This window comes from Panicum virgatum, chromosome 9K (genome assembly GCF_016808335.1).
Source record: "Panicum virgatum strain AP13 chromosome 9K, P.virgatum_v5, whole genome shotgun sequence".
Lineage (NCBI taxonomy): Eukaryota > Viridiplantae > Streptophyta > Magnoliopsida > Poales > Poaceae > Panicum > Panicum virgatum.
The window spans coordinates 66,408,307-66,478,070 of NC_053144.1; the positions used below are offsets into that span (position 1 = coordinate 66,408,307).

Genomic DNA, 69,764 nt, shown 5'->3' on the forward strand with positions numbered 1-69,764 from the left:
CACCAGCAGATCTGTTCGCATTGACCTTGTTCACAATCGACTGAAAACGACTGAACATCAGGTCAATGCTCTCACCCGGCTCCTGTGTGAAGTTCTCGTACTCACGCCGGTGAGTCTCAAACAGTCTGGCCTTCACCTGAGGTGTACCCTCGTGGTAGTTCTCAAGACACGTCCAAATTCTGTGGGCTTCCTGAAAACCCTGGACGCGTAAGAACTCCGCACGAGAAACGCCAGCGAACAAGGCATTGACGGCCTTTGCGTTAGCCTCATGCTGGGTCACCTGAAGAGGCGTGGTCCGAACAGCAAGCACCTCGTAAAGGTGGTTCGTGGTAATCTCCCAGACCTCGGCTCCCATGCTCTGCAGGAAGGCTCTCATGCGAACCTTCCAGTAGGCATAGTCCTCGCCGGAAAACACCGGGATCTTACCAAGACTCGCCATGGTCGCCAAGTGGTTTTCGAACCGGTTAAGGTACTGAAAACCTCAACCAAACTCTGATACCAATTGTGGGACCGAAACTGGCGACCAGAGGGGGGGTGAATGAGAGTCGATCAAAATTTCTTCGAAATTCGAATCGTCGGCCTATGTCCCAAAATCACCGCAAGCCCTCCAACCCAGGTCAGCGAGAATAGCTATGGACCAGCTATCTCGAAGCAGAAGACCCAGATTGCTGCGTGGAAGCAAAGCGAGTGAAACTTCACAAATTTCAGCACAGCACACACAGACCGGTCTGACCGGTCAGGCTGGGAATTTTCAAACTGCAGACCGGTCAGACCGGTCTCTCCCAGTCAGCCCGCCAACAAAGCTCCAAATCTCAATTCTCGAGCAAACGAAGTCCAAATCCAACGAAACTTGGAGGAAAGCTTCGTAACTACCCCGTGAACATATCCCTAAAGGATCTCACCCAAAAGATTCACGGATTGAGAGAAATCGAGGTAAGATCATAAAGGATTGGAGTTTTCTCAAGAACACAAAATCGCCAACTCGTGAGAACTCTCGATTCCAGTAGCTTTAGCACACGGCTAGAGGGATTAGAATCGTCACAAAGAGTCCATCAAATCACGAATTCAAGGGTTGATCTCCTCCAAACAAGAAACACACCAAAAGAGGAGAATTAAACCCAAAACGCAAGAGAGAAGGGGAGGACTAGATGCTCAGCACACACAAGTGAATCTCAAACAAATTTCATCCATTAATCACCGAGGAATTCACCTATACAAAGGCTAGAGCCATCCGCCCGTCATCCACCCACTAGATTGAAGAGAATAGCTCTAATCTAATCTCTCTTTGCGTTGGAGTCCTTGGCCCTAACCTAGAGCAGAGGCTGGGAGAAGGAAAAACTCAGTGAAAACAAAAGACTCAAGAGCCTCCCCCAGCCACGGGCTGGTTGGGGTATTTATACCCGGCTGCTGCGGTTAGACCGGTCAGACCGGTACAGGGGACCGGTCAGACCGGTCGGGCAGCAGCACCCCGCTGTACAGTCTCGATCGACGGCGGAGCTTCTTTCTTCGACTCGAAGTCTTTGCTGCGATGCCGCCACGTCGACGAAGATCCGGTCCGCGATTTTGGAGGGTCCGCGAAACCCGGGTAGATGGCCGGTTTTGAGAAAACAGTCAAAACCTCACGCGCGGGAAAATTCCCGCCTCCACGCCGTGGCCCTAAACGCCGTTCCCGCCTCGGTCTCCTGACGGCCCTAGACGCCGCCCGATGCCCGTCACCTCCTCGCCCGCAGCGAGGCCCTAGACACCCTCGACGCCCGTCGCCTCCGTCAGTCCCGAGACCGACGCCCGTGCCTCCACGACTTGACGTCTTCAACCGCCGTCCGCCTCCTTGGTTTTGTGGCGCAAACCAATAAACTCGCCTTCCGTCGCCGCTTGCGCACTCGATCCAGGAGTGGACGCCACAGCTGCCGCCCGGTCCGAGCTCCGGTCCCGGCTGCCCTTCACCGCCGTCCACCGCACGGTCCATCGGCCACAGCACCTCCACGGCAGCTCCCCGTCGACACTCGACGCCCGTGTACCTGCAATCCAAAGACCAAGCGCACGATCACACCGCACGGTTGACAATTCACTCATCACAAGCAGGATAGAGTACTCAACATTCCTCAAATATGGAATCTGATTGGTTCGCTTCTAAAATGTTGACATGCCAAAATGCGAGCAAGCCTATAAATATTAGCCGGCCAAAAAATAACTTATCTAATTGCCAAAAATTTATTAAAACAATTAACATGTCTATATTTTAGCCTACCTATACTGTTATCCAATCAAACAGATCCTTGATAACTTTTTTCGCGACAGCAGATCCTTGATAACTTGTGCTAGGCTTACAAGAATGACATCGCTAAAATGGATACAAGACAGTGCTTTTCGCACACTATAACCTGTTTAGTTCCCAAAAAAATTTCTACAGTACCCGTCATATCGAATGTTCGGACACATGCATAGAACATTAAATGTAGTTGAAAAAATAACTAATTACACAGTCTAACTGATTAGCACGAGATTAATCTTTTATGCCTAATTAGTCTATAATTAGACATTATTTGTCAAGTAACAACGAAATGTGCTACAGTACCAAAATCAATAACTTTTCACCAACTAAACAGGGTATAAACTCAAAAGGAACCCAAAAAAAAAAATCAGCTTCCTCCATGCGCTGTTTCTGACCGGCGGCGACCCTGCCAAGGTACCAGGCGCGCCACCGCGGGTCGACGGCCTTGTTCCGGTGCATCTCCACGAACCCGCCGCCAGCTTCTCGCCGCCCTCCTCGAGGGCCTCCCTCCCGATCTCGGGCGCCCGGTCGAGGAAGAACTCGAGGACCACGCCCAGGTACTCGCCCCAGCGCTCCAGCCCCAGCACCGCCCGCAGGAACGTCGCGTACCGGGCCTCGTAGGTGCCGCTCGCCACCAGCGCGCACACGTTGATCTCGCCGCCCCGCGTCCGGCACAGCCGCAGGAATCGCTGCTCGATGGGGTGGAACGCCGGCCGGAAGTTGGCGCGCGCGCGGTCGCCGGAACGCGATCGCCACGCGGTCGTGCGCCAGCGCCGCCGCGTGCGCGTCCGGGAACGGGCCCACGCTGCGGTACGCCTGCCGCTCCGGGTCCACCAGGACGTGCGCCGCCCACCCGCCGCCGGGGATCGGCCTCACCCCCACGTACTGGAACCGCGGCGCCGTGGGGGCTGGTGGTCGCCCGGCCTGCGGGTGTGCTGCGGCTGCAGGAGCACCGGAGGTCGGCGGCGGCGGCGAGCCGGCGGCCCCCGGAGCTGAGCTAGAGACCGCCGCCGTCGTCATGCTGCCTCGACGAGCACGCAAGCACCGCGGCAAGGACGTGCGTGCTGGGAGGCGGTGTACCAGTTTGCCAAAGCTGTGCTTTGACCCGGGGTATTTGAAGGCGCCGCCGCTCGTCTGGTTAACGTGCAGCAGACCGACTCGGATTCGGCAAGTTCTCCGACTTGCATTCGGCCAAGTTCTCCGAGTCGAGATCGGATGCGACCTGGTGGTGGTGGATCAAAGCTCGAGTACGGCCATGGCCATTACGTATTCTCGGTGGCTGATTACGTTAACCAGAGTCGAACACGGGTTTATGGTTTTACCGCATTTATTCTTTTCCAGCCACTCCAAAACGCAAAAAAAGCAGAGCACACACGTGTCCACCACCGCTCGCCGTCGCTAATGGCGATCCCCCGTCGCCTCCCTCGCCTTCCGACGGCCACCGGTGCCACCAAGCGCTTGGCTGGAACTCTCGCCGTCGACCTCGGAGGAATCGGCGCGAGACCCTCAACGGCCGCCCTGGCTGCAGCCGCTACGGCGGCCGCCGCCGCCGGCCGCGCCTCCGAGTGCTAGTCCCTCCTCCTGCGCATGTCCCGCCGCCGCGGAGCCTCCCGCCGCGATATCGTGTCCTCCCTCCTCGCCTCATCCTCTCCCACCGCCCCACAGACGCAGGTCTTCGACCTCCTCATCCGCACCTACACCCAGTCCCGCAAGCCCCGGGAGGCCTTCGAGGCCTTCCGCCTCCTCCTCGACCACCGCGTCCCCATCCCAGCCTCCGCATCCAACGCCCTCCTCGCCGCGCTCTCGCGGGCCGGGTGGCCTCACCTCACCGCGGAGGCCTACCGCCTCGTCCTCTCGTCCAACTCCGAGGTAAACGCTTACACGCTTAACATCATGGTCCACAACTACTGTAAAATCTTAGAGTTCGATAAGGTTGACACTGTCATCTTCAAGATGGAGAAGAGATGCGTATTTCCGGATGTGGTTACACATAACGTGATGATTGATGCCAGGTTTCGTGCCGGAGATGTGGATGCAGCAATGGCATTGGTCGATTCGATGGCTAATAAGGGGCTGAAGCCTGGCATCGTGACATACAATTCAGTGTTGAAGGGTTTGTGCAAGCATAGAAGGTTGGATAAAGCAAAGGAGGTGTTCAGAGCAATGGGTCAGTGTGGTGTTGCAGCGGATGTTCGGAGTTTCAATATTTTGATTGGCGGATTTTGCAGAGTTGGGGAGGTTGAGGAGGCAGTGAAGTTTTACAAGGAGATGCAACAGCTTGGTGTTAAACCAGATGTGGTCAGCTTTAGCTGGTTGATTGGATTGTTCTCGACTCTCGAGGAGGGGGAAGATGGATCGTGCGGCAGAATACTTGAGGGAAATGAGGGTTTTCGGTCTGGTGCCTGATGGTGTGATTTACACAATGGTCATAGGTGGGTTTTGTAGGCCTGGGTCAATGTCTGAGGCTCTGAGGGTTAGGGATGAGATGGTTGGTTGTGGATGTCTACCAGACGTGGTAACTTACAATACACTGTTGAGCGGGCTTTGTAAGCACCACAGGTTGCTTGATGCTGAGGAGCTTTTGAATGAGATGAAGGAGAGAGGGGTTACACCAGATTTATGCACTTTCACAGCTTTGATTCATGGATATTGTAGGGAGGGTAATATAGAGAAAGCATTTCAGTTGTTTGACACATTGTTGCAGCAGCGCTTGAGGTCAGATGCTGTGACATACAATAGTTTGATTGATGGGATGTGCAGAAAAGGTGATCTGGCCAAAGCTAATGAGCTATGGGATCATATGCATGCTAGAGAAATCTTCCCCAATCATGTTACCTACAGCATCCTGATAGACAGCCACTGTGAGAAGGGACAAGTTGAAGCTGCATTCAGTTTTTTGGATGAAATGGTCAATAAAGGCATTGTACCAAACATCATGACCTACAATTCCATTATCAAGGGTTATTGCCGGTCAGGTAATGTAAGAAAGGGGCAGCAGTTCTTGCAAAAAATGAGGCAAGACAACATACTGCCGGATTTAATTACTTTCAACACCTTGATCCATGGTTATATTAAAGAAGAAAATATGGGCGAAGCTTTCAATGTGTTTAACATAATGGAGAAGGAAATGGTACAGCCGGATGTTGTCACGTATAATATGCTCATAAACGGGTATTCTGAACATGGCAATGTGCAAGAAGCCGGTTGGCTTTTTAAGAAAATGGGTGCTAAAGGAATTGAACCTGATAGATATACATACATGTCTATGATAAATGGACATGTTGCAGCTGGCAACTCGAAGGAGGCATTTCAGCTTCATGATGAAATGATCCATAGAGGATTTGCTCCTGATGATAAATTCTGAGAAGTACTGGTAATGGTACCGTACTCTTGCCAGTGTCTTTGGAATTGTTGCCTCCACAGATATTGTGAATTTGATGATGAAGGTGAGTATGAGACATTTTAGCATCGAGCCTTGAAACAACATCTAGTTTTGCATTTAACCCTAATCCTTACAGTCATAGTGGAATCAACAATGAAAAATGATGTCTGGTATACTTACCTTTGTATGATATGACAAATCATGTCCTTTACCAGATCAAGAAAGAAACTTGTTAGATGTACAAGTACAAGTGGCATTGGCGGTGCAATTAATATTATTTTTCTTTTTGGCCTTTTTAGTATTTCACCCTTCTACCTGGTTTGTGACTTGGCACTGTCATATACTAACCCTGATAATTGTCTTAGGAAGTAATTACTATGGAAGTCCTCTCCCATGGGAACTTTGTATTGTGGGAGTGGTTTGTTCACCAAGGTCCAGAAATGTTGGACAGCAGAATTATAGAAAATCTTCTTAACCTCTCAGGTACTCTTTTGACCCAGCAGAAATGTTCCCTCCACATATATTCTACCTTTTACAAACTCAGCTAGGTCCAGGCTTTAATTTGCTTATTAGAAATACTTTCAGAATCATCTTACCAGGAGTTTATTTTGACAAAGCCTTTGTATATCTTACCAGGAGTAGTATGTTATCAGTTAGTGGCATTTTTTAAAACCATTTGTTTTTGTGGTTGCTAAACTCACATGTACGCTTCGATGAGTTACTTCCTGTTCAGGGGCAGATCCAGAGAAATGAGAGAGCACTGGAGCTTCATTACTTGGTCTTGGTGAGAGAGACAGATACGACACAAAGTAGGTAATGCCCGAGCTTCAAGCCTGCAACTATGGTCTACAAATTCCACGATGTGGTAAGGTTTTAAGAAATAAGAAACATGTTATTGGGTTATGGAGCTACTTGTTTGCACTGAACCCTTTGTTAGGAATATAAAGGATCGATGGGTCAGAAAAACAAAAAGTTCAGGATAAAAAGAAATTAGTGCACCCCCCAAAAAAAAAAGTTAAAAAATCTAGTGGTAGGCTTCTTTGTTGCCGAGTGACCCTTTGAAAGATGTTTCTTTTAGTGCAAATACCAGCACCCTCTTGCTCATGAAATTGTGACCAGCAGAACAACATCATTAAATTTAGTTTGTGATTATTTGCACTGCTAGGTATGATCATAAAAATCAGACAGACCTCTTTGATTGGTAAGAAAAACTATAATCCTTCTAAAATTTAGAATCTGGAGGATGTCATGTGAAACCTGGGATGGTAAGAAGATTCGAACCATGCAAAAGATGTCATTATGTTTCATCTGTCATATTAACAGCAACAATGAACAGAGTATGTACAAGATGTCATATGTACAAGCTTACCCCATTATCTACATGCAGGCTAAGCAAAAACTGCTGCACAGAAAAGATAGAAAATTGATTGGGATGCTAAATATGCGTCTCCTTCAGTCTGCTCTCCAGAAGAGCAGCCAAAAGAATATTGAATGGGAAAATGAATAAAATAACACTGTATCAAAGCTGTAGATGCCTTCAAAAGTCTTCATGGGTGTGGGCATCTTCCTCCAGGATTATTGGGATCAAATGTGCAGCCTGATGCGCCGGGCATTGAGGAAGTCAAGGACGCCGAGCCTCCAGCTTGTGGCCTTGATTTCTCGCTCAGAACCCGGGATGCAGCGATGGTGGTGGCTTGTGCGCTCAGGACTAGGATGAGAATAAGAATCAAAGGCAGTGCTTGTTTTCTTTGGTACAACATAGATGACATTCTGGTATCTTCTGAAGTTTTGTAGTATCAAAGTGAGCTTCGAAGCTCACGTTTGGTAAGGCTAAATAGGTGCATATGCTTAACACTCCGCGTTTGGTTTCCTTGAGGCTCACGGTTTCGACGCGTTCAACAGTTCTGGCATGTGGAATATTAGAAAAGGTTGACCGCTGATCAAGAGCCGTCGACTCGCCGGAACGAGTTAACAGAAGGAACGCACTTCCTCAATGCTTACAGTTTGTGCTGCTATTTAAGCTTTTTTCTAGCAAGTTTTTTTTCATAAAGAAATTTTGCACCAGTTTTTCAGTTTTCAAACCCCGATGCGTGTCTCGCAAGGTACTGTAAATGTCAAACTCCTGATTTCGTCGCAGATTCGTTATGAAATCTCGCCAAATTCAGTTGGCTTGGGTGTGACACCGCGTATCCCCGGACCGCGGTTACGGGGGTGCCTTTTAGTTGATGTGGATTACGCATTCGTGATCTGAGCTTTTGCCTGGGTCAGAGACTCGGAGGCAAGATCAGTGCTGCTTCGAGGCACACACCTTTGACGACGTTGAGCAACCACGCAGACTTCTTTTTTTATGTTTTTTCTTTTGAGACCGCGCCTTCTGAGAAAGGCCACATGAAGCCCATAAACTTTTCTGTCGAGATGGGCCCGTTAAGCTTCACAGCCCAGTCCATTTTTATTAAGAAAAGGAAATATACCTAAGGGTCCGTTTGGATGTAGATATTGGAGACCCTGGAATTGAATTGGTCCCAATACCAAATCAGGCTAACATTGGAAATGAACAAAAATACCACATCTGTTGTTTGGATGTAGATGAATTTTGTATCTGGAATCGAGAGACACATGGAATGCCAATTCCTGTTTGAATGCACACATCTAGAAATTCACTGTCTTCTTCCCCAATCCCCACTGCAGCTTCCCCAATCCCCACTGCAGCACCAGCAGAGAGGCAGAGCTCGACCTCGCCGGCGCCCTGGAGGAGCCCGGCCATGGGGGAGCTCGACCCACCGGTCATGGAGGGGGGGAGCTCGACCCCGCCGGCGCCCTGGAGGAGCTTGACCCAGATGGAGGAGCCCGGCCAAGGGGGGAGCTCGACCTGCTAGTCATGGAGGGGGGGAGCTCGACCCCGCCGCCGCCCTGGAGGAGCTCGACCTAGATGGAGGAGCCCGGCCATGGGGGAGCTCGACTCGCCGGTCATGGAGGAGCGAGCCGCCATGACCGCTCCCGCCGGATGGGGACGAGCTCGGTCCCATCCCGGCCATGGAGGAACTCGACCCCGGATGGAGGAGCCCGACCCCGCCGGCCATGGGAGAGCTCGAGCCTTGAGCCCGCCGGCCTTGGAGGAGCGAGCTTCCATGACTGCTCACGCCAGATAGGGAGGAGCTCGGTCCCAGCCCGGCCATGGGGGAGCTTGAAAGGTCCTAATGAGCAAGCGTCAGATGGGAGGAGGAAGAAGGGGGCGTCGGATGGGAGGAGGAAGAAGGGGTCGCCGGCCATGGAGGAGCTCTCGCTGGATGGGGAAAACAGGGCCGTGCACGTGGGGGAGGAGTCGCGCTCGTGGGGAAGAAGGGTCGCGGTCGTCTCCAATTCTGTCCAATACGGAGGGTGGGGGCTCTGTATTGTGTGCGACCGAACGCAGGAGCAGCCAATACCCCTTGGCATTGAAGATGATTTCCAATTCCAATACCTAAGCCATCCAAACAACGGTATTTGGTGCTATCCAATACCAATGCCAATTCCTAAGCCTCATGCCTTGTTCGGCTGGGAGATTCAGCCAGCCACAACAGTAATTTCCTCTCACGCCAAATCAGCCAGCCAGCCAACCAACCAGCCAACCAGCAGTATTTTTCTCTCACGCCAAATCAGCCAGCCATCCAGCCAGCCAGCCAGCCGAACAAGGCCTTGTCTACATCCAAACGCAACCTAATAGAAACCGCTTTGTTTTTCTTTCTCTCAAAAAAAGGAAAAAAAATAGAACCCGCCTCGCCGAACTGGAAATTTCAAAACCTCCCGCCCGTTCTGGCCCTTTCTCCACCCGTTCGGCTGTTCCCCATCCCAATCCCCCGCCGCGCCGCTCGACCCACCCCCTCTCGCGATGCAGCCCGGCGGCGGCGGCGCGATCCGCGTGCTGAACGTGGCGGAGAAGCCGTCGGTGGCGAAGGCCGTGGCGGGGATCCTTTCGCGCGGCTCAATGCAGTCGCGGGCGGGGCGGTCTCAGTACAACCGCGTCTTCGAGTTCAACTACGCCATCCACGGTCAAGCCTGCCGCATGCTCGTAACCTCCGTCACCGGCCACCTCATGGAGCTCGAATTCGAAGACCGGTTCCGCCGCTGGCACTCCTGCGACCCCGCCGACCTTTTCCACGCCCCCGTCCGCAAGTCCGTGCCCCAGGTAAGCCGCTCGCTCTCTGCGTCCCGCCCGTGCATTTCGCCGAACAGCTCGTGGGCGCGTCCCTGCTTAGGGAGGTTCGGGTTTGATTAGTTGGTGCGTGGGTTCCTAGAGCTTACAGTCTTAGTGTCGGCATCCGCAGTATTTTGTTGTCACGTTGTGCTTCGCATTCGCGAATTTGCTGAGGTGTGAACAGTGAACTCCATCCAACAGCGTGCTTGGTGTTTCGCTGTGTACAGTATCGTGTGCCTGGTGCACTAAATGAGCTCCGATGTTTGGAGTCGCTATCCCATTAGTAGAGGAACACGAAAACTGCAGATCAGCCCATTTGGTAGAGTCAATCCTCAGGCCTTTGTTTAAACAGGTTACATAGAGATTGATGTTTTTTTGATGCAATCATTTGACATACGGACCTTGCAGTGTCTTAGCCTATAATTATATGCTCATAACTCAGAAGAACTGCATTTTTTAATTGAGAGGAACAACTGCATTGCATGCAGATAAATATAAAAAGCTAAAAAGGAGAAACACAACTAGACACCAAATGATTTACACCAATCATGTAGTTCAGGGCATAGTCAGCCACCTTAATATAGCTGGCCGTGGACTGGATGCTAACAGCATACTTGGTCCTCTTCATGATGACACAATCAGTCCTTTTTTACTTCTTTCTTGTAATCTTCTCCTCTCTTACTGCTTGGATAAATTTGTTCATGCAAGCATGGGTTTATTGGCATGTTTAATTGCCTGTCTTTGGCTGCCATGTTGTGCATATATTGATATTATTTTATTAATAAATATGAACCGTGGCATGTCATGATGTTATTGTAACCTTTTGGTTTATTTACACTTCAGTTCTATTCATGAATTTGTTCCTCCAAAATGCAGGACAAGCAGGCTATAAGACAAACTTTGGAAGAAGAAGCTAGGAGGTGCCAGTGGCTGGTGTTATGGCTTGATTGTGATAGAGAGGGTGAGAACATAGCATATGAAGTGATCGAGGTTTGTACAGGTGCTAACAGTCATCTTAACATTTGGAGGGCTCGTTTCTCAGCTTTGATTGACAGGTATTGGTTTCTATGGGTGGTCCTTTTCCCTCTAGTGCAATGATGTCATAATTCGTACTCATGCCCTATTGCTTTGTCTAAAAAACATTTTTCTTGAAACTGCAGGGAAATACATGAATCTGTGCAACATCTTGGCAGACCCAACAAACTATTTGCAGATGCTGTGGATGCAAGACAGGTGATTCGAGTTTGCACTAACGTCTTTAATTATCACACTAACTTTAAATATTGCCAGTCATATCTCATGTACTTGACCTGCAACTTTCAATTATCAACCATTTTAAAATGCTCTAGCAATCTGATTGAACTCCGTGATGAACTTTTGCTGCATGTTTCCTCTAATAGACTAATACTGATAGTTTTATAATAAGATCAAAGATCTAAAGCTGCAGATTTGCTAGTATATTTTCTCTGCCATGTTATTTTTGTCAAATGGATGAGCACTTTTCTCTTCATTGTTATTTTCAAGCTTAGATAAGTAAGAAACTTTGTGCAGGAAATTGACCTTCGCATTGGTGCCTCCTTCACAAGGTTTCAAACAATGCTGTTAAAAGATGCATTTGTAATTGATGTCACTGGGGATGGAAGGAATTTAGTTCTGAGCTATGGTCCTTGTCAGGTATTTTCATTAAAGCTACTACATGTGTGCTCATTCTTTATTTTATCTAAAGTTTCTTTTCATTGCAGTTTCCAACCCTAGGCTTCATTGTTGAGCGTTTCTGGGAGATTCAAGCTCATGAACCTGAGGAGTTCTGGACAATAAATTGTACTCATACTTCAGATGAAGGCACTGCATCTTTTGGTTGGATGTAAGATGCCCTTTAGAGGTTCTTCTGATATTTTCATTCTTGAAGTCATGTGACATTTTCTTGTTCTTGGTAGACGTGGCCATTTGTTTGATTACCCATCTGCTGTTATACTCTATGAAATGTGTGTGGAAGAACCAATGGCAACAGTAAGTGCCTTCTGATCTTTTCTGTTAATATCAGTAGTTAGAAACTCAAATAATCATGAACCAAGAGTACCATTTTTAACAATGGATCTTTGTTCACTGCAGGTTCAAAATGTTAGGAATCAAGAAAAGTTAAAATACCCTCCATATCCACTAAGTACTTTGGAGCTTCAAAAACGTGCTTCTAGGTACTTCAGAATGAGTTCAGAGCACACAATGAAGGTCTCAAAAATCTCGTCTTATTGGTTTATTTTTCCTTACCTGTTCCAATATCTAATATGGGCATACCTCGGTAGCTTGATTATTTGGTTGTTTTATTTGCTGGTCTCCTCCCTTTCAATTCCAGGTGGCTGAAGAACTTTATCAAGCAGGATTCATTAGTTATCCAAGGACAGAAACTGATAACTTCTCTCCAAACACTGATCTTCATGTCAGTATGGGATTTTACTTGTGGGACTTGTTTTAACATTCTTCCCTTCTGTTTTCCTGATAATTCTGCCAGACAACTTTTGTAGTTAACAATATGCCAATAGTAGTTTATTTGAAAAGTGACAAGAAACATGTACTTAGTCAATTGGTTTTCATGTATCGACAACATGTTTCCTATACGTTGTTTCCATTGATGGGAATGTACACTCTTGTTGATCTTCATTGCATTATGTCCATGGATTAGTAGGCATGTCATGACAGAATCACACCGAGAAAAATGTAAAAATGCACTCTAAACAATCTGTGTCATACTCGGCTCTTGCAGTGGTTACACCATTACTCACTCTTATTTATTTATTTATTTATTTTTCTTGGAGGTATGCCCTTCCTTGCTTTGTCTTTTCACCTTTTAAAAATAAAAATGTGACCTATAGGCAATTGTACGTGAACAAGTGGAGCATCCAGTATGGGGATCATATGCTCACCGACTTCTAACTCCTGAAGAAAGACTTTGGAGAAATCCCAGCAATGGAGGTCATGATGACAAGGCACATCCTCCTATTCATCCAACCAAATTTTCAAGAGGTGAAAATAACTGGAGCCAAGATCACAATGTATGTAGTGCTACTAAACAGCTGAGAGACAGTCTCGCTGAGAGATCAAATTCGTTTTTAAGTGTTCTTTATAGAGGTTACTATACAAGTCTAATAAAGTTTTGTATATCTTTCTTTTTGGTGTCCAGAAATTATATGAGCTCGTTGTTCGCCATTTCCTTGCATGTTGCTCTCAACCAGCTGTTGGAGCTGAAACAACTGTTGAAATTGACATAGCTGGTGAACAGTTTACTGCATCTGGGCGTGTTGTACTTGCTGTGAGTATCCTGTTTTCCTATATTCTTCTTTTGTTGCTTCCCTTCAATCGGCTACCAGTACCATCAATACTTCAAGCAGCCGTAAGTAATCAGTTTCTCTTGTGCTGCATGTTCTAGGGTTCTGTTTGAAATTACTTCTGCCATTGTCTAGTACATTTATAGAGTAAGATTATGTTAAAATATGGAATCAGTAAGGACTAATAGGGCTAGTTTGTACAGAGATGTAACATTAGCAGATTTTCTTAATGCGAAGCTGCCGTACAGAGATGTAGTGTAACATTAGCAAATTTTCTTAATGCGAAGCTGCCTCTAAGGCCTGAATAGTTGTTTCTTTTTTTTCTTGAACGGAATAGTTGTTTCTGCATGGGCATGAAGCTGCTAAACCCCTGAAAGATTATGTTTTTCATACACAAAACTACTCTAGTATTTATTGAAAACGGAAAAGAAAAGGGGGAATTTGTATAAAATGTGAATGTGACGACTAACGTGTGTTTTCTCTTGTTGGTTTTGTCCACCGAAAAATAGTTCTAGTGACAAAAAATTGTACTTTTATTTTGGAAAGTGTCTTCGTATGCATATACATGAGATAGCTTTTACCATAATCTGCTGGCAATACATGAGATATTTTTGAATGGGCTCAGTATTTCAGTTATAATTGTGTGATAATAACTGCTTCCTGATATTTGTTAGTACTCCTAAATCTGTATTGAGCAAGTCCATTAGTAAATCAGCCATCTGTTGATAGAGGAGAACCCCTGTATTCAAGGATCCTCAGCAGGCACCAATTTTTTCTGTTTTATGAACCCAATTCCTATTGATAATAAGATACTTCCATCATCTGCTTCACCTGGATCCGTTTATTTTTCTTTCTTTTAAAAGATATGCTTTTCTTCTGTAGAAAAATTATTTGGATGTTTATCGCTTTGACTCATGGGGTGGTACATTACTTCCAACGTACAACATTGGACAGCAGGTTTGCTGTAATCACATTTCATACTCTACATTTTCTTTGGTCAAGCTTTTTATCCTGCAAAGATAAACAAAAACAGGTTAAAGACTGCAGATAAATTCATAGTTTGAACTTTGAACCAGAAATATGGTGGTACATTCATATTATTGATGATGTTTATGTAAACATGCGATATATGCAGCAGTGTATAATTCATGGCAATATTTATGGAGTCGCTCAATATTTGTTGATCACAACATATTTATGGCTAGTTGCTTGATTTGATTTAGAGAATGGCGATGCTCTCCAACATTTCGAATCCTATTTAATCCGATACAAAACTGACGTGAACTATCAACTTAAAATCATGCAGTTTGTTCCGACAACTTTAACACTTGATTCTGGAGTGACTCGGCCACTTCCTCTTCTTGCTGAAGCTGACCTTCTTAGCTGCATGGATAAAGTACAAAACAATCCTTCTTTTAACCTATGATATATTCTTTTTCTGTGCCAATAACTACAAATCCAGAGTTGCTGGATTGTGCCACTTACTGAATGTACCCATCTAGAATTTTAAATCATGCAAATTTGACCCTTTTTTCAATTCTATTTCCAGGCAGGAATTGGCACTGATGCAACCATGCATGATCACATAAAGAAGTTGCTTGACCGTTGTTATGCAACCAAAGATGAAAACACACGTTTCTCCCCAACAAATCTTGTATGTATCCCCTTTGATCACCTGTTATACATTTGCGTGTAGATGTCATGTAACTATCCTATCTGATCTTGTTTTTCTTTCAACGATATGTTTCCACTGTGTAATGTTTGTTTCTTAAAAATAATACTAATCTAAGTTCTGGTTTGACTAGAATACTCTGCATATTGTCCAATGTCCATATATCTAGATGCGGGCGTTGCTTTGTTAAATCCACTGATTTTGTGTGCAAATTACTCTTACCATCACAGGGTTATTGTTATTTGATGTCTGAAAGCAAACTTTTATATTTCGCTTATATAAGAGATGCATACTTTTCATGCTGCACTTGGATGTTCTAATCCAGTTCAGGCTAATCATTAATGACATTTCTTCTGCCTTTTTCCTTTTCTTGTTTATTTAGCTTCAGACTTCAGATATCTCCCATTCCTGATAAGCAAGTTTAGTATTAAATTTGAAACTAACAGTGGGCTGTGAGCCTGGTTGAGAACGAGATTAGCTTTTCTCCGATTTATTATAGTTCAATTTTTCAGTTACCTTGATAATGAGTAACGTGGCCAACTTTTGAGTGTGTTTGTCTTCTTGGAACATACCTCCGTTCGTCTAATGAAACAAACCTCTGATTCATGGGCAAAATGCAGGGTGAGGCATTGGTGATGGGTTATGATGAAATGGGGTGAGTTGATTCTAGAATTGCTGCACTTATTGAATCTGATACGATGACATATGGTTGCTTAATGCTGGCTGAAACACTATGTTTTAGGTATGAGCTTTGGAAGCCTTATTTAAGATCAATGATGGAAGCTGATATGAAATCAGTAAGCATAGGTACAAAGAGTAAATCAGAAGTACTTGAGAGTTGTTTGCAGCAGATGAAGGCTTGCTTTCTTGATGTAAGTAGTGAATTTCTTGTGTTCCATGATACATATCCAAATATTGTAATATTAAAACCATAACAAAACAAGAAAGAAAACAACTGTATTGTCACTACTTTATTTAGCTACAGTTAGTCTGAGTGTATCTACTGCAATTTGATTGCATGATGGTCGTTGGTTCAATGCAGGCAAGGGTGAACAAAGCGAAGCTCCTTGATGCAATGGGGATATTCTTTGCAAGGTGTTTTATTTTGGACACTAACGTCATTCTTTTTTACTTTTATGGCCTCTTAGCTTGAATTTGCCCTTTTCCTTTTGTAGGTCTAGTAGGCCTATAAATGAGACACAAAATCCAGTACAGGCTGTGAGGCCATGTGCTGCGTGCCGCGAATCTGAAATGGCGCTGAAGCAAAGGCAGGTAAGTTGTCTCCCTACGAGACTTTCTTTCTTTGTTTTTCTAGAGAAATTGGCTATCACCCTTATTCATTCCTGTGTTTTGCTTTTCTCTCTCTCAGACTGGTGAATTTATGGTTGGGTGCCGAAGTTATCCGCAAGTGAGTAACATGGTCTTTTGATAGAAGTAAATTACCTTATCATGCTGGAAAATCGCATGTAGAATTACAATCAATTATACAAATATGTGAACTTAAGTAACAATTTTGATATTAATAGTCTCATTGAATTTTCAGTGTAGAAACGTGGTGTGGCTCCCAGGATCTATTTCAGAAGCGTCTGTAACTAATCAAGTTTGTCCTATCTGCACACCAGGTCATCTTTAGAGTTCCATTTGTGATATAGCACTAGGAGTTTGACTTGTGTGGGTTTTTGTTTGATTTTGTTTGTTTGCCATTTCCATTAAATGGTATGAAAACTCGCATTTACAGGCCCTGTTTACAAGATTCAATTTAAGTTCCGTCGGAGGGATATTCCACCAAATTTTGATGTTGATCACCTAGGTAAACTGTCCTAAATGCATTGCCCACATAGAATTATGTTTTTCTATGCTGTGCGGTTCTATTTGGGAGCACTGTCGTAAACTTAGAAAATCAACTTGTCAACTCTATCCTTGTGCTTATGGCCATTTGTTTGATAGGTTGTGTGGGTGGATGTGATGATATACTCAAAGAGCTTATGGAGATAAGTAGGTTTGGAAGTCGTAGCCAGGCTGCAACTCCAGGTTTGTGATGCTTGTCCCTACTCCCTGATTCATACGTGGGCTCATATTCCTTTTTTTTCTCTAAATGAGATGTAATTGGTTTGTTGATCCTATTTCATCTGTCTCCAGTCTCCGTGTTATGCTACTAAAAGAATGGGTGTAACTTCTGTTCTAAAATATTAATTTACTTGTACGACCATATTACTTCACAGCAAGAGGGCAGACTCCGAATGGTGCAAGGCAGGGGCCTCCAAGACAGGATTTACATACTAATTTCCGTCCAGCAGGCCAACTTAATAATGAGAACCCATCGAGTATGCATTCCCAAGGTTTCCGTTCAACCCATACCCAAAACCCAAGTAACGCATCAGGTATCTGACTATTTGTGCTACTTGTTCCGCAACTATATACATAGCTGCTAGCCTGCTACCTTATCTCGAGTTGCGTTCAGATGCAGGTCAAGTGCTGTGCACTTCATGTGGAGAACCTTGCATATTGCGGATTGCAAATACAGATGCTAACAGGGGGAGGAAATTCTATAAATGTCAAGATCCTGGCTGTGGCTTCTTTAAGTATGTCATGTTCTCAACTCCGTGCTACGCCTGTGGCATATCATTAATTATGCAGCTGGTCCGATAAGGGTGTCATAACTTGCTTATATACGTAGTAAACAAATTGTTTTGGATTTTGAACAGGAGAGTGGAACCATTTATCTTTCGTTTAAGCTGTTGGTTCATATTTTTTTAAAGAAACCATTTTTATTTCGTGCTAGTAAACTCGGTTTGCCATGTCATGGAAGATTCCTAACTTGCATGAGTTGCCTGACGCAGATGGGAAGACGAACTGGAGAACGCTATGCCGGGAGGCCGGCGCGGGCGTGGCAGCAGCAGGCAGGCGCCTGCGTCTGCATCTGCAGGACAGAGAGGCGGCGCCCAAGCCCGAGGCCGGAGGGGCAGAGGCCGTAACGCTGACGGTGGGATGTTCGTTTCAGCGACGGGCGACACCGTGTCCGGCTGCTGCTTCACCTGCGGCGATCCTTCCCACTTCGCCAACGCCTGCCCGAATCGGAGATAGTCACCGGGAACTTTGCTCGCTATGCGTGTACAGAGACTGTCACTCTTCGCCAAAGGCTGAACCCTTCGGAAGATTTCCATGTACGAGGTGCATAGGATTAGTATTCATGTCCTGCTCAGGGTGATCTTCTAGACAAGTAAACAGAATGTGTCTATTACTACTAGTATATATATAGGTATGATTGCTTACAAAAAGGCAGAAATGGACTAGAGATCAATAAATGCCTAAGCAGGCTGTCGCTCGATCAGTGCCGCGGGGTAACCGGCCGGGGGACATGACAAGAAGCCTCCCCAGCCCATCTTTAAGCACTGCGCGTTGGGCCATATAACCAGCACCAAGATCGTACGTTTCCAGCTTGCCCGAATCCTCCGTGCGCTTGGGGATTGAGACGTCGCACGCCGTCGATCCGGTGGCCGTCGGCGCTGAGGAGGAATAGAGGGACTGGGCTAACCTGACGTCTGACCTCGTCGGCGAGATCTCTGGCCGTCTCAGCATCACCCGACACCCCACGCGCCCCGGCTCCGCCTCCTGAACTTAGCCATCGTGCTCCGTCCAATTCTCCGCTTTCCTCGTGCTGCCTCGGCATCGTAACGTTGCATCCCGGCGGCGAGCGCTACCCACCAGTCCAGTCCAGCCGTCCGACCGCGGCAGCGCGTAGCACGAGCCGCCATAGCCATTGAACGCTTCCATCTGAGCGAGTAGCTTCATCAGCATGCGCGGCTGCTCGAGGACGACGGCGCCCATGCTCGCGGCGTCCGACCTGGCGACGAACCGCGGCGGTGCGCCCTCCGCGGCTCCGCCTCTCTAGTCATCCTTGAAGCACAGAGATGGCGCCTCCTTCTCCCTGGTGGTCCGGAACACGCCTCTCACCGTCTTAGGCTCGGGAGATATGGCAGTGGAGGTCAGGACGGCGTGGCTGCCGTCAATGGCGCCGGCCGGTGTGAACAGTAGGCGGACGGTGTTTCATTTGCCGTCCTCGGTGGACGGTAAATGAAATACCGTCCACCCCCTGGGGTCCCTCGCGGCCATTGGATCATAGTCGTGCGACCGAGATCCACCTGGCGTATAACTGCAGGGAGCGACGGCCCCTATCGTCTTCCTCCCGCGGGGCGGGCCCGCGCGCGTTGTGTCCCCCACTCGACGACACCGGGATCCGTGGGCCCTCGCCCCGAAGTTGATCGACGGCGCCGGCTTGAACGACTCCACTGCCGCGCCCACCCTCGTGCGCTGCCTGAGCGACTAGGTGTCCAACATCGTCGTCGCCACCAAGCCCGGCGACGCGCACTGCTGGACGGTGGTGAGCCCGGGGAAGGGTGTCCGGCGCACTGGCTGCTCGACTGGCTCGGCAGGGTCGCTCTCCAGCAGCCGTTGCTGTCCGTCGTCGGAGGACGCTGCTACGTTAGCTTGCTGGAGGGGACCGTCTCTACTTCTTGCAGCTGCAGCCGCAGCCTCAGGCCATCCGGTACAGGTAAATCCTGTCGTTGCTGGTCGGCGGCGGCGGCGGGAGGGTGCTGAGGCACGAACCGACGGATGTTTTCACGGTGGACAATGTCACTGGCCGCATGCTGGAGCTGTTAATTGGAGGTGGTGGACATCGCCGGGAAGAGGCTGGTGTCAGTGTGCCACTGCCGCGGAGGAGCCTCGACGGCCGCGCCGCGGTGTTCGCAGGCGAGACGCACTGCATGCGTACTCTTCTTCGTCTCCACCTAGACGTTCCCATCTATCGCCTCCGCCGCGATCGCCATCAGGTAGCCGCGAATTTCAGCTCCTACCATGTCGCAGCAGCACTGCAGCAGCAGCAGCAGGACTGAACCGTCGCATGAGTTCCCCCAGTCCAGCAGCTCGCGGTCAGCCGTTCGGCCAATCGGCCGCGGCAGCGCGTCCATAAAATCTGTATCTATCATGAAGCACGAGCCGCCTTAGCCTTTGAACGCGCTTCCATAGCGAGTAGCTCTACCAGCACGCGCGGCACCTCGGTCACGGACGACGGCGCCCATGCTGCCGGCGCCCGGCCTAGCGCGCCAAACCGTGCCGCGCGCGATGGTTTCGGCCGGCGCCCTCTCCTCTCGTTCTCAAGCCCGAAGATGGCGCCGCCTTCGCCCTGGCGGTCCGGAACACGCTTCTCGCCATCTTGGGCCCAGCAGAGCTGGCGGTGGAGGTCAGAACGGCGTGGCTGCCGTCCATGGCGCCGGCCGGCCTGAATAGGAGGCGGACGGCATTTCGTTTGCCGTCCGGGGTGGACGGTAAATGAAATACCGTCCACCCCTGGGGTCCCTTACTACCGTTGGATCGTAATCGTGCGGCCGAGATCAACGTGGTGTATAGCTCCAGGCAGGCGGCCCCATCTCTTCGTCTTCCTCTCGCGACGGGCCCGCGCGCGTTCTGCTATCCCCCTCGCCTCGACGACACCGGGATCCGTGGGCCCTCGGCCCTCGCCCCGAAGTTGATCGATGGCGCCGGCTTGAACGACTCAACTTCCGCGCCCACCCTCGTGCGCTGCCTGAGCGACTAGGTGTCCAACATCGTCGTCGCCAAGCCCGGCGACGAAGGCAGCTGCGGGAGGGTGCTGAGGCACGAACTGACGGAGGTTTTCACGGTGGCCAGCGTCACCGGCCGCATGCTGGAGCTGTTAATTAGAAGTGGACATCGCCGGGAAGAGACTGGTGCCACGGAGGAGCCTCGGCGGCCGCACCGCGGTGTTCGTGGGCGAGAGTGCGAGACACAGTGCGTGCTCTTCTTCGTCTCCACCTAGACGTTCCCATCTCCATCTATCGCCTCCGCCGCGATATACCTTGGGTATCGCCATCAGGCAGCCGTGAGTTTCACCTCCTACCATGTCGCGGCAGCAGCAGGACCGAACCACCGCATGAGTTCCACCAGTCCGGCAGCTTGCGGTCCAGCCGACCGGCCGCCGCAGCGCGTCCATAAACTCCGTATCTATCATGAAGCACGAGCCGCCTTAGCCATTGAACGCGTTTCCATCTGAGCGAGTACCTCCACCAGCACGCGCGACAGCTCACGGACGACGGCGCTCATGCTGCCGGCGCCCGGCCAGGCGCGCCGAACCGCGGCGCCGCGACGGTTTCGGCGCCCTCCTCTCATTCTTGAAGCACAGAGATGGCGCCGCCTTCTCCCTAGCTGTCCGGAACACGCTTCTCGCCATCTTGGGCCCAGCAGAGATGGCGGTGGAGGTCAGGACGGCGTGGCTGCCGTCCATGGCGCCGGCCGGCCGGAATAGGAGGCGGACGATATTTCGTTTACCGTCCGGGGTGGACGGTAAATGAAATACCGTCCACCCCTGGACCTCTTGCAACCGTCGGATCGTAGGTGTGCGGCCGAGATCGACGTGGTGAACGTACGAGTGCAGGCAGGGACGGACGACCTCGTTCGTCTTGTGCTCCCGCGACGACGGGCAGCGCGCGTTCCGTCCACCTCGACGACGCGCTGTTGCAGCGTTCGTGCGCGAAGCTCCCATGACCATGAGCCGCGCGCGGCTCCGCCCAGGAATCGCCGGCGAAGGCGCAGTGCGGACGGCGGAGCTGCCATCCAGAATGAAGAGGAGGGAGTTGCCGGCCCATGACGGACGGGATGATGACACGAACGATCGCGGCGGCACCGCCGGCCCTGCCTGCTTGCCGAATCCTCCGTGCGCCTGGGGATGGAGACGTCGCACGCCGTCGATCCGGTGGCCGTCGGCGCTGAGGAGGAATGGACGGACTGGGCCAACCTGATGCCTGACCTCGATCGTCGGCGAGATCTCTGGCCGTCTGCTGTCCGTCCGCCTCGACGTAGCCGAGTACCTCCGCTTCCGCGCTGCAAGCCGTGGCGCGAGGCATACCGACGACGACAGGCGATTCCGCCCCCCGCAACTGGATCGTGCTCAGCATCACCCGCGCCGCGACCGACCCCCCACGCCACGGCGCTGCCTCATGAACCTGGCCACCGGGGCCTCCCCCGGCGTCGTGCTCCCGTTCCTCGTGCGGATGGTAGCGAGGCCCTCTCCACTTTCCCCGTGCTGCCTCGGCATCGTAGGGTAGCGCTGCTCCCCGGCGTCCAACTGTACTATCCGCCGCGGCACCGTATACCCCGAACAGGTGGCGGACGGGAAATTACGAAATACCGTCCACCCCTGGGGTCCCTCGTGGCCGTAGGATCGTAATCGTGGGGCCGAGATCAATGTGGCGTAGAGCTCCAGGCAGCCCCCTCTTCGTCTTCGTCTTCCTCTCGCGAGTAGCGGCGGGCCGCGCGCCTGCTCCCCTCGAGCCGCGTCCCTGCGCAAAGCTCCCATAAGCCGCGCGCGGCGCCGCACGGAAAAGGTCAGCTGCCCCAAGTATCGCGGGATGAGGGCGGCAATCCGGGAGGCGGGAGCTGCCAGAAAGAAACAAGCGAGACGGCCATGGAGACTTGGAGGTGTTGGGGACTTGGAGGTAGTAATCGCCGGGAAGAGGCTTGTTGGGGATTGGAATTTCGGGTCAAGTCCTCGTCCTCGGAAATGCTCCCTAATCTGTTTGCAGGGGCACAATGAAATGGAGCTAAATATACCCGAAGGTATCGGATGAACACTAAGCAGCGCAAATTCGAAGACCATGACCTTCGGGCCGAAGGATATCACATTCTGAAGGCCGAAGGTAACGGAAGGCTGCCCTGAAGCGCAAGCGCAAGCACCAAGACCTTCGGTCCGAAGGATACCGCCTCCACCGCGCCGAAGGCGACGAACGGCCACCCGGAAACATAAACTCGAAGATCAAGACCTTCGTTGATGGAATCTTCATGGCCTGAACTCTCGGAGGTACCCGAAGGTTATAGCAACCTTCGGCGACTGAAGACATGTAAGTAAAACGTGAATATGTAAGAAGGTCGGAGTTGTACCCCCTCCGAATACATGAGAATGTCGGATTTGTAAATTTCTCACCTTGTAATTTTACCTCGAAACCGGCTGAGAGTGAGCTGTAAATGAGTTGGGAGGGGCAATTTAGGTAATCCTGGCCGAGGGCTAGGGGTATAAATAGCCCCCTCTCTCCACAGTGTAAAGGGTTAAATTTTCTAATTATTATTAGAGAGTTCGACACTTACTTTCGTTGCCACATTTTCTACTATTCATACTCCCAGTCTGGACATCTACTAAGAAAAATCCCAACAAGGCTGGTGCCACGGAGGAACCTCGGCAGCCGCGCGGCGTTCGTGGGCTGCGTGCTCGTCTTCGTCTTCTCCTAGACGTTCCCGTCTACTGCCTCCGCCGCGATATTCATATACCTGAAGGGTTTATCGCCATCATCAGGCAGACCATATCGCGGCGGCAGCAGGACTGAACCGCCGCATCATCGAGTTGGATCACCATGAAATTAAACAATGAGGATGACGCTGGAGGGTTCCCCGCGACAGGCCCTGCAACATCGGCCAGTATCTGCTCTGCTACGTCGACAGCTGCAGAGGCAACGCTGAGCGGTGGAGCCGGTGACTGCATCAAGGCTTGCCAGCGGTGGAGGAAAATAAATAAAGTTGCTACTTGCTAGCTACTTCCTCTATTTTTATTTATATATCAGTATTAGATTCACTCTCTATTTTTATTTATATATCAGTATTAGATTCACTACGGGGAAAGCCCATAGTCGCCGAGTGTCAAGGAGTTTGCCGAGTGTTATTTGTCGGGCACTCGGCAAACATTGTTGCACAAAAAAACACTCAGCAAAAAAAAAATACTCGGCAACTTGCTTGTTTGCCGAGTGTTTTTTTGACACTTGGCGAACAAAGCTTTGCCGAGTGTTATTTTTCTGACACTCGACAAAGAAGCAAGTTTGCCTAGTGTTTTTTCTGGCAATCGACAAATAAATAAACTTTTTTTTCTCTTCTACCTCTCAAACTTTTTCTTCTCTTCACATACAATATGTGGTACTCCATTTTAAAGTTTGGTATTTTTTTTGTATCTATTTGCTATAATTAAATAATTAATTGCATTTCAAGCAATTTTTGGAATTTAAGTCAAATTTGAACTGCAAGTGATTTAAATAATAGAAAAGAATGAGTAGAAATTTAATATTCATATTATTCATCCCTGTTTGAGGCTTAACCTATGAAATAAAAAAAAATTGAACATCTTGTTCAGAAAACATGACTTCGAACATGTGGTCGTATGGTTTTAAAATTTTAAAAAACAAAAAAATTCGAAAAACCATGAGATTTGTCATGATGTGATGATATCATACGTGAAGGTTGTGGTAAAAATTTGAGAAAGTTTCGAACATTCTGACACATAGGATGTTTAGAAATCAATGCGTCTCAGATGAAAGATCGTAGCATTGAGTAGGATTCTATAAGATTTGGAATCAAAGTGACGGTCAAATTATGATTTGACTATAAAACTTTTTGTGTAGGCAATAGAGAAGAAAGTTTGCTTCATGTGAATTTTTGATAATTTTCTAAAGCCGTTTGATAATTTTAATGTATTAAGTACCATTATATAATTTTAATTCATATACATTAAATTTGAGCTATAACTGCATAAAATAAAAAATTTATATGAGTAGAAAAAACAAATACATATTGTTAAGTGAATTTAACAATATATTGTTGAGGTAATTGATATGAATTTATAAGAATACATATGGAAAAGGAAGTGAAGAAAGAAAAAAAAAAGCTTTGCCGAGTGTTTATTATAGCACTCGGCGAAGAAGATCTTTGCCGAGTGTCCTATCTAAACACTCGGCAACGCCGGCGACTTCGAGTTCATCAACGCCTCCGAGGACAGGCAGCGCTTCGGCTCGTCGCAGCTGCTGCACGATTTTGTCGCGTGAGCGCGCGCGGCTGCTGGGGTGCCCGCTGGGAATAACGCGGACGGCGTCAGAAGCCTGGGATGGCCGGCCGGCGCCGCCGCGGGTATACATTCAGTTCATCATGGTACACGGTTTCATCAAACAAGTAAGTGTATACGCATATATATATATATACTGGTATGGTAAGTGAGGTAGTACGTAGTGGGCAGTATAATTGGGGGGGGGGGGTATACCAAAACTGTATATGTAAGCTGTAGGGTGCTGTAAAAGGGTATTAGATTGGTATTTTTGGTAGCTTGAAGATTCGTGTACTGATGATTCAAGTCCCATATATGATGTGTTGTTGGTCCAATTGGACCTTGGCTTCCTTTGGAGGTTGTAGACACTAATGTTTCATGTTCTGAATTATGGTACCAGTTGTTCAGTTCAATTCTAACAGCAATGCAGAAACAGTAGTGTGTTTCTATGGCTTTTGTGTAATGGTCTGCATGGTTTCCGGTATAAGCTCATGGTTTGAAGTTTTGAACTTCTCATGACATCTGATTCGAGACAGATATACTGGCCGGTGGCTGCAATGCAGTGTGTGCACCTGGATTCCTCGAAAGGTGGAGGAGCAGGCCAACAAAGTTTGAATATTCAGATCTTTTTTTAAAAAAAAATAGTTTGGATATTCAGACATGTAGAATGGATGCATATGAATAGTCAGAACCTTTCATTTGACCTACTTAGGCAGGTGGAGATTGAAAATGAATGTCCCCATATATATCTGATTATGCAAGTATAGAATCATATGCAATTCAGACAAGCAGGCACAAACTTTCAGAAGTAATCTGTATATGCAAATTTTGTTCTTATCAGTCAGGCCAACAAGGTTGCTAGTCCAACTGTTCTAATATTTTTGACTTGAAGGTGCTATTTTTCCACAACCTTGTTGACCTGGCTGAGAAGAACGCAAGCTGCATCTCCCACAAGAGGACAACGACTAAAGACTTCTGAGGGCAAGAGAACTTTCAAATGGCCGCCGCCAAATAATAGACGTTCATATCATCCTATTATCATCACCTAACAGTACAGAATAGTTGACCATTTCGTTCATCCTGTACGCATACCATGCAGACTATTTCTCACTGTGCTGGGATAGCACCAGTATTGGAGGGAGTCCATCGTATTCCTGATGACTCCGTCTCTCACCGACAGCTGAGTTTATGCTTCGTCGCCTCTTGTCTCACTCTTTGCCCAGCAGCAGGGCCAGGGTCATCACTCCTCGATGAGATAGCGACTCCCCAGTCCCCCACTCTCTCTGCACATTGTATGTTTGGTTTAGGCCAAAATTTACCCTGCCAACTGTTTGCAAAGATGTCGACACTAAAAGTTGTTACAAACTGTTTGCAACGTTTTAGGGTGATTGCCTACCGACTACCCAAAACCAAGTCCTTTAGTTATGATTTGAGTTGGCTGTCAATTTTCTAGCAAATCGAGGGGACATTCAGAAAGTGTACAAAATGATTAGTCTCTTCACAGCACTGGTGCCGACCTACAGTTATTTTCTTCGGAGCACGCACGCACCTAGTCGATGTCAAAGGTCGATCACATATATTTGGACTTGTGCTTGATCAAATATGAGCCGTGCGTCTGCGATCCAACGGCTCCCGTCGCGCTATCCGACCATGGCCCCCTCAACCTGGGCCGCGGATTGTGACCAGGCGGCCCACACTAAGCCCAGGTCTCCGGCTGCGCCTGGGCACAGCCCAGAAACCGGTGTGCGGCTGCAGCTCGACTGATGCAGCATCTGAATGCATCAACAAGTACAGAATCCATCCGATTCAGGCATAACCGGTGTGCCTAGAGGTCTCTCACAAGAGCGGCAACAGCACCTTTGTTCATCAAACTGGAATATTGGATAGAGCATTAGAGCGTAGATGTTCTTTCATTTAGATGATAGATCACGGATATGAATCTTTTGTTCCTCTGTTGTGTTGTGTCTTGTGTCCCTTGATGTACGTGTGCAGCTGCTGATGTGGATTTGCCACAACTTTATACAAACACACTGCACTGCAGCACTGGATTTGCCAAACAGTGCAAAGAAGCAATAGAGAGCAAAATAAAGTAGCGCATGAATTGGCACAACATGCCAGACAAGCTATCAGCTGAGGTTTGGTTAACAGAAATTCCTAGATGTATACAGCATGTTGTGCTCCTAGACTGAATGTGACCTAATTAAGTTTAATGATCAACTTTTTTTTCCTCGAAAAATAAACCCTGCTTGAAGATTAAAAAAAAAAGAACCTGCTTCACTTCCTCTCCTAGTTCGTTAACTACAAATGTCCAGCACTTAGACTAGTCAACAGTACCATCAAGTTGTTTGTCACTCTGTCAGCATCCAACGCATGCATTCACCTGCAAAACAAAGCAAAAGGATGGTTTACTCGTCATCGTGTTCAACCTTCTACTAGCTGATACAGAACGTCTAACAATACCCAAAGTAGTCATTAAGATGTACCTCTTGAACAGGGATTTGATGTCCTCTTGTAGCACAGGGCTTTCAAGAAACATGTCCTTGCAGTCTGAAACATCAACCTTGGTGAGCTCAAAATCCTCGTTGTTGCAAAGCTCGTTCCACTCGAACCACAGCTTTGACACTCGCTCTTTCTTGAACGCAGTATGGTGATCCTCCTCCTCCGGCGAGCCAGCAGCAACGAGGCGGTAGCAGTACACCATTTTAGACTGGCCTGGTCTGAACGCCCGCCCGATCGCCTGCCGCATCACAGCAGGATTCTCATGGACATCCAAAATGACAACACGAGATGCACCAACAAGGGAGATACCCTCCCCGCATGCTTTGATGGAACCAAAGAAGACTTTAGCTTCAGGTGAGCTGTTGAATCTCTCAACTGCTTGCTCTCGCTGCTCTTGAGTTAAACCCCCATCCATCAGGAAAGTGTTAACTCCTGCTTTCCATCCTTTCATTTTGGTGAACAGCGTTTCCAAGAAATTTAGAGAGCGCACATACTGGCTGAACACAAGTACCTTCTCTCCTGCAGCTTCTGAAAGCGACAACAGATTGTATATGAACTTTGCCTTCACCCCATCATTGATATCAATTCTGTGTACGATCGAATCCATCTTCCTTTTGCAGATGTTTCTATTTTTCTTATCAACATTCTTGACATCCTTTAGGCATGGATGAAGAGAAACAGCATTGCTTTTTGCATGTGCTTCAAATCTTTTCAACCCTACCAAACCCTTGACAACATCTTCCTGTTTGGTACTCATATTTAGCAAAACTGTGAAATCCACAAGTCCAGGTAGCTCCTTCAAGATCTCACCTTGGTAATAGTGGAGTATATTCTCAGTAAGTTCTCGTAGATTCTGTATAATCATCACTCTCACTGTTTTCGAATCCTTCTGAAGGTTCTGCTCAATCAATTCATAGAAAACCTTTTCAGAGATGGTTTTCGATCGCACACTTGTCCCTAACATGTCCACCTTATTTAGTATACGCTTCATGATTGCACGGGATCTCTGCATCTTCAAGAATTTCGGTCGTACAAGGTTCAAAATATTGAAAACCTCACTTACGTGGTTCTGAAACAAGGTTCCTGTTAGAACCACTTTTCGAGGAGTTTGGATAGTTTCAAGTGCACTGAGCAAGTCTGTTTGGTCGTTTCTTGAGGTGTGGCCTTCATCTAGAATTACAAGGCTAGGGATCCTCAGCAGTTTCTCTCTGCACATTACAGTTTCTCTATCAGAAGAGTCGTCAGAAATTATGTGTGCAAATTGCTGATAGCCAAGCAGCAATATACTTCTGTTTTCTTCCCACAATTTCAATATTTTACGCTGCTCAGACCGGCTATTAGCTTTAGAGGAGTAAAAGTCATACAAAGGAATGTTCTCAACTTGCCAGCGGAGAAATTCACTTTTCCATGTTCCCATGATACCCTTTGGAAGCATAATTAATGGCCTCCCAGCAGGGTACCTGGCCAGAAAGCTGTGGATAAAACTGATCAGCAGAAAGGTCTTTCCAGAGCCAGGCGCATGTGCTAGAATACAACCTCCTGGATTGTTCTCATCTGCCAGATTCTTGATCAAGAAATTGAAACCTTCCACTTGGTGAGGTTTCATCTGTTGTGAATGTCGAGGATGGATTGACAGAGAATCAGGGAACACATTGAGATTAGTACCTAAAGGATTCTCAGTTGGATCTGGATCACTAGACTTTCTGTTTTTTGCTGGGTTTGTTCTGTATGACTGCTTGTGCTGAAACATGAAAGAGAAAAAAAAAAAGAGAGAAGTGGGATCCGCTAACTCACAAAAAAAATAAAGAGCAAGGATAACTAGCGATCCAAGAAAAAGAAATAAGTGCATTCATGTAAAAATTTAAAAAAAATTGCAAATGGGATATTGATTAGGACCTGATATCGGAAAAAGGACTTTTAAGTTATCTATGTTTTTCTTTCAGTCAGAAACACATTAGAAATAGAATTTTGGAATGGTGTAAAAATGTGTTTGATCAATAATTGCAGCCTACACGTGCCAATTGCCAAGTTGTTAACATATGAGCAAACACTAGCAAAACTGCATAGTAGCAGCAGCAGCAGCTGGTAAATTCGATGAATGGACACATATATACATGGAGAAACTGTTTGAGCGAATCGATTCATTAGATAATAACAAAAGCTCCAATTTTTCTATTCCAAGTGATGCCATGAAATCATGTTAACTTATGTAACTGTGTACAGATTGATTGCCTCATAAAATTTCAAATAATTTCAGCAACAGAGTAAAAGCTGATGTTTCAAAAATAGGCCATTGTCAAGATAACCTGCTAAAAAAATATTAATTATTGCATTCAACATTAACCAGTAATGTTGCTATTGCGAGGATGCCAAGATTGAAATAATATAAGAAAACGATATTGAGATTTTTAATCAATTTATGGATTCCAACAAAGAGGGAATCGATTAAACTAATTAGGACAAGATATTCTATACCTTTTTCCATGAATGCTCAAAAATATTCTCAATGCGCTGCTGGATCAGACCACAAATACGGCACACAATGCCCAAATCATCTTTCAACAGGAAGTCATGATTACATGCATCCTCTGTTTCCTCACAGTTGCTCTCTATTGGAACTATACCCTGATTAACTTGATTGATCTGCTGAAGTAAATGGAATCAAGCTCAAGTTACAGGAAAAGGAAAGGCAAATCACAAACTAAAAAAAGAGAGTAAAAGATACTGTTTAAAATTAATTCAGTAATACTACTCTGATAGTCTGATGGTCAAGCATCGAAATGAGAGAGTCAAAGGATAATAAAAGGGGGGAACGGGAGGAGGCCTGGGTGGCTAGCTGCTCCAGCTTTGGAGTAAGCAGCCCAGGTTCGAATCCTGTTGGACGCGCTTTCATGACGCAGAGGGCAGATACTCTAGCCTCTAGTCCCTCAAAGAATAATAAAGGGTATAACATATAGCTTTAAAATTTGCAATACAACTAGTCAGATCGTCATGTTGCTAGGCAAGACTGCACCAAAGGGATTCATCTAGTAAGAATAAACTCCTAAATTGTGGGCATGAAAACCTTCACAAGTGGATATCAAATTACAATTAAACAAGTCACAAAGAAGATTGCGAAGCTAGGCACTGAGGTCTGAGGTTGTCTATCATAAAGCTAGAACCCGAGTTTGATATAGTTAGAACAAATTGAATGATTTCATATTCAAGTACCTCTGAAAATGCCAATGCAACTGACATACCCATCCAAAGATCATTCAACTCATCAACCGAGCTGTCTTTCTCGTGATGATTACTCTCTTTGCTCTGTGGTTCATTTTGTACAATTTCACAAGATACTTCATAGGAACCAACATGTTTCTTTATCATTCTTCGAATCTTCCCTTTCTCTTCAAGATCATCCTGCTCAAATGCAAAGGAGTGAACATTATCAGGTGGAGATAGCTGAGCTTAAAGAATCGATGCTGTAAGCAAAATCTTGACGCTTAAAGATGATGAAAGCAAAACATGATTCTTCATGTCTCCATATAGGTTAATTAGGAATATGTATACATCAATCTATCAGATAAAAAAATAACAACTTTGTAGAAGAGACAACATTCAATTGCTTTTAAGCAACACACCTCAGCAGAAACATTGCCGGTGTCCATGCCATCCTTCGGTTGCTTAAATAAATCATGTGGTTCAGTACTGCTATTGCAATTATCCAGCCTGATGATATCCTGATGCCCGACTTGCTGCTCAACCAGCATGTGCTTTTGGGTGTAACTACCATTATCATTAGAGGATGAACTCTCATCTCGACAGGATTTAACCCTGTCCTTGTTGTCAGAATCAACTGCTGAAACTGTAGAATCAACCCCAACATTACCCACATTAGCTTGGGAATGATATTCAACATTGTCTTCGTCTGCATCCAAGTTGATAACATTATCTGAACTATAATTGCTCGCAATTAGTCCAGAGTCATATAGTGTTGCGTCTGAAAATTTGGGCACTGGACTGGCATTAGGCTGTTGGATTGGTACTTGTAGCCTTTCTATGATGCCCATAAGTTCACGCCGTTTGATGTTGATTGACTTCAGATCTTTTGTGGCACTCCCAGCCTTCAATTCACTGAATAGCTCAAGAAACTGAAGACGAAGACGTCTATTATGAAGGAAGATGTTTGACTGAGACTGGGTCCCTGGTGAGCTAGTGTGCTCATCACCAAGTTTCTGCCTTTTGTGTCCAGCAGGATCCATCCTTCAAAAGAACAGAAAGAACTATTACATGCTTTGAGAGGCAAATACTGCAAATCTGTTAAATATTAAACAAAAATTTGTATTCTGTTGTACTTGGTGACCACCTACCTTGCATATTTGTCACACATAAATAATTAGCTCTTAAATTCATGGTGGAAAGGAAATTAGGAACATTCTGTCACTAAAAATACGACCATTGTAAAAAATGTCAAGCAAACTTTCATGCAACGATTAATGAAACGGGTAGAAACTTTAGCTACAAATGATTTAAGCATTTCAGTTCCCACCCAGCTACGAAGGCGTGGTCGCGTGAACTTGCATGTCGATTAGCAGATTGAAGTTATATTCAGCTTGAATTCCTATTTCCCTCTCTTCTTTTAATTTGGGGGCAAGTCGAGAAAATAGCCCTCTAGCAGGAAGAATTAAAAGTTCATAGACAATCAGGCAAATGCAACCACCCAACCCCAGAAACCAAACAAGAAATGGGCTGGACTCCTCGCATGGCTGCGCTGGGATTCTGTCGAGTCGAATCCGCTTCGCATGCAATAGAGACGGGGACCACGACGGTGATCGATCTGCCGGGCCATCAGCGGATGCTCACGCCCGAATTGCCTTGCCGGCCTAAGCAGGCGCTCGGTCTCTCCCCGCCGCCGCTCTCCCCAGCAACCGGCAGGCCCTGGCCGTCCCCGCCCCGCCCCGGAGTTCCGCAGGGCGCCGGCCGTCCCCGCACCTCTCGAAATTTCGCGGGAAAAAAGGTATTCGTTGAAGCAGCCACAACGATCGAACCCCCTCCAACCCCACAGATCACACTTGCACAAAACAACCTACGGATATAGAAATGCAATAGACATGAGTGCAACATCTGCTGGGGAAGAGAGGAACCTGGATGATGATCTCGGGGAGGGGAGAGTTGGGTGGTGACCCAAGTCAGTCCCAAAGCGGCAAAAGCTAGGAGAGTGTGGAGAGGGACACGCAACAATCGTTTGGGTAGAGAGAGAACCATAAAGCAGGGAAATATGCATAGCAATATAGCATGTGCATGTTAATACTAGCACCATTGAGTATTTTTTTTACCCAAGTAGACATTTGATTCCCTTTTCATAAGAACGTTCACAATATAGATTGTGGGACCGAAACTGGCGGCCAGAGGGGGTGAATGGGAGCCGATCAAAATTTCTCCGAAATTCGAATCGTCGGCCTATGTCCCAAAATCACCGCAAGCCCCTCCAACCCAGGTCAGCGAGAATAGCTATGGACCAGCTATCTCGAAACAGAAGACCCAGATTGCAGCGTGGAAGCAAAGCGAGTGAAACTTCACAAATTTCAGCACAGCACACACAGACCGGTCTGACCGGTGTACTGGACCGGTCTGACCGGTCGGGCGGGGAATTTCAAATTGCAGACCGGTCAGACCGGTTGCACAGAACGGTCTCTCCCAGTCGGCCCGCCAACAAAGCTCCAAATCTCAATTCTCGAGCAAACGAAGTCCAAATCTAACGAAACTTGGAGGAAAGCTTCGTAACTACCCCGTGAACATATCCCCAAAGGATCTCACCCAAAAGATTCACGGATTGAGAGAAATCAAGGTAAGATCAAAGAGAATTGGGGTTTTCTCAAGAACACAAAATCGCCAACTCGTGAGAACTCTCGATTCCAGTAGGTTTAGCACACGGCTAGAGGGATTAGAATCGTCACAAAGAGTCCATCAAATCACGAATTCAAGGGTTGATCTCCTCCAAACAAGAAACACACCAAAAGAGGAGAATTAAACCCAAAACGCAAGAGAGAAGGGGAGGACGAGATGCTCAGCACACACAAGTGAATCTCAAACAAATTTCATCCATTAATCACCGAGGAATTCACCTATACAAAGGCTAGAGCCATCCGCCCGTCATCCACCCACTAGATTGAAGAGAATAGCTATAATCTAATCTCTCTTTGCGTTGGAGTCCTTGTCCCTAACCTAGAGCAGAGGTTGGGAGAAGGAAAAACTCAGAGAAAATAAAAGACTCAAGAGCCTCCCCCAGCCACGGGCTGGTTGGGGTATTTATACCCGGCTACTACGGTCAGACCGGTCCAGGGGACCGGTCAGACCGGTCGGGCAGCAGCACCCCGCTGTACAGCCTCGATCGACGGCGGAGCTTCTTTCTTCGACTCGAAGTCTTTGCTGCGATGCCGCCACGTCGACGAAGATCCGGTCCGCGATTTTGGAGGGTCCGCGAAACCCGGGTAGATGGCCGGTTTTGAGAAAACAGTCAAAACCTCACGCGCGGGAAAATTCCCGCCTCCACGCCGTGGCCCTAAACGCCGTTCCCGCCTCGGTCTCCTGACGGCCCTAGACGCCGCCCGATGCCCGTCACCTCCTCGCCCGCAGCGAGGCCCTAGACACCCTCGACGCCCGTCGCCTCCGTCAGTCCCGAGACCGACGCCCGTGCCTCCACGACTTGACGTCTTCAACCGCCGTCCGCCTCCTTGGTTTTGTGGCGCAAACCAATAAACTCGCCTTCCGTCGCCGCTTGCGCACTCGATCCAGGAGTGGACGCCACAGCTGCCGCCCGGTCCGAGCTCCGGTCCCGGCTGCCCTTCACCGCCGTCCACCGCACGGTCCATCGGCCACAGCACCTCCACGGCAGCTCCCCGTCGACACTCGACGCCCGTGTACCTGCAATCCAAAGACCAAGCGCACGATCACACCGCACGGTTGACAATTCACTCATCACAAGCAGGATAGAGTACTCAACATTCCTCAAATATGGAATCTGATTGGTTCGCTTCTAAAATGTTGACATGCCAAAATGCGAGCAAGCCTATAAATATTAGCCGGCCAAAAAATAACTTATCTAATTGCCAAAAATTTATTAAAACAATTAACATGTCTATATTTTAGCCTACCTATACTGTTATCCAATCAAACAGATCCTTGATAACTTTTTTCGCGACAGCAGATCCTTGATAACTTGTGCTAGGCTTACAAGAATGACGTCGCTAAAATGGATACAAGACAGTGCTTTTCGCACACTATAACTTGTTTAGTTCCCAAAAAAATTTCTACAGTACCCGTCATATCGAATGTTCGGACACATGCATAGAACATTAAATGTAGTTGAAAAAATAACTAATTACACAGTCTAACTGATTAGCACGAGATTAATCTTTTATGTCTAATTAGTCTATAATTAGACATTATTTGTCAAATAACAACGAAATGTGCTACAGTACCAAAATCAATAACTTTTCACCAACTAACACAGGGTATAAACTCAAAAGGAACCCAAAAAAAAAAATCAGCTTCCTCCGTGACGTTACTGAACCTGTTGCTGCTGGGGCTGCATGGCACCGGCACTGGCACTGGCACTGCCACCCCCTCGCTGCAGCAGCAGCTGCCGCTCCCTCTCCATGCGCTGTTTCTGACCGGCGGCGACCCAGCCAAGGTACCAGGCGCGCCACCGCGGGTCGACGGCCTTGTTCCGGTGCATCTCCACGAACCCGCCGCCAGCTTCTCGCCGCCCTCCTCGAGGGCCTCCCTCCCGATCTCGGGCGCCCGGTCGAGGAAGAACTCGAGGACCACGCCCAGGTACTCGCCCCAGCGCTCCAGCCCCAGCACCGCCCGCAGGAACGTCGCGTACCGGGCCTCGTAGGTGCCGCTCGCCACCAGCGCGCACACGTCGATCTCGCCGCCCCGCGTCCGGCACAGCCGCAGGAATCGCTGCTCGATGGGGTGGAACGCCGGCCGGAAGTTGGCGCGCGCGCGGTCGCCGGAACGCGATCGCCACGCGGTCGTGCGCCAGCGCCGCCGCGTGCGCGTCCGGGAACGGGCCCACGCTGCGGTACGCCTGCCGCTCCGGGTCCACCAGGACGTGCGCCGCCCACCCGCCGCCGGGGATCGGCCTCACCCCCACGTACTGGAACCGCGGCGCCGTGGGGGCTGGTGGTCGCCCGGCCTGCGGGTGTGCTGCGGCTGCAGGAGCACCGGAGGTCGTCGGCGGCGGCGAGCCGGCGGCCCCCGGAGCTGAGCTAGAGACCGCCGCCGTCGTCATGCTGCCTCGACGAGCACGCAAGCACCGCGGCAAGGACGTGCGTGCTGGGAGGCGGTGTACCAGTTTGCCAAAGCTGTGCTTTGACCCGGGGTATTTGAAGGCGCCGCCGCTCGTCTGGTTAACGTGCAGCAGACCGACTCGGATTCGGCAAGTTCTCCGACTTGCATTCGGCCAAGTTCTCCGACTCGAGATCGGATGCGACCTGGTGGTGGTGGATCAAAGCTCGAGTACGGCCATGGCCATTACGTATTCTCGGTGGCTGATTACGTTAACCAGAGTCGAACACGGGTTTATGGTTTTACCGCATTTATTCTTTTCCAGCCACTCCAAAACGCAAAAAAAGCAGAGCACACACGTGTCCACCACCGCTCGCCGTCGCTAATGGCGATCCCCCGTCGCCTCCCTCGCCTTCCGACGGCCACCGGTGCCACCAAGCGCTTGGCTGGAACTCTCGCCGTCGACCTCGGAGGAATCGGCGCGAGACCCTCAACGGCCGCCCTGGCTGCAGCCGCTACGGCGGCCGCCGCCGCCGGCCGCGCCTCCGAGTGCTAGTCCCTCCTCCTGCGCATGTCCCGCCGCCGCGGAGCCTCCCGCCGCGATATCGTGTCCTCCCTCCTCGCCTCATCCTCTCCCACCGCCCCACAGACGCAGGTCTTCGACCTCCTCATCCGCACCTACACCCAGTCCCGCAAGCCCCGGGAGGCCTTCGAGGCCTTCCGCCTCCTCCTCGACCACCGCGTCCCCATCCCAGCCTCCGCATCCAACGCCCTCCTCGCCGCGCTCTCGCGGGCCGGGTGGCCTCACCTCACCGCGGAGGCCTACCGCCTCGTCCTCTCGTCCAACTCCGAGGTAAACGCTTACACGCTTAACATCATGGTCCACAACTACTGTAAAATCTTAGAGTTCGATAAGGTTGACACTGTCTGAAAGACCTCTAGGATCGACACAGTGCATAAACCGAGTAGGATTTCTTTCCTTTTCTTTACATCAAGAACAAAAGACTCTAGATCTATTGCATAAACGATATATGAAGGAACACAGTGAGAGAGTAGAGGGAGAGACCATCACCACCAGCGTTTGAGCTCGATCCGGCGGCCATCTCCGGTTCGCTGATGACGATATGCTCTAAGGCAGCGACGAGCAGGGCAGTGGTGTCGCTGATCAACGTCGGTGGAGGCGGTGGTGTAGCTTCCCGCTGCTCCAGCGCACCCTCTAGATCGGCTAGGGTTTAGAATGTGGGAGAGGGTACTGGTGGCGCGATGAACTTCGGTCACGGTGCCCGGCCCCTTCACCCCTCTTTATTTAGCGCTGTGCAGCGGGGGCCCACCAACCATTAAGGTTGGGCGCCCCCGATCAGGGCGCAAATCAAGGTCCTAATAGACCGTTGGGTCTATCAGGAAAGAGATCAATCCAACACTGTCATCTTCAAGATGGAGAAGAGATGCGTATTTCCGGATGTGGTTACACATAACGTGATGATTGATGCCAGGTTTCGTGCCGGAGATGTGGATGCAGCAATGGCATTGGTCGATTCGATGGCTAATAAGGGGCTGAAGCCTGGCATCGTGACATACAATTCAGTGTTGAAGGGTTTGTGCAAGCATAGAAGGTTGGATAAAGCAAAGGAGGTGTTCAGAGCAATGGGTCAGTGTGGTGTTGCAGCGGATGTTCGGAGTTTCAATATTTTGATTGGCGGATTTTGCAGAGTTGGGGAGGTTGAGGAGGCAGTGAAGTTTTACAAGGAGATGCAACAGCTTGGTGTTAAACCAGATGTGGTCAGCTTTAGCTGGTTGATTGGATTGTTCTCGACTCTCGAGGAGGGGGAAGATGGATCGTGCGGCAGAATACTTGAGGGAAATGAGGGTTTTCGGTCTGGTGCCTGATGGCGTGATTTACACAATGGTCATAGGTGGGTTTTGTAGGCCTGGGTCAATGTCTGAGGCTCTGAGGGTTAGGGATGAGATGGTTGGTTGTGGATGTCTACCAGACGTGGTAACTTACAATACACTGTTGAGCGGGCTTTGTAAGCACCACATGTTGCTTGATGCTGAGGAGCTTTTGAATGAGATGAAGGAGAGAGGGGTTACACCAGATTTATGCACTTTCACAGCTTTGATTCATGGATATTGTAGGGAGGGTAATATAGAGAAAGCATTGCAGTTGTTTGACACATTGTTGCAGCAGCGCTTGAGGCCAGATGTTGTGACATACAATAGTTTGATTGATGGGATGTGCAGAAAAGGTGATCTGGCCAAAGCTAATGAGCTATGGGATCATATGCATGCTAGAGAAATCTTCCCCAATCATGTTACCTACAGCATCCTGATAGACAGCCACTGTGAGAAGGGACAAGTTGAAGCTGCATTCAGTTTTTTGGATGAAATGGTCAATAAAGGCATTGTACCAAACATCATGACCTACAATTCCATTATCAAGGGTTATTGCCGGTCAGGTAATGTAAGAAAGGGGCAGCAGTTCTTGCAAAAAATGAGGCAAGACAACATACTGCCGGATTTAATTACTTTCAACACCTTGATCCATGGTTATATTAAAGAAGAAAATATGGGCGAAGCTTTCAATGTGTTTAACATAATGGAGAAGGAAATGGTACAGCCGGATGTTGTCACGTATAATATGCTCATAAACGGGTATTCTGAACATGGCAATGTGCAAGAAGCCGGTTGGCTTTTTAAGAAAATGGGTGCTAAAGGAATTGAACCTGATAGATATACATACATGTCTATGATAAATGGACATGTTGCAGCTGGCAACTCGAAGGAGGCATTTCAGCTTCATGATGAAATGATCCATAGAGGATTTGCTCCTGATGATAAATTCTGAGAAGTACTGGTAATGGTACCGTACTCTTGCCAGTGTCTTTGGAATTGTTGCCTCCACAGATATTGTGAATTTGATGATGAAGGTGAGTATGAGACATTTTAGCATCGAGCCTTGAAACAACATCTAGTTTTGCATTTAACCCTAATCCTTACAGTCATAGTGGAATCAACAATGAAAAATGATGTCTGGTATACTTACCTTTGTATGATATGACAAATCATGTCCTTTACCAGATCAAGAAAGAAACTTGTTAGATGTACAAGTACAAGTGGCATTGGCGGTGCAATTAATATTATTTTTCTTTTTGGCCTTTTTAGTATTTCACCCTTCTACCTGGTTTGTGACTTGGCACTGTCATATACTAACCCTGATAATTGTCTTAGGAAGTAATTACTATGGAAGTCCTCTCCCATGGGAACTTTGTATTGTGGGAGTGGTTTGTTCACCAAGGTCCAGAAATGTTGGACAGCAGAATTATAGAAAATCTTCTTAACCTCTCAGGTACTCTTTTGACCCAGCAGAAATGTTCCCTCCACATATATTCTACCTTTTACAAACTCAGCTAGGTCCAGGCTTTAATTTGCTTATTAGAAATACTTTCAGAATCATCTTACCAGGAGTTTATTTTGACAAAGCCTTTGTATATCTTACCAGGAGTAGTATGTTATCAGTTAGTGGCATTTTTTAAAACCATTTGTTTTTGTGGTTGCTAAACTCACATGTACGCTTCGATGAGTTACTTCCTGTTCAGGGGCAGATCCAGAGAAATGAGAGAGCACTGGAGCTTCATTACTTGGTCTTGGTGAGAGAGACAGATACGACACAAAGTAGGTAATGCCCGAGCTTCAAGCCTGCAACTATGGTCTACAAATTCCACGATGTGGTAAGGTTTTAAGAAATAAGAAACATGTTATTGGGTTATGGAGCTACTTGTTTGCACTGAACCCTTTGTTAGGAATATAAAGGATCGATGGGTCAGAAAAACAAAAAGTTCAGGATAAAAAGAAATTAGTGCACCCCCCAAAAAAAAAAGTTAAAAAATCTAGTGGTAGGCTTCTTTGTTGCCGAGTGACCCTTTGAAAGATGTTTCTTTTAGTGCAAATACCAGCACCCTCTTGCTCATGAAATTGTGACCAGCAGAACAACATCATTAAATTTAGTTTGTGATTATTTGCACTGCTAGGTATGATCATAAAAATCAGACAGACCTCTTTGATTGGTAAGAAAAACTATAATCCTTCTAAAATTTAGAATCTGGAGGATGTCATGTGAAACCTGGGATGGTAAGAAGATTCGAACCATGCAAAAGATGTCATTATGTTTCATCTGTCATATTAACAGCAACAATGAACAGAGTATGTACAAGATGTCATATGTACAAGCTTACCCCATTATCTACATGCAGGCTAAGCAAAAACTGCTGCACAGAAAAGATAGAAAATTGATTGGGATGCTAAATATGCGTCTCCTTCATTCTGCTCTCCAGAAGAGCAGCCAAAAGAATATTGAATGGGAAAATGAATAAAATAACACTGTATCAAAGCTGTAGATGCCTTCAAAAGTCTTCATGGGTGTGGGCATCTTCCTCCAGGATTATTGGGATCAAATGTGCAGCCTGATGCGCCGGGCATTGAGGAAGTCAAGGACGCCGAGCCTCCAGCTTGTGGCCTTGATTTCTCGCTCAGAACCCGGGATGCAGCGATGGTGGTGGCTTGTGCGCTCAGGACTAGGATGAGAATAAGAATCAAAGGCAGTGCTTGTTTTCTTTGGTACAACATAGATGACATTCTGGTATCTTCTGAAGTTTTGTAGTATCAAAGTGAGCTTCGAAGCTCACGTTTGGTAAGGCTAAATAGGTGCATATGCTTAACACTCCGCGTTTGGTTTCCTTGAGGCTCACGGTTTCGACGCGTTCAACAGTTCTGGCATGTGGAATATTAGAAAAGGTTGACCGCTGATCAAGAGCCGTCGACTCGCCGGAACGAGTTAACAGAAGGAACGCACTTCCTCAATGCTTACAGTTTGTGCTGCTATTTAAGCTTTTTTCTAGCAAGTGTTTTTTCATAAAGAAATTTTGCACCAGTTTTTCAGTTTTCAAACCCCGATGCGTGTCTCGCAAGGTACTGTAAATGTCAAACTCCTGATTTCGTCGCAGATTCGTTATGAAATCTCGCCAAATTCAGTTGGCTTGGGTGTGACACCGCGTATCCCCGGACCGCGGTTACGGGGGTGCCTTTTAGTTGATGTGGATTACGCATTCGTGATCTGAGCTTTTGCCTGGGTCAGAGACTCGGAGGCAAGATCAGTGCTGCTTCGAGGCACACACCTTTGACGACGTTGAGCAACCACGCAGACTTCTTTTTTATGTTTTTTTTTGAGACCGCGCCTTCTGAGAAAGGCCACATGAAGCCCATAAACTTTTCTGTCGAGATGGGCCCGTTAAGCTTCACAGCCCAGTCCATTTTTATTAAGAAAAGGAAATATACCTAATAGAAACCGCTTTGTTTTTCTTTCTCTCAAAAAAAAAGGAAAAAAAAATAGAACCCGCCTCGCCGAACTGGAAATTTCAAAACCTCCCGCCCGTTCTGGCCCTTTCTCCACCCGTCCGGCTGTTCCCCATCCCAATCCCCCGCCGCGCCGCTCGACCCACCCCCTCTCGCGATGCAGCCCGGCGGCGGCGGCGCGATCCGCGTGCTGAACGTGGCGGAGAAGCCGTCGGTGGCGAAGGCCGTGGCGGGGATCCTTTCGCGCGGCTCAATGCAGTCGCGGGCGGGGCGGTCTCAGTACAACCGCGTCTTCGAGTTCAACTACGCCATCCACGGTCAAGCCTGCCGCATGCTCGTAACCTCCGTCACCGGCCACCTCATGGAGCTCGAATTCGAAGACCGGTTCCGCCGCTGGCACTCCTGCGACCCCGCCGACCTTTTCCACGCCCCCGTCCGCAAGTCCGTGCCCCAGGTAAGCCGCTCGCTCTCTGCGTCCCGCCCGTGCATTTCGCCGAACAGCTCGTGGGCGCGTCCCTGCTTAGGGAGGTTCGGGTTTGATTAGTTGGTGCGTGGGTTCCTAGAGCTTACAGTCTTAGTGTCGGCATCCGCAGTATTTTGTTGTCACGTTGTGCTTCGCATTCGCGAATTTGCTGAGGTGTGAACAGTGAACTCCATCCAACAGCGTGCTTGGTGTTTCGCTGTGTACAGTATCGTGTGCCTGATGCACTAAATGAGCTCCGATGTTTGGAGTCGCTATCCCATTAGTAGAGGAACACGAAAACTGCAGATCAGCCCATTTGGTAGAGTCAATCCTCAGGCCTTTATTTAAACAGGTTACATAGAGATTGATGTTTTTTTGATGCAATCATTTGACATACGGACCTTGCAGTGTCTTAGCCTATAATTATATGCTCATAACTCAGAAGAACTGCATTTTTTAATTGAGAAGAACAACTGCATTGCATGCAGATAAATATAAAAAGCTAAAAAGGAGAAACACAACTAGACACCAAATGATTTACACCAATCATGTAGTTCAGGGCATAGTCAGCCACCTTAATATAGCTGGCCGTGGACTGGATGCTAACAGCATGCTTGGTCCTCTTCATGATGACACAATCAGTCCTTTTTTACTTCTTTCTTGTAATCTTCTCCTCTCTTACTGCTTGGATAAATTTGTTCATGCAAGCATGGGTTTATTGGCATGTTTAATTGCCTGTCTTTGGCTGCCATGTTGTGCATATATTGATATTATTTTCTTAATAGATATGAACCGTGGCATGTCATGATGTTATTGTAACCTTTTGGTTTATTTACACTTCAGTTCTATTCATGAATTTGTTCCTCCAAAATGCAGGACAAGCAGGCTATAAGACAAACTTTGGAAGAAGAAGCTAGGAGGTGCCAGTGGCTGGTGTTATGGCTTGATTGTGATAGAGAGGGTGAGAACATAGCATATGAAGTGATCGAGGTTTGTACAGGTGCTAACAGTCATCTTAACATTTGGAGGGCTCGTTTCTCAGCTTTGATTGACAGGTATTGGTTTCTATGGGTGGTCCTTTTCCCTCTAGTGCAATGATGTCATAATTCATACTCATGCCCTATTGCTTTGTCTAAAAACATTTTTCTTGAAACTGCAGGGAAATACATGAATCTGTGCAACATCTTGGCAGACCCAACAAACTATTTGCAGATGCTGTGGATGCAAGACAGGTGATTCGAGTTTGCACTAACGTCTTTAATTATCACACTAACTTTAAATATTGCCAGTCATATCTCATTTACTTGCCCTGCAACTTTCAATTATCAACCATTTTAAAATGCTCTGGCAATCTGATTGAACTCCGTGATGAACTTTTGCTGCATGTTTCCTCTAATAGACTAATACTGATAGTTTTATAATAAGATCAAAGATCTAAAGCTGCAGATTTGCTAGTATATTTTCTCTGCCATGTTATTTTTGTCAAATGGATGAGCACTTTTCTCTTCATTGTTATTTTCAAGCTTAGATAAGTAAGAAACTTTGTGCAGGAAATTGACCTTCGCATTGGTGCCTCCTTCACAAGGTTTCAAACAATGCTGTTAAAAGATGCATTTGTAATTGATGTCACTGGGGATGGAAGGAATTTAGTTCTGAGCTATGGTCCTTGTCAGGTATTTTCATTAAAGCTACTACATGTGTGCTCATTCTTTATTTTATCTAAAGTTTCTTTTCATTGCAGTTTCCAACCCTAGGCTTCATTGTTGAGCGTTTCTGGGAGATTCAAGCTCATGAACCTGAGGAGTTCTGGACAATAAATTGTACTCATACTTCAGATGAAGGCACTGCATCTTTTGGTTGGATGTAAGATGCCCTTTAGAGGTTCTTCTGATATTTTCATTCTTGAAGTCATGTGACATTTTCTTGTTCTTGGTAGACGTGGCCATTTGTTTGATTACCCATCTGCTGTTATACTCTATGAAATGTGTGTGGAAGAACCAATGGCAACAGTAAGTGCCGTCTGATCTTTTCTGTTAATATCAGTAGTTATAAACTCAAATAATCATGAACCAAGAGTACCATTTTTAACAATGGATCTTTGTTCACTGCAGGTTCAAAATGTTAGGAATCAAGAAAAGTTAAAATACCCTCCATATCCACTAAGTACTTTGGAGCTTCAAAAACGTGCTTCTAGGTACTTCAGAATGAGTTCAGAGCACACAATGAAGGTCTCAAAAATCTCGTCTTATTGGTTTATTTTTCCTTACCGGTTCCAATATCTAATATGGGGATACCTCGGTAGCTTGATTATTTGGTTGTTTTATTTGCTGGTCTCCTCCCTTTCAATTCCAGGTGGCTGAAGAACTTTATCAAGCAGGATTCATTAGTTATCCAAGGACAGAAACTGATAACTTCTCTCCAAACACTGATCTTCATGTCAGTATGGGATTTTACTTGTGGGACTTGTTTTAACATTCTTCCCTTCTGTTTTCCTGATAATTCTGCCAGACAACTTTTGTAGTTAACAATATGCCAATAGTAGTTTATTTGAAAAGTGACAAGAAACATGTACTTAGTCAATTGGTTTTCATGTATCGACAACATGTTTCCTATACGTTGTTTCCATTGATGGGAATGTACACTCTTGTTGATCTTCATTGCATTATGTCCATGGATTAGTAGGCATGTCATGACAGAATCACACTGAGAAAAATGTAAAAATGCACTCTAAACAATCTATGTCATACTCGGCTCTTGCAGTGGTTACACCATTACTCACTCTTATTTATTTATTTTTCTTGGAGGTATGCCCTTCCTTGCTTTGTCTTTTCACCTTTTAAAAATAAAAATGTGACCTATAGGCAATTGTACGTGAACAAGTGGAGCATCCAGTATGGGGATCATATGCTCACCGACTTCTAACTCCTGAAGAAAGACTTTGGAGAAATCCCAGCAATGGAGGTCATGATGACAAGGCACATCCTCCTATTCATCCAACCAAATTTTCAAGAGGTGAAAATAACTGGAGCCAAGATCACAATGTATGTAGTGCTACTAAACAGCTGAGAGACAGTCTCGCCGAGAGATCAAATTCGTTTTTAAGTGTTCTTTATAGAGGTTACTATACAAGTCTAATAAAGTTTTGTATATCTTTCTTTTTGGTGTCCAGAAATTATATGAGCTCGTTGTTCGCCATTTCCTTGCATGTTGCTCTCAACCAGCTGTTGGAGCTGAAACAACTGTTGAAATTGACATAGCTGGTGAACAGTTTACTGCATCTGGGCGTGTTGTACTTGCTGTGAGTATCCTGTTTTCCTATATTCTTCTTTTGTTGCTTCCCTTCAATCGGCTACCAATACCATCAATACTTCAAGCAGCCGTAAGTAATCAGTTTCTCTTGTGCTGCATGTTCTAGGGTTCTGTTTGAAATTACTTCTGCCATTTTCTGGTACATTTATAGAGTAAGATTATGTTAAAATATGGAATCAGTAAGGACTAATAGGGTTAGTTTGTACAGAGATGTAACATTAGCAGATTTTCTTAATGCGAAGCTGCCGTACAGAGATGTAGTGTAACATTAGCAAATTTTCTTAATGCGAAGCTGCCTCTAAGGCCTGAATAGTTGTTTCTTTTTTTTTTCTTGAACGGAATAGTTGTTTCTGCATGGGCATGAAGCTGCTAAACCCCTGAAAGATTATGTTTTTCATACACAAAACTACTCTAGTATTTATTGAAAACGGAAAAGAAAAGGGGGAATTTGTATAAATTGTGAATGTGACGACTAACAGGTGTTTTCTCTTGTTGGTTTTGTCCACCGAAAAATAGTTCTAGTGACAAAAAATTGTACTTTTATTTTTGAAAGTGTCTTCGTATGAATATACATGAGATAGCTTTTACCATAATCTGCTATGGAAAGAAAAAGGGTCAAATTTCATTTATGGCAATCGTGCTGGTTTAAATTGTACATGATATTTTTGAATGGGCTCAGTATTTCAGTTATAATTGTGTGATAATAACTGCTTCCTGATATTTGTTAGTACTCCTAAATCTGTATTGAGCAAGTCCATTAGTAAATCAGCCATCTGTTGATAGAGGAGAACCCCTGTATTCAAGGATCCTCAGCAGGCACCAATTTTTTCTGTTTTATGAACCCAATTCCTATTGATAATAAGATACTTCCATCATCTGCTTCACCTGGATCCGTTTATTTTTCTTTCTTTTAAAAGATATGCTTTTCTTCTGTAGAAAAATTATTTGGATGTTTATCGCTTTGACTCATGGGGTGGTACATTACTTCCAACGTACAACATTGGACAGCAGGTTTGCTGTAATCACATTTCATACTCTACATTTTCTTTGGTCAAGCTTTTTATCCTGCAAAGATAAACAAAAACAGGTTAAAGACTGCAGATAAATTCATACTTTGAACTTTGAACCAGAAATATGGTGGTACATTCATATTATTGATGATGTTTATGTAAACATGCGATATATGCAGCAGTGTATAATTCATGGCAATATTTATGGAGTCGCTCAATATTTGTTGATCACAACATATTTATGGCTAGTTGCTTGATTTGATTTAGAGAATGGCGATGCTCTCCAACATTTCGAATCCTATTTAATCCGATACAAAACTGACGTGAACTATCAACTTAAAATCATGCAGTTTGTTCCGACAACTTTAACACTTGATTCTGGAGTGACTCGGCCACCTCCTCTTCTTGCTGAAGCTGACCTTCTTAGCTGCATGGATAAAGTACAAAACAATCCTTCTTTTAACCTATGATATATTCTTTTTCTGTGCCAATAACTACAAATCCAGAGTTGCTGGATTGTGCCACTTACTGAATGTACCCATCTAGAATTTTAAATCATGCAAATTTGACCCTTTTTTCAATTCTATTTCCAGGCAGGAATTGGCACTGATGCAACCATGCATGATCACATAAAGAAGTTGCTTGACCGTTGTTATGCAACCAAAGATGAAAACACACGTTTCTCCCCAACAAATCTTGTATGTATCCCCTTTGATCACCTGTTATACATTTGCGTGTAGATGTCATGTAACTATCCTATCTGATCTTGTTTTTCTTTCAACGATATGTTTCCACTGTGTAATGTTTGTTTCTTAAAAATAATACTAATCTAAGTTCTGGTTTGACTAGAATACTCTGCATATTGTCCAATGTCCATATATCTAGATGCGGGCGTTGCTTTGTTAAATCCACTGATTTTGTGTGCAAATTACTCTTACCATCACAGGGTTATTGTTATTTGATGTCTGAAAGCAAACTTTTATATTTCGCTTATATAAGAGATGCATACTTTTCATGCTGCACTTGGATGTTCTAATCCAGTTCAGGCTAATCATTAATGACATTTCTTCTGCCTTTTTCCTTTTCTTGTTTATTTAGCTTCAGACTTCAGATATCTCCCATTCCTGATAAGCAAGTTTAGTATTAAATTTGAAACTAACAGTGGGCTGTGAGCCTGGTTGAGAACGAGATTAGCTTTTCTCCGATTTATTATAGTTCAATTTTTCAGTTACCTTGATAATGAGTAACGTGGCCAACTTTTGAGTGTGTTTGTCTTCTTGGAACATACCTCCGTTCGTCTAATGAAACAAACCTCTGATTCATGGGCAAAATGCAGGGTGAGGCATTGGTGATGGGTTATGATGAAATGGGGTGAGTTGATTCTAGAATTGCTGCACTTATTGAATCTGATACGATGACATATGGTTGCTTAATGCTGGCTGAAACACTATGTTTTAGGTATGAGCTTTGGAAGCCTTATTTAAGATCAATGATGGAAGCTGATATGAAATCAGTAAGCATAGGTACAAAGAGTAAATCAGAAGTACTTGAGAGTTGTTTGCAGCAGATGAAGGCTTGCTTTCTTGATGTAAGTAGTGAATTTCTTGTGTTCCATGATACATATCCAAATATTGTAATATTAAAACCATAACAAAACAAGAAAGAAAACAACTGTATTGTCACTACTTTATTTAGCTACAGTTAGTCTGAGTGTATCTACTGCAATTTGATTGCATGATGGTCGTTGGTTCAATGCAGGCAAGGGTGAACAAAGCGAAGCTCCTTGATGCAATGGGGATATTCTTTGCAAGGTGTTTTATTTTGGACACTAACGTCATTCTTTTTTACTTTTATGGCCTCTTAGCTTGAATTTGCCCTTTTCCTTTTGTAGGTCTAGTAGGCCTATAAATGAGACACAAAATCCAGTACAGGCTGTGAGGCCATGTGCTGCGTGCCGCGAATCTGAAATGGCGCTGAAGCAAAGGCAGGTAAGTTGTCTCCCTACGAGACTTTCTTTCTTTGTTTTTCTAGAGAAATTGGCTATCACCCTTATTCATTCCTGTGTTTTGCTTTTCTCTCTCTCAGACTGGTGAATTTATGGTTGGGTGCCGAAGTTATCCGCAAGTGAGTAACATGGTCTTTTGATAGAAGTAAATTACCTTATCATGCTGGAAAATCGCATGTAGAATTACAATCAATTATACAAATATGTGAACTTAAGTAACAATTTTGATATTAATAGTCTCATTGAATTTTCAGTGTAGAAACGTGGTGTGGCTCCCAGGATCTATTTCAGAAGCGTCTGTAACTAATCAAGTTTGTCCTATCTGCACACCAGGTCATCTTTAGAGTTCCATTTGTGATATAGCACTAGGAGTTTGACTTGTGTGGGTTTTTGTTTGATTTTGTTTGTTTGCCATTTCCATTAAATGGTATGAAAACTCACATTTACAGGCCCTGTTTACAAGATTCAATTTAAGTTCCGTCGGAGGGATATTCCACCAAATTTTGATGTTGATCACCTAGGTAAACTGTCCTAAATGCATTGCCCACATAGAATTATGTTTTTCTATGCTGTGCGGTTCTATTTGGGAGCACTGTCGTAAACTTAGAAAATCAACTTGTCAACTCTATCCTTGTGCTTATGGCCATTTGTTTGATAGGTTGTGTGGGTGGATGTGATGATATACTCAAAGAGCTTATGGAGATAAGTAGGTTTGGAAGTCGTAGCCAGGCTGCAACTCCAGGTTTGTGATGCTTGTCCCTACTCCCTGATTCATACGTGGGCTCATATTCCTTTTTTTCTCTAAATGAGATGTAATTGGTTTGTTGATCCTATTTCATCTGTCTCCAGTCTCCGCGTTATGCTACTAAAAGAATGGGTGTAACTTCTGTTCTAAAATATTAATTTACTTGTACGACCATATTACTTCACAGCAAGAGGGCAGACTCCGAATGGTGCAAGGCAGGGGCCTCCAAGACAGGATTTACATACTAATTTCCGTCCAGCAGGCCAACTTAATAATGAGAACCCATCGAGTATGCATTCCCAAGGTTTCCGTTCAACCCATACCCAAAACCCAAGTAACGCATCAGGTATCTGACTATTTGTGCTACTTGTTCCGCAACTATATACATAGCTGCTAGCCTGCTACCTTATCTCGAGTTGCGTTCAGATGCAGGTCAAGTGCTGTGCACTTCATGTGGAGAACCTTGCATATTGCGGATTGCAAATACAGATGCTAACAGGGGGAGGAAATTCTATAAATGTCAAGATCCTGGCTGTGGCTTCTTTAAGTATGTCATGTTCTCAACTCCGTGCTACGCCTGTGGCATATCATTAATTATGCAGCTGGTCCGATAAGGGTGTCATAACTTGCTTATATACGTAGTAAACAAATTGTTTTGGATTTCGAACAGGAGTGGAACCATTTATCTTTCGTTTAAGCTGTTGGTTCATATTTTTTTAAAGAAACCATTTTTATTTCGTGCTAGTAAACTCGGTTTGCCATGTCATGGAAGATTCCTAACTTGCATGAGTTGCCTGACGCAGATGGGAAGACGAACTGGAGAACGCTATGCCGGGAGGCCGGCGCGGGCGTGGCAGCAGCAGGCAGGCGCCTGCGTCTGCATCTGCAGGACGGAGAGGCGGCGTCCAAGCCCGAGGCCGGAGGGGCAGAGGCCGTAACGCTGACGGTGGGATGTTCGTTTCAGCGACGGGCGACACCGTGTCCGGCTGCTGCTTCACCTGCGGCGATCCTTCCCACTTCGCCAACGCCTGCCCGAATCGGAGATAGTCACCGGGAACTTTGCTCGCTATGCGTGTACAGAGACTGTCACTCTTCGCCAAAGGCTGAACCCTTCGGAAGATTTCCATGTACGAGGTGCATAGGATTAGTATTCATGTCCTGCTCAGGGTGATCTTCTAGACAAGTAAACAGAATGTGTCTATTACTACTAGTATATATATAGGTATGATTGCTTACAAAAAGGCAGAAATGGACTAGAGATCAATAAATGCCTAAGCAGGCTGTCGCTCGATCAGTGCCGCGGGGTAACCGGCCGGGGGACATGACAAGAAGCCTCCCCAGCCCATCTTTAAGCACTGCGCGTTGGGCCATATAACCAGCACCAAGATCGTACGTTTCCAGCTTGCCCGAATCCTCCGTGCGCTTGGGGATTGAGACGTCGCACGCCGTCGATCCGGTGGCCGTCGGCGCTGAGGAGGAATAGAGGGACTGGGCTAACCTGACGTCTGACCTCGTCGGCGAGATCTCTGGCCGTCTCAGCATCACCCGACACCCCACGCTCCCCGGCTCCGCCTCCTGAACTTGGCCATCGTGCTCCGTCCAATTCTCCGCTTTCCTCGTGCTGCCTCGGCATCGTAACGTTGCATCCCGGCGGCGAGCGCTACCCACCAGTCCAGTCCAGCTCCCGGTCCAGCCGTCCGACCGCGGCAGCGCGTAGCACGAGCCGCCATAGCCATTGAACGCTTCCATCTGAGCGAGTAGCTTCATCAGCATGCGCGGCTGCTCGAGGACGACGGCGCCCATGCTCGCGGCGTCCGACCTGGCGACGAACCGCGGCGGTGCGCCCTCCGCGGCTCCGCCTCGCTAGTCATCCTTGAAGCACAGAGATGGCGCCTCCTTCTCCCTGGTGGTCCGGAACACGCCTCTCACCGTCTTAGGCTCGGGAGATATGGCAGTGGAGGTGGCTGCCGTCAATGGCGCCGGCCGGTGTGAACAGGAGGCGGACGGTGTTTCATTTGCCGTCCTGGGTGGACGGTAAATGAAATACCGTCCACCCCTGGGGTCCCTCGCGGCCGTTGGATCATAGTCGTGCGACCGAGATCCACCTGGCGTATAACTGCAGGGAGCGACGGCCCCTATCGTCTTCCTCCCGCGGGGCGGGCCCGCGCGCGTTGTGTCCCCCACTCGACGACACCGGGATCCGTGGGCCCTCGCCCCGAAGTTGATCGACGGCGCCGGCTTGAACGACTCCACTGCCGCGCCCACCCTCGTGCGCTGCCTGAGCGACTAGGTGTCCAACATCGTCGTCGCCACCAAGCCCGGCGACGCGCACTGCTGGACGGTGGTGAGCCCGGGGAAGGGTGTCCGGCGCACTGGCTGCTCGACTGGCTCGGCAGGGTCGCTCTCCAGCAGCCGTTGCTGTCCGTCGTCGGAGGACGCTGCTACGTTAGCTTGCTGGAGGGGACCGTCTCTACTTCTTGCAGCTGCAGCTGCAGCCGCAGCCTCAGGCCATCCGGTACAGGTAAATCCTGTCGTTGCTGGTCGGCGGCGGCGGCGGGAGGGTGCTGAGGCACGACCGACGGATGTTTTCACGGTGGACAATGTCACTGGCCGCATGCTGGAGTTGTTAATTGGAGGTGGTGGACATCGCCGGGAAGAGGCTGGTGTCAGTGTGCCACTGCCGCGGAGGAGCCTCGACGGCCGCGCCGCGGTGTTCGCGGGCGAGACGCACTGCATGCGTACTCTTCTTCGTCTCCACCTAGACGTTCCCATCTATCGCCTCCGCCGCGATCGCCATCAGGTAGCCGCGAATTTCAGCTCCTACCATGTCGCAGCAGCACTGCAGCAGCAGCAGCAGGACTGAACCGTCGCATGAGTTCCCCCAGTCCAGCAGCTCGCGGTCAGCCGTTCGGCCAATCGGCCGCGGCAGCGCGTCCATAAAATCTGTATCTATCATGAAGCACGAGCCGCCTTAGCCTTTGAACGCGCTTCCATAGAGAGTAGCTCTACCAGCACGCGCGGCACCTCGGTCACGGACGACGGCGCCCATGCTGCCGGCGCCCGGCCTAGCGCGCCAAACCGTGCCGCGCGCGATGGTTTCGGCCGGCGCCCTCTCCTCTCGTTCTCAAGCCCGGAGATGGCGCCGCCTTCGCCCTGGCGGTCCGGAACACGCTTCTCGCCATCTTGGGCCCAGCAGAGCTGGCGGTGGAGGTCAGAACGGCGTGGCTGCCGTCCATGGCGCCGGCCGGCCTGAATAGGAGGCGGACGGCATTTCGTTTACCGTCCGGGGTGGACGGTAAATGAAATACCGTCCACCCCTGGGGTCCCTTACGACCGTTGGATCGTAATCGTGCGGCCGAGATCAACGTGGTGTATAGCTCCAGGCAGGCGGCCCCATCTCTTCGTCTTCCTCTCGCGACGGGCCCGCGCGCGTTCTGCTATCCCCCTCGCCTCGACGACACCGGGATCCGTGGGCCCTCGGCCCTCGCCCCGAAGTTGATCGATGGCGCCGGCTTGAACGACTCAACTTCCGCGCCCACCCTCGTGCGCTGCCTGAGCGACTAGGTGTCCAACATCGTCGTCGCCAAGCCCGGCGACGAAGGCAGCTGCGGGAGGGTGCTGAGGCACGAACTGACGGAGGTTTTCACGGTGGCCAGCGTCACCGGCCGCATGCTGGAGCTGTTAATTAGAAGTGGACATCGCCGGGAAGAGACTAGTGCCACGGAGGAGCCTCGGCGGCCGCGCCGCGGTGTTCGTGGGCGAGAGTGCGAGACACAGTGCGTGCTCTTCTTCGTCTCCACCTAGACGTTCCCATCTCCATCTATCGCCTCCGCCGCGATATACCTTGGGTATCGCCATCAGGCAGCCGTGAGTTTCACCTCCTACCATGTCGCGGCAGCAGCAGGACCGAACCACCGCATGAGTTCCACCAGTCCGGCAGCTTGCGGTCCAGCCGACCGGCCGCCGCAGCGCGTCCATAAACTCCGTATCTATCATGAAGCACGAGCCGCCTTAGCCATTGAACGCGTTTCCATCTGAGCGAGTACCTCCACCAGCACGCGCGGCAGCTCACGCTCATGCTGCCGGCGCCGCGACGGTTTCGGCGCCCTCCTCCCATTCTTGAAGCACAGAGATGGCGCTGCCTTCTCCCTAGCTGTCCGGAACACGCTTCTCGCCATCTTGGGCCCAGCAGAGATGGCGGTGGAGGTCAGGACGGCGTGGCTGCCGTCCATGGCGCCGGCTGGCCAGAATAGGAGGCGGACGGTATTTCGTTTACCGTCCGGGGTGGACGGTAAATGAAATACCGTCCACCCCTGGACCTCTTGCAACCGTCGGATCGTAGCTGTGCGGCCGAGATCGACGTGGTGAACGTACGAGTGCAGGCAGGGACGGACGACCTCGTTCGTCTTGTGCTCCCGCGACGACGGGCCGCGCGCGTTCCGTCCACCTCGACGACGCGCTGTTGCAGCGTTCGTGCGCGAAGCTCCCATGACCATGAGCCGCGCGCGGCTCCGCCCAGGAATCGCCGGCGAAGGCGCAGTCCGGACGGCGGAGCTGCCATCTAGAAAGAAGAGGAGGGAGTTGCCGGCCCATGACGGACGGGATGATGACACGAACGATCGCGGCGGCGCCGCCGGCCCTGCCTGCTTGCCGAATCATCCGTGCGCCTGGGGATGGAGACGTCGCACGCCGTCGATCCGGTGGCCGTCGGCGCTGAGGAGGAATGGACGGACTGGGCCAACCTGATGCCTGACCTCGATCGTCGGCGAGATCTCTGGCCGTCTGCTGTCCGTCTGCCTCGACGTAGCCGAGTACCTCCGCTTCCGCGCTGCAAGCCGTGGCGCGAGGCACACCGACGACGACAGGCGATTCCGCCCCCGCAACTGGATCGTGGTCAGCATCACCCGCGCCGCGACCGACCCCCCCACGCCACGGCGCTGCCTCATGAACCTGGCCACCGGGGCCTCCCCCGGCGTCGTGCTCCCGTTCCTCGTGCGGATGGTAGCGAGTCCCTCTCCACTTTCCCCGTGCTGCCTCGGCATCGTAGGGTAGCGCTGCTCCCCGGGGTCCAACTGTACTATCCGCCGCGGCACCGTATACCCCGAACAGGTGGCGGACGGGAAACGAAATACCGTCCACCCCTGGGGTCCCTCGTGGCCGTAGGATCGTAATCGTGGGGCCGAGATCAACGTGGCGTAGAGCTCCAGGCAGCCCCCCTCTTCGTCTTCGTCTTCCTCTCGCGAGTAGCGGCGGGCCGCGCGCCTGCTCCCCTCGAGCCGCGTCCCTGCGCAAAGCTCCCATAAGCCGCGCGCGGCGCCGCACGGAAAAGGTCAGCTGCCCCAAGTATCGCGGGATGAGGGCGGCAATCCGGGAGGCGGGAGCTGCCAGAAAGAAACAAGCGAGACGGCCATGGAGACTTGGAGGTGTTGGGGACTTGGAGGTAGTAATCGCCGGGAAGAGGCTTGTTGGGGATTGGAACTTCGGATCAAGTCCCCATCCTCGGAAATGCTCCCTAGTCTATTTGTAGGGCCATAATGAAATGGAGCCAAATGTATCCGAAGGTATCGGATGAACACTAAGGAGCGCAAGTTCGAAGACCATGACCTTCGGGCCGAAGGATATCACGTTCTGAAGGCTGAAGGTAACGGAAGGCTGCCCTGAAGCGCAAGCGCAAGCACCAAGACCTTCGGTCCGAAGGATACCGCCTCCACCGCGCCGAAAGCGACGAACGGCCACCCGGAAACATAAACTCGAAGATCAAAACCTTCGTTGATGGAATCTTCAAGGCCTGAACTCTCGGAGGTACCCGAAGGTTATAGCAACCTTCGGCGACTGAAGACATATAAGTAAAACGTGAATATGTAAGAAGGTCGGAGTTGTACCCCCTCCGAATACATGAGAAGGTCGGATTTGTAAATCTCTCACCTTGTAATTTTACCCCGAAACCGGCTGAGAGTGAGCTGTAAATGAGTTGGGAGGGGGCAATTTAGGTAATCCTGCCCGAGGGCTAGGGGTATAAATAGCCTCCTCTCTCCACAGTGTAAATGGTTGAATTTTCTAATTATTATTAGAGAGTTCGACACTTATTTTCGTTGCCACAATTTCTACTGTTTATACTCCCTGTCTGGACATCTACTAAACAAGATCCCAACAAGGCTGGTGCCACGGAGGAACCTCGGCAGCCGCGCGGCGTTCGTGGGCTCCGTGCTCGTCTTCGTCTTCTCCTAGACGTTCCCGTCTACTGCCTCCGCCGCGATATTCATATACCTGAAGGGTTTATCGCCATCATCAGGCAGACCATATCGCGGCGGCAGCAGGACTGAACCGCCGCATCATCGAGTTGGATCACCATGAAATTAAACAATGAGGATGACGCTGGAGGGTTCCCCGCGACAGGCCCTGCAACATCGGCCAGTATCTGCTCTGCTACGTCGACAGCTGCAGAGGCAACGCTGAGCGGTGGAGCCGGTGACTGCATCAAGGCTTGCCAGCGGTGGAGGAAAATAAATAAAGTTGCTACTTGCTAGCTACTTCCTCTATTTTTATTTATATATCAGTATTAGATTCACTACGGGAAAACCGATAGTCGCCGAGTGTTAAGGAGTTTGCCGAGTGTTATTTGTCGGGCACTCGGCAAACATTGTTGCACAAAAAAACACTCAGCAAAAAAAAATACTCGGCAACTTGCTTGTTTGCCGAGTGTTTTTTTCTGACACTTGGCGAACAAAGCTTTGCCGAGTGTTATTTTTCTGACACTCGACAAAGAAGCAAGTTTGCCTAGTGTTTTTTCTGGCAATCGATAAATAAATAAACTTTTTTTTCTCTTCTACCTCTCAAACTTTTTCTTCTCTTCACATACAATATGTGGTACTCCATTTTAAAGTTTGGTATTTTTTTGTATCTATTTGCTATAATTAAATAATTAATTGCATTTCAAGCAATTTTTGGAATTTAAGTCAAATTTGAACCGCAAGTGATTTAAATAATAGAAAAGAATGAGTAGAAATTTAATATTCATATTATTCATCCCTGTTTGAGGCTTAACCTATGAAATGAAAAAAAAATTGAACATCTTGTTCAGAAAACATGACTTTGAACATGTGATCGTATGGTTTTAAAATTTTAAAAAACAAAAAAAGTCGAAAAACCATGAGATTTGTCATGATATGATGATATCATACGTGAAGGTTGTGGTAAAAATTTGAGAAAGTTTCGAACATTCTGACACATATGATGTTTAGAAATCAATGCGTCTCAGATGAAAGATCGTAGCATTGAGTAGGATTCTATAAGATTTGGAATCAAAGTGACGGTCAAATTATGATTTGACTATAAAACTTTTTGTGTAGGCAATAGAGAAGAAAGTTTGCTTCATGTGAATTTTTGATAATTTTCTAAAGCCGTTTGATAATTTTAATGTATTAAGTACCATTATATAATTTTAATTCATATACATTAAATTTGAGCTATAACTGCATAAAATAAAAAAATTATATGAGTTGAAAAAACAAATACATATTGTTAAGTGAATTTAACAATATATTGTTGAGGTAATTGATATGAATTTATAAGAATACATATGGAAAAGGAAGTGAAGAAAGAAAAAAAAAAGTTTTGCCGAGTGTTTATTATAGCACTCGGCGAAGAAGATCTTTGCCGAGTGTCCTATCTAAACACTCGGCAAAGCCTCCACGTCATCGATCCAAAACTCCTCCCAAACTTCTCTCTCATTGGCTCTCTCCTCCCCAACCGGATAAGACCCTTCTCTCCCTCTCCCTCACTCCATCCCGCACCGCACAGCCCGAGCACCTCCACTTCTTCTCCCTCCCGCCGCCGAGACCCGCAGCCAGTCTGCCTCCGGTCCCGAGCCCCTCCCCTCAAGCCAGTCCGCGGCGGCCGAGCTTCGGTGCTTGCCCCTGCCCCCCTCTCCTCCTTCTCGAGCCGCGGCCGCCGGTTCCCGGGTCCCCTCCCGCTGCGGTGGCGCGCGCAGAGGCTTCGGCCTTGCCCTGGTGCCGCTCCCCTCCCATCGCCGATGCTAGGTCGCCGCCGCCGACCTCCCGCCGATGGATCCGCGCCCGTGCCGGCCTCCTGTCGCTGGATCTCTCTCCCTCCTGCGGCGGCATCGCGACCAAGAGCTCCCTCCGATCTCGAGGTGGCGGCGCGTCTCGAGTTCCCTCCGGCGGCGGCGCGGCTCGAGCTCCCTCCGGCGGGCATGGCCTCGAGCTTCCCTCCACGACTGGCCCCTCTACTCCCTCCGGTGCCAACCTCCGTGCTCCACCTCCTCCCTGCTGCCTGCACCAGCGCCTCGAGCACCAGCGGCACGAGCCTCCCCGGGGCTACGGCGGCCGGTGTGGAGGGGCGGCAGTCAAGGGGATAGAGCTGGTGGTGGTGATGGCAGGGAGCCAGGCACGGCGCGGTGCTGTCTCCAGCGGCGGCGCCGACAGGGAGCCGCGGCCATGATTTTTTAATATTCTGTGCAAATCGTCACCGAGTGTCATATAGCACTCGGTAAAGTGTTTTTTTTATGTTTTTCAAAACTGTTCGCCGAGTGTCAAATATAGCACTCGGGAAACAGTCGCCGAGCGCCCCGCGGTTTGACACTCGGCGAAGCCGCCTTCACCGAGTCTTTATTCCCTGAGTGGGCGACGCTGAGGGAAACACTCGGCGAACACTTCGCCGAGTGTTTTTGGGCCTTCGCCGAGTGCCCCTGGCACTCGGCATCTTTAGGCTTTCCCATAGTGATTTGTTATAAATTAAATTTGGCAAGTTTTGACTAAATTTAAAAAAATAATAATATTTTCAATACTAAATTTGTTTCATTCAATCCACCATGAAGTATATGTTCGTATACAGTGCATAGGTTGGATCGTATAATTGTTGCTATTTATTTCTATAGATTTGGTCAAAATTAATTAAGTTTGATTTAGAACAAATCTGTCGGGCACCACAATTAGGGACACCCTAATCGGGGTACTAAGATCGCTTTAAAATGCAAACACATGTTAAGGCAACTGGGCCCACGAAGGCCCACGGCTTCCTCCCAATCTGAAAGAAAGGAAAGGACTCAACGAAGCCCAGCATGCGGCCCATTCGCACCCCTCTCGGGCCCACGGGACGATCTCCGCCTCGCTCGAGGGCTCCTATCGAGACCCTCGACTGCGCCCCGCATCTCCGCCTCGCTCGAGGGTAGCGAACCTACCCTCGAGCATGCGACACACCTCTGCCTCGCTCGAGGCCACCCCTCGGCATAAGGCACAAACGGCCCCGCCGCTCAACCGCCCGTCGTACGAAGCCATTAAAGGCCAGCCACTCCTCCACGGCTCCCAGGACAGGCGGCGCCGGGCCGCCATTCCCACAGTGGATGTGACCGGAGTCCCATCCGCCGACTTCAGTCACTGCTCCGCCATCCCGAGTGCTGTGGCAGCACTGTGGGACCTGCGACGTGGGACGGGACGCGCCCGGCACTGTTCCCATTACTATTCTGCCTACCCCGACCATCCGGACCCACCTCCTGCTCGGGAAGGGGTCCGGCGACGTCACGTGCCCCTCCAGAGAGGGGCGCTCAGCACACACGGACGGAGTCCCGGACCTCCCCCCTCGAGGGGACCAGGGCCTCCACGTGTCTCCCGGACCTCCTAGTGTGCACGCCCGCACTCCGACCAGGGGGTCCGGGACTGCCGCGTGCCCCGCTACCGCAGGTGGATGCAGGACCCTGGCCTACAGGGCCCACAGAATGCCACCGCGCCGTATATAGAAGACCATACACCAGCGACGACCACGCCGCCTGCAGGGGCTGGCAGGACGCCGACGCGATCTTCGCAGGACCAAGGACGATATCTAGGACGACTCCACGCCTGACGCCATGCCCCGCAGTGTACTTCCTACAGTATTCGGTCACTGTACCCCGCGATTCGTGGGAAAACGACGACTTCCACGCCCCCTACTCATGTATGCCGCCCCTCCTTGTGACTATAAAAGGAGGAGGCGGGCTTCCTTTAAGGGGGACGTTGGAGACGCTTCTGAACCTCAGCTACCGTGGTCACCAGCATTCACGATCATCGACACACCCGATTTCTCTTCTAGCAGAGACCTGGGAGCTTCCCTCCCTCTCTCGCCTCGCTTGTACCCCCTACTACAAGCACTCCGGGTGCAAGATAATATAGTGCCCTCGCACACCCCCTTTGCTGGACGTACGGCCCCGCGGCCGGAACCAGGATAAAACCGTGCGTTACTGTGCTGCCTCTTGCATCATCATCTGGGACGAGGAAACACGCAGCATTTACTAGTTGGGATCCAGACCCCTGGGTCGGGACGCCGACAGTTAGGGGCGCTGCGTGACATTCTATCTTTTTTGTTCCCATTTGATCTCCAGGAATGGTGGGCAGACCCAACCCATACCCCATGGGTATCTCAGATCCGCTCCCAACAGGATCCGTGAACTGGTTCGGGAGTCTTGAGTTCAGAGCAACTGGCAACGGTTACCTCATGCAGCTCCTCTCGCCCAGACGCAACCTCGTCGCTCTGACACCACCAGCCCAGCGCAACAGGCGTTCGGGCCACCGTTCGCGACAAGCACGCGCGGAGCGGCGCCGTGCGGCACGCCACGGCTCCCCCACGTGGGTTGAGGCTGGCATGCCGCAACTCAGCATCATGGCCAACGGGGCCACCGCTTCGTCATCACGTGCCTCGGCGTCATCTACGCCGGCACCGTCACCTGCTGCAGCACTGGTGCCCCCCCAGGGGGCTCGACCTCACCGTCGCCCTTCCCCTTCGGGATGCGCAACGCTGCCGCCCGCGCCTCGTCAACCAGCGCTAACTTCACCAAGTATGAGGATCTACCGGGTTATCATCTTCTATCGATCCGCAGCCTCATCGCGTCGTCTCCTGACGAATCCTACCCCGAGATGGCGAGCTCAATCGCCAACGACGTCAACTTCTTCATGAACAACTTCACGGCCGAGGAGGCCGAGGACTACTCCGGGGTTTGCGACCCCGACGCTCTCCGCTCGTTCCTAGTGGCGGCGACTTATTGCCTCACCTGCTCCGAAGACTCCAGCGAGGGGGATTACTATCCTGCCCGGGAGTGCCTCATGGTCCAGCTCACGGACGGGCAAGACGACAACGCTCCGGGTGACGATGGGAATGGCGGGGCAGACGCGCAGGTGATCCAACCAGTGGTGGCGCCTGCAGCCCCCTCTTCTTCATCAAGCTCGGCGGCGCGGCAAGCACAGCTGGCACAGCTCAAGGAGCTTCAAGCCAAGCTCGACGAGCAGCGTCGGCAGACCCAGGAGCTACGCACCGCACTCGAGCAGCAGCGTACCGCGCGTGGTGCACATGCCCAGGCGGCAGGACGTGTTGCCCGGGAGCACATCCTAGCCGACGACAACGTCGACAAACCTCCGGAACTGAAGACGGCCGGCGAAAAACTCGTCGCTGCGGCCTATCTACTCCAAGGTATGCCCGAGCCATCGACGTCTTTGGGCCAGAACCTGCGCCGCGAGGCACAGGAGCTCATCAAGCAAGCTGTCGTGCAGCAGGCCGAGAGTTCTGTGTCTCGTATGCCCTCGAAAGCCCCGAAGCAGCCTGGAGGGACTGCGCACCAGGACCGCGAGGTTTCTGTGCACACCCCACCAGCAGGGAAGGGCAAGGCAGCCGTAGCGCCCGGTGCGAAGGCACCCTCGGTGCACTAGCGCATCGGGAGAGTTCCCATAAGGGAGCGAATCCGTGACACGCGCGGGCATGCCGGCGACGGCGACGCCCGCTACATCATCGATGGCAGAAGGTACACCCCTCGATGGGGTGGATGCTTCGACCCCGAGCACGACAGGGGTGAGTCACCGGAGCCTCCGGGCACCCGGGTGTTCAGCCGGGAGATCTGAACTGCATCTTTTCCCCCGCGCTTTCGACAACCCAACACTCTCGTGAAGTACTCGGGCAAGACCGACCCTGCAGTCTGGCTCAATGACTACCGCCTAGCGTGCCAGCTAGGTGGCGCGACGGAGGACGCGGTCATCATCTGCAACCTTTTCTTCACCTTGCTGACGCCACACGAACGTGGCTCGAGCATTTGCCCGCGGATCAGATCCACAACTGGGCCGACTTGGTCCATATCTTCGTGGGAAATTTCTAAGGCACATACATGCGCCCTGGGAACTCCTGGGACCTCAAAGGGTGTCGTCAGAAGCCCAACGAGTCCCTGCGCGACTACGTGCGGCGCTTCTCCAAGCAATGCACCGAGCTCCCTAGCGTCACCCACGTCGAGGTCATCAACGCCTTCCTCGAGGGTACGACATGCAGGAACCTGGTGCACGAGCTTGCGAGAAGCCGACCCACCAACACCAATGAGTTGTTCAACACGCCGCCGGCGAGGAGGCTGTTGGTGCCATCTTCGACGATAATTGGAGCAAGCGCAAGGACGATGCGCCCGCAGAGGGCAGCAACCCCAAGTTCAACGCCCCCGCCAAGAAACAGAAGCGGGGGGGGGGAGGGAAATAAGCCGGTCCCACCGAACCAGCGCGGGTCGGGGCGAGCAGAGGACTCCGAGGAGGCCTTCGCTGCCGCCACAGACCGCAAAGGACCTCGAGCCCCCCCTCGAGGTGCTGGTGGCCAGTTCGACGACATGCTTAAGAAGTCATGCCCTTACCACAAGGGCCCGGTCAATCATACCCTCGAGCAGTGCGAGATGCTCAAGAAATACTACAACCGCGTCGCCCAACGCAACAAAGACAAGAAGAAGGATGCGGGCGACAAAGGTGGAGATGACGAGTTCCCCCCAGTGGAGAACGCCTTCTTCATCTTTGGAGGAGCAACGACGAACATGACTTCTCGGCAACGCAAGCGTGAGCGCCGGGAAGTTTTCTCCGTCACCAAGACCACGCCATCCTACCTCGACTGGTCGAAGGACACCATTTCCTTTGGCCGCGAGGACCACCCCGACTACGTCCCGCACCCGGGACGATATCCGCTCGTTGTAGATCGCATCATCGGCAACACCCGCTTCTCCAAGGTGCTCATGGACGGAGGCAGCAGCCTAAACGTCATGTACGCCCACACCTTGGAGCTCATGGGGATTGGACTGGACAAGCTTCGCCCCAGCAAGTCGCCATTTCATGGCGTTGCGCCGGGGAAGCGCGTCCAACCCCTCAGCCAGATAGATCTGCCCGTCTGCTTCGGCACGGCGGCTAACTTCCGCAAGGAAGTACTCGCCTTTGAGGTGGTGGGGTTCCGGGGATCCTATCATGCCATACTTGGTCGTCCCTGCTACGCCAAGTTCATGGCCGTCCCCAACTACACCTACCTCAAGCTGAAGATGCCGGGTCCAAAGGGCGTCATCACCATCGGCTCTTCATTCGAGCACGCCTACGAGTGCGACGTTGAGTGCGTTGAGCGCGCGGAGGCTCAAGCGGAGGACGAGGCCCTCGCAACCACCCTCGACAAAATGGCAAGTGAGGCCTTGGACTCCACGCACCGACACGCCGGGAGCTTCGAACCCGCCTAGGGCATCAAGAAGGTGCCCCTTGACCCGAGCCACCCCCACGACAAGGCGTTGCAGATCAGCGCCACACTCGACAGCAAATAGGAAGTGGTGCTCGTCGATTTTCTCCGCGCCAACGCCGACATCTTTGCGTGGAGCCCCTCGGACATGCCTGGCATACCGAGGAAGGTCGCCGAGCACTCCCTTGATGTCCGACCCAACTCCAAGCCGGTGAAGCAGCGCCTGCGACACTTTGACGAGCTCAAACGCCGAGCGATCGGCGAGTAGTTGCAGAAACTTCTGGTGGCCGGATTCATCAAGGAGGTATTCCATCCCGAATGGCTAGCTAATGCCGTATTAGTGAAGAAAAAGAATGGAAACTGGAGGATGTGCGTAGATTATACTAGTTTAAATAAGACATGTCCGAAGATTCCCTTTCCTTTGCCACGAATTGATCAGATCGTAGATTCTACTGCAGGGTGCGAGCTTTTATCCTTTCTTGATGCTTACTCCGGTTACCACCAAATCAAGATGAAAGAGTCCGACCAGCTCGCGACTTCTTTTATCACACCTTTCGGCATGTACTGCTACGTTACGATGCCCTTTGGCCTCAGAAACGCCGGAGCCACATACCAGCGGTGTATGCTCCATGTTTTCGGAGGTCATCTCGGGCGGAACGTAGAGGCATATGTCGTCGATATCGTTGTAAAAACCAGGAAGGCGGACGACCTGGTTGCCAATCTCAGGATCGCATTCGATTGCCTATGGGCCAAAGGGGTAAAACTCAACCCCAAGAAATGCGTGTTCGGGGTGCCTCGAGGCATGCTCTTGGGTTTCATTGTCTCCCAGCGGGGCATCGAACCCAACCCTGACAAAGTCTCGGCCATCACTCGGATGGGACCGATCCGAGATCTAAAGGGGGTACAGAGGGTTATGGGATGCCTAGCATCTCTTAGCCGATTCATCTCGCGTCTCGGCGAGAAAGGCTTACCCCTGTATCGACTCTTGAGGAAAACCGAGCGTTTCACATGGACCCCCGAAGCCCAAGAAGCCCTTGAAAGGCTGAAGGCATCGCTTACTCACGCTCCCATTCTCACACCACCCACGGACGGCGAGCTCCTCTATCTGTAGGTTGCTGCGACGACCCAAGTGGTCAGCGCGGTGATCGTGGTCGAAAGACAAGAGGAGGGCCATGCTCTGCCCGTCCAACGGCCGGTGTACTACATCAGCGAAGTGTTGTCTGAAACTAAGACACGCTATCCGCAGATCCAGAAGCTGCTCTACGCAGTGGTTCTGGCTCGATGCAAGCTGCGCCACTACTTCGAGGCCCATCCCGTCACCGTGGTCTCGTCTTTTCCTTTGGGAGAGATAGCCCGCAACCGGGAAGCCAAGGGTAGAATTGCCAAATGGTCTGTGGAGCTGATGGGAGAGACTCTCACCTACGCCCCCCCGCAAAATGATCAAGTCCCAAATCTTGGCTGACTTCGTGGCTGAATGGATGGACATTCAGCTACCCCCACCGCAAATCCAGGCCGAATGCTGGACTATGTACTTTGACGGGTCAGTGATGAAGACCGGCGCCGGTGCCGGCCTCCTCTTCATCTCACCACTCGGAGAACACATGCGGTACATGATATGTTTGCATTTCCCTGCGTCTAATAATATGGCAGAATACGAGGCCCTACTCAGTGGCCTCCGCATCGCCATCGAGCTCGGGGTTAAACGCTTCGACGTGCGTGGTGACTCTCAACTCGTCATCCAGAAGAGAAATGATCCCGAGTGCTCTAGAGATACACAGGTCAGGAACCAAGCACTCTATGATTATGTTGATGGGTTGACTATCACTATGAATGTGATCCAGCCACGCGGTCGCAAGGAGTCCAAAGAGCAAGCAGCAGAAATAATGCAAGATGTGAAGGTAAGTTCACAGGGAGGTCAACGAAGTAGCGCCATTCACCGCCACCGCATGTGCTACAAATGCGGGCAGAAAGGTCATTATGCTAAAAGTTGTCCAGCACCTCAGGCTCCACGGCAGGCAGGACAGCAGGGGCGCCCAGCCCAACCCAGGGCGCCACGACAGGGGAAGGTGAACCATGTGACGGCCGAGTCAGCAGCCGAGGCTTCTAACGTGGTTATTGGTACATTCATGGTCAACTCTTATCCAGCTACGGTGCTTTTCGATACCGGTGCTACTCATTCTTTCATTTCCAAGTCATTTGCCGAGCAGCATCGTATACCAGTTTCTTGTATGAGGACAGCTATGGTAGTTACCTCACCTGGGGGCCAGATACACACATGCTCTATATGCTCCAGAGTTAGTATTGTCATAAGGGGGGCAGAATTCCGCACTGGTTTGATCGTCATTGATTCCTTGGGGATAGATGTGATTTTGAGCATGGAGACCCTTACCAAATGGGGAGTCCGTATTGATTATGCTCAGCGGACAGTTCACTTGTCAGCATCTGATGGCCAAGAGGTGACAGTCAGTGCTACAGAGCCTTCTGGTTTTCTTCATCAGATAGAGGCTAGACCCACGGGTGATATTCGCGTGGTGTCTGAATTCCCGGATGTCTTTCCGGAAGACTTGCCAGAAGAAAGAAGAAGAGTTGATGAAGACCTATCCTGATCCTCTTTGCTAGCCAGCCCAGAATCTCGGGACGAGATTCCTGTAAGGGGGTAGGATTTGTAACACCCTAATTCAAATTTCAGTATTTAATAATAAATTTAATTGGTTTATTTAATTTTTCTAAGGATTTTTGTGCTAGTCTTGCATTTAATCCAATTTTTTGTTCCTTAAATAATTAAAATTTTATCTTAGGTTAAATTTCGTTGTTGGATCATGCTGGAGCATTGCTTTATTTGTTTGAGTGCTAGAGTGAATTCAAATTCAAATTTGAATTCATTTGGCTTGAGTTTGAGTTGGAAATAGAAATAGGAATTAGAGGAAGAAAAAGAAGAAGTGAATCCAACCCAGCAGCCCAGCAGAGCCCAGTTTCCTTTTTCCTCGAGCGGCCCAACCCGGCCTCCTTCCCTTCCCTTTTCCCCAGCCCAAAACCTCAGCCCAGCCCGGCCTGCTCCGCAACAGCCCAACTCGCCGTCCCCACCTGGCAGCCGCAACGGCGTGCAGCGTTCCCCCATCCCAGGCCCACGAGTCGGCCTCAGCGGCATGCCCAGCGGCCCACGCGCCAGCGTCCGCGTGCTCACTCCTTTGCGCCGACACCTTGGCCCCACCCCGTCAGCGTCTCCTTGCTCCGTTCCACGCCGCGTCAACCAGCGCCCGCTTCTCTCTCACTGCGCCCCGGGCCCGCCTGTCGGATCCTCCTACTACCTCGCGCAACGGCCGGCCCAGTCACCGCCGTGATCCCCGCGCCGCGTCGGCACCCTGGGCACGCACGCCTAGGCCTCAGCCGCCCTATAAATGGGATCCCCGGCCTCTCCTGCATCTCATCTTCACCCTGAAGCCACCGCCACCAACCCTAACTCGCCGCGCCACACAACTCCGCCGCGCAGAGCTCAACGCGCCGCCGTGGATACGCTGACCCGCCGCCTCCCAGGCCCTGGCAAGCACCGCAGAAGCTCCGCCTCATCATCCTGGACCTCGCCAAGCCTCTATAGGTCGAGCACAGCCTCCCCAGCGTCGGGATTTCACCCAATAACCGCCGCCGGTAAACACCTCCGCCCTCTCAATTCCTCGCCGCCGTTGGCGTTCCTGCACCCCCTGACCCCCGTATCCTTTCCACAGGACCGCCGGAGTCGAATCAAGGGGAATTAGAAGGCCGGAGCTCCACTCCAGCAACCTCTCATCGCGCCCCGCCGAGCTTCGCCGCCGGACTCGCCGCCGTCGAGCCTTGCGCGCCGTTCCAGCCCGAATCAAGGCTCGGTGAGGGTCTCTTCAGCCCGCTATTCCCTTTAGACCTGCTAGTGTAGGCCGTAGCGCGTCCCCGCCCGCACAACGCCGCTCGCCGGCGAGCTAGCGCCGCCTCGCTCCGCCACGAGCCCCGTCCGAGCCCCGAACAGCCTCCCCCTCGCCACCAGCGCCTTGCGCATACCGCGGGCATGCTCCCCGACCCAAGCCCGGGTCGGATTGACCCTCGGAGCGCCGGTTTGGGCGTCTCCGGCGAGCTCGCCGCCGCGGAACCACACGCCGGCGGTGTTCCGCCGCCGCCGCCGCCCGCAAAGCACCCCAGCCGTTCGATCTGCAGCATACGGCCTAGATTAGATCTAGAGCCCAACTAGTTCGAGCCGCCAGATCGAGATCTAACGATCCCGATCCAAAGATACCGGTTCGGCCGGTACCTTTTGCTAAAGAACCCCCGGGTTTTCCTTGAATCAACCCGCCGTCCCGGTTAGTTCAAAAATATTTACAGTTTAGCCCAGTTTTTAGCAAATAACCCCCTGACCTTCTTAAAAATAGAACCCGCCGTCCTAGCTTGGTAATTTTGCGAGTTAGACCCTAGAACTAAGGTTTAATTACGTTTTAGCCCTCAGTTTTTGCAGAAAACCCCCTGGAACTTAGTTTTTCTCGCAAATAGGCCCCTAGAACTTGTTTTTTAGCCTAGATTATGCGTTTTAGCTCCGTTTTTAGCGTTCTTTATATCCACGCGATCGTTGTAACGAGTAGAAGGGTTTAGACTTAGTTTTTCTTGCTGTTTTATTGTATTGATGTACTGTTCTTTAGCTTTTGTTAGAGTTTGCTTGTCTGCTTATTTTTGTGCATTGTTTTGGCCATGTGTTCGTGAGTAGACGTTGATCCATCTGAGGAGCCCCAGTATCAGTACCCGGAGCAGCATCCGTCTTCAGTTCATTTTGAGCAGTAGCAGGAGCAGTACGAGGAAGGCAAGTATAACATGAACAACCCATCACTTTTAAATACATTTTCATACTGCATTTTAATACTGTATGCCTTTAAGGATTTCCTAGCCACTTTATATCCTTTATATATACCTTTGGGTTGCATTTTGGTTAGTTGTGCTAGGTTGCTGCGCTATAACACACTCTGGTCCTTTTTAATTAATTTGATTAATGGTTTACTTGAACTTAATTCTGAGAGTGGCACTCTGTGTGGCTTGAGTGGCTCACGTCTCGTTAAAAGTTGTTTTTGTAGAAACATGGTTTAGGGGGCCAGCACGGTGCTTAGTGCTTGGTTGGCCACTCTCCATAAGGACCGGTTCATAGAGCGACAACCTGGGACAACAGCGCTACCACAAGGCTAGAATGGGATAGACTTGGCGTAATAATTAGATCTTTTTGGTTTGGAGTAACTTACCTGCGGGGCAAGAGTAGCAAGCTTCAATGGTCCCTGCTCCTCCGGCTTGGTCTGTGCTACGTGCTTGTACCCCTGGAGGTGGGCCCCATCGTCGCCGACCTAACTCTCGCGGTTACGCCTTACCAACGAGATTCTTTTTAAAGGCCTCGTAGTGAGTCGCTGGCCATCTCACCTAAGGAAGTGTGATGAACAACTGGCGTAGCTCACGACTTGTGGGTAAAGATGTGCAACCTCTGCAGAGTGTAAAACTGGTATACTAGCCGTGCTCACGGTTATGAGCGGCCCAGATCCTCCTTTTGATTAGTGAAGTTATCTCCTTCCGACGAGGGAGGTGCTTCTCGGGGTTTACCTTGGTGGCTTGGTTTTGGTATGGTTCTCAGTAGTAGTATAATTAATTCTGATTAATTACTATGTAACTGGGTTAATGGTAATTCATCAACTCGTAGTAAATAGTTTTAATAAAATTTTGCCAACACTTAAAAGCTAATGCAGTTGAGTCAGCCAGCCTAGAGCCTCATAGTTTGTGTTATACTTGTTGAGTACAAGTTGTGTACTCACTCTGGCCTCTTCTCTACTTTTTCCTCTTGGCTACGCTACTGCTGCTCAGTCCCTGCCGACACGAGGGAGTTCGTCCAGCGCTACCAGGACTACGAGGACTTCTAGGTGCTTCGTCTCCCAGTCGACGTCCCTGTGGCGCCCTGCTTCAGCTTCGGAGAGCTTTTATCGTATATTGTACTTCGTTTCCGCTGTATCAGACATTTTGTCATTATTGTAATAAATAACATTCGTATTCGCTTTATTATGTCTTTTTACGTGATATGTGCTATGATATACTGTTCATTCTGTTGTATATACGTGTGACTTGATCCTGGCACGTATATGATTGCTCGGTTTATGTTCTTTTATAAACCGGGTGTTACAGAGTGGTATCAAAGCCGTATCGACTGTAGGACGAAGCCTAGATAGAACTGGTCGAGTTTTAGGACTTCTTCTCTCCAATCCTTGTCTGCTGAAACTATTTTACTATTATACCCCTTGACTTCTTTGACTTTTCACCCGTCTTGCCTTGATTTCTCTCTGAAGAATAGTTTTCGTAGATTTTGGCCTGAATCAGTCATCCGACCACCATGAGTACTAGCTAGGTGACCCTTTCATAATAATACGATAGCACGTTCTGCGACGCGTTGTGTTAGTCGAGTCGTATGCTAAACTCGGCTAAGTCGTGAAAATTGTCTGCTTGTTATTATGCTACATGTTTGATTTGGGTTTTTGGTTGATTGCATAGTTTAGTAGTTAAATTTGTTTAATGAAAATCAGTATTATGTAAAGTTAATTAAATAATAAAACGAGTTAGACCGTTGGGGGTAAAACCATCCACTCTATCCCCTCTGCCTTATCCTGCCTTGGGCTCCTGTCTTGCTTGTTGAGAAAGAAGTGTAGTGTGAAGAGGAGGTGATATCCAGAGCTCCACCGACGAGGACGTCGGTTTCTGTAAGGGGGTAGGGATGTGACACCCCGTCCTACACATAGTACAAGAGAAGTTGAGAATCTCTCTGATGAAACAGAAGAATTATGCTTTAGTTCCTTTTTCCCGGATTTATGTGACATTTATCTGGAGTTAGCCGCAGTGATGTCTGCGCAATGTTGTCTAAATGAGATAGAACCTTAAATAGTGGAGTTTTTCTCTTTTCCTTGACCTTACAAATCTGTGTTTTCCTCTTTACCCAGCTCAGATGTCGGCAGAACAAAAAGACCTTGGAGTCAGTGCAATGGGTGATGGTGAGAAAGCTTGCCCGTGTTGTCAATTCTATGGCGTTCCTTGTCGTCAAGCTCGTGCGACTGAAGATGAAGCTACAATTAGGAGGAACCAGAGGTTGTTCTCCGGTACGAAGAGAAAGAGGTCTCATCAAGAGCAGCTGACAGAGGATTCCCTTTTCCTCGACGGTCCATCGGTCGATGAGCTACAGACTATCCAGAAGAGAAATGATCCCGAGTGCTCTAGAGATACACAGGTCAGGAACCAAGCACTCTATGATTATGTTGATGGGTTGACTATCACTATGAATGTGATCCAGCCACGCGGTCGCAAGGAGTCCAAAGAGCAAGCAGCAGAAATAATGCAAGATGTGAAGGTAAGTTCACAGGGAGGTCAACGAAGTAGCGCCATTCACCGCCACCGCATGTGCTACAAATGCGGGCAGAAAGGTCATTATGCTAAAAGTTGTCCAGCACCTCAGGCTCCACGGCAGGCAGGACAGCAGGGGCGCCCAGCCCAACCCAGGGCGCCACGACAGGGGAAGGTGAACCACGTGACGGCCGAGTCAGCAGCCGAGGCTTCTAACGTGGTTATTGGTACATTCATGGTCAACTCTTATCCAGCTACGGTGCTTTTCGATACCGGTGCTACTCATTCTTTCATTTCCAAGTCATTTGCCGAGCAGCATCGTATACCAGTTTCTTGTATGAGGACAGCTATGGTAGTTACCTCACCTGGGGGCCAGATACACACATGCTCTATATGCTCCAGAGTTAGTATTGTCATAAGGGGGGCAGAATTCCGCACTGGTTTGATCGTCATTGATTCCTTGGGGATAGATGTGATTTTGAGCATGGAGACCCTTACCAAATGGGGAGTCCGTATTGATTATGCTCAGCGGACAGTTCACTTGTCAGCAT

General features: G+C 49.1%; 3 protein-coding genes and 2 pseudogenes across 5 annotated transcripts; 4 read left to right on the forward strand and 1 right to left on the reverse strand.

Moving 5' to 3' along the window:
• The first annotated feature begins 3,603 nt into the window (after positions 1-3,603).
• On the forward strand, positions 3,604-7,832 carry LOC120647209 (annotated as a pseudogene).
• On the forward strand, positions 6,389-18,135 carry LOC120647208 (DNA topoisomerase 3-alpha-like). Of its 2 annotated transcripts, none has more exons than XM_039923890.1 (24): positions 6,389-6,519; positions 10,705-10,883; positions 10,989-11,061; positions 11,380-11,502; positions 11,571-11,692; positions 11,766-11,838; positions 11,941-12,057; positions 12,182-12,265; positions 12,699-12,878; positions 13,007-13,135; positions 14,034-14,108; positions 14,458-14,547; positions 14,701-14,805; positions 15,444-15,478; positions 15,566-15,695; positions 15,866-15,918; positions 15,999-16,095; positions 16,193-16,231; positions 16,367-16,445; positions 16,562-16,633; positions 16,771-16,854; positions 17,046-17,204; positions 17,285-17,405; positions 17,664-17,907. In XM_039923890.1, the coding sequence occupies exons 1-24, from the start codon at positions 6,496-6,498 to the stop codon at positions 17,905-17,907; spliced, it is 2,487 nt and encodes an 828-aa protein (XP_039779824.1). In that variant the 5' UTR covers positions 6,389-6,495. The 2 variants fall into 2 exon arrangements, with proteins under 2 accessions (XP_039779824.1, XP_039779823.1); XM_039923889.1 differs by lacking the exon at positions 6,389-6,519 and adding an exon at positions 9,523-9,819 and having other exon boundaries at positions 17,664-18,135.
• An 8,634-nt stretch (positions 18,136-26,769) lies between these two features.
• Positions 26,770-32,447, reverse strand: LOC120647206 (protein CHROMATIN REMODELING 35-like). 2 transcript variants are annotated; one of them, XM_039923885.1, is made up of 6 exons: positions 32,317-32,447; positions 30,814-31,435; positions 30,404-30,592; positions 29,669-29,839; positions 27,178-28,934; positions 26,770-27,074 (listed from the first exon to the last, which is right to left on the reverse strand). In XM_039923885.1, exons 2-6 carry the CDS (start codon positions 31,432-31,434, stop codon positions 27,071-27,073), a joined length of 2,742 nt encoding a protein of 913 aa, XP_039779819.1. In that variant the 5' UTR covers position 31,435; positions 32,317-32,447; the 3' UTR covers positions 26,770-27,070. The 2 variants fall into 2 exon arrangements, with proteins under 2 accessions (XP_039779819.1, XP_039779820.1); XM_039923886.1 differs by having other exon boundaries at positions 29,669-29,836; positions 32,317-32,446.
• A 3,340-nt stretch (positions 32,448-35,787) lies between these two features.
• On the forward strand, positions 35,788-40,508 carry LOC120647210 (annotated as a pseudogene).
• Positions 40,509-40,906: 398 nt separating this feature from the next.
• Positions 40,907-49,623, forward strand: LOC120647207 (DNA topoisomerase 3-alpha-like). The gene is made up of 24 exons (XM_039923888.1): positions 40,907-41,270; positions 42,156-42,334; positions 42,439-42,511; positions 42,830-42,952; positions 43,021-43,142; positions 43,216-43,288; positions 43,391-43,507; positions 43,632-43,715; positions 44,141-44,320; positions 44,449-44,577; positions 45,525-45,599; positions 45,949-46,038; positions 46,192-46,296; positions 46,935-46,969; positions 47,057-47,186; positions 47,357-47,409; positions 47,490-47,586; positions 47,684-47,722; positions 47,858-47,936; positions 48,053-48,124; positions 48,262-48,345; positions 48,536-48,694; positions 48,775-48,895; positions 49,152-49,623. The coding sequence occupies exons 1-24, from the start codon at positions 40,974-40,976 to the stop codon at positions 49,393-49,395; spliced, it is 2,760 nt and encodes a 919-aa protein (XP_039779822.1). The 5' UTR covers positions 40,907-40,973; the 3' UTR covers positions 49,396-49,623.
• The last annotated feature ends 20,141 nt before the right edge of the window (positions 49,624-69,764 follow it).

Excerpts from the sequence above, each read along its gene's own strand:
- LOC120647208 (XM_039923889.1), top strand. The coding sequence starts at position 9,523 with ATGCAGCCCGGCGGCGGCGGCGCGATCCGCGTGCTGAACGTGGCGGAG. Across the intron at positions 11,839-11,940 it reads TGGAAGAACCAATGGCAACA|GTTCAAAATGTTAGGAATCA; the intron begins GTAAGTGCCTTC and ends TGTTCACTGCAG. Across the intron at positions 12,058-12,181 it reads GTTCAGAGCACACAATGAAG|GTGGCTGAAGAACTTTATCA; the intron begins GTCTCAAAAATC and ends TTTCAATTCCAG.
- LOC120647206 (XM_039923885.1), bottom strand. The coding sequence starts at position 31,434 with ATGGATCCTGCTGGACACAAAAGGCAGAAACTTGGTGATGAGCACACT. Across the intron at positions 30,593-30,813 it reads CCGGCAATGTTTCTGCTGAG|GATGATCTTGAAGAGAAAGG; the intron begins GTGTGTTGCTTA and ends GCATTTGAGCAG. Across the intron at positions 29,840-30,403 it reads TTGCATTGGCATTTTCAGAG|CAGATCAATCAAGTTAATCA; the intron begins GTACTTGAATAT and ends CATTTACTTCAG.
- LOC120647207 (XM_039923888.1), top strand. The coding sequence starts at position 40,974 with ATGCAGCCCGGCGGCGGCGGCGCGATCCGCGTGCTGAACGTGGCGGAG. Across the intron at positions 43,289-43,390 it reads TGGAAGAACCAATGGCAACA|GTTCAAAATGTTAGGAATCA; the intron begins GTAAGTGCCGTC and ends TGTTCACTGCAG. Across the intron at positions 48,695-48,774 it reads AAACCCAAGTAACGCATCAG|ATGCAGGTCAAGTGCTGTGC; the intron begins GTATCTGACTAT and ends AGTTGCGTTCAG.